The sequence below is a fragment of the Nelumbo lutea genome, chromosome 8 (genome assembly GCF_056320005.1).
Source record: "Nelumbo lutea isolate HS-2025 chromosome 8, American lotus-T2T, whole genome shotgun sequence".
NCBI classification, from domain to species: Eukaryota; Viridiplantae; Streptophyta; class Magnoliopsida; order Proteales; family Nelumbonaceae; genus Nelumbo; species Nelumbo lutea.
Genome location: NC_142691.1, coordinates 9,290,314 through 9,361,476, shown reverse-complemented (window position 1 = coordinate 9,361,476; position 71,163 = coordinate 9,290,314). Strand labels below are relative to the sequence as shown.

General features: G+C 41.0%; 5 protein-coding genes across 7 annotated transcripts in view; 2 read left to right on the top strand and 3 right to left on the bottom strand.

Annotated features, from left to right (window-relative positions):
- LOC148842587 (putative lactoylglutathione lyase, chloroplastic) overlaps positions 1–619 on the bottom strand; it is an 8,379-nt gene extending 7,760 nt beyond the window's left edge. The window contains exon 1 of the mRNA XM_088958108.1: positions 64–619. Coding sequence (XP_088814234.1) covers positions 64–202 — 139 coding nt within the window. The 5' untranslated portion in view covers positions 203–619. The remainder of the gene's footprint in view (positions 1–63) is intronic.
- A 24,936-nt stretch (positions 620–25,555) lies between these two features.
- LOC148842586 (uncharacterized) lies at positions 25,556–28,321 on the bottom strand. Its single transcript, XM_088959807.1, has 3 exons — positions 27,818–28,321; positions 26,805–27,220; positions 25,556–26,666 (listed from the first exon to the last, which is right to left on the bottom strand). Exons 1-3 carry the CDS (start codon positions 28,266–28,268, stop codon positions 25,653–25,655), a joined length of 1,881 nt encoding a protein of 626 aa, XP_088815933.1. The 5' UTR covers positions 28,269–28,321; the 3' UTR covers positions 25,556–25,652.
- A 7,385-nt stretch (positions 28,322–35,706) lies between these two features.
- LOC148842585 (protein phosphatase 2C and cyclic nucleotide-binding/kinase domain-containing protein) lies at positions 35,707–58,053 on the top strand. The gene is made up of 16 exons (XM_088958405.1): positions 35,707–36,140; positions 36,476–37,758; positions 40,353–40,484; positions 40,577–40,804; positions 40,931–41,056; positions 41,681–41,743; positions 42,015–42,097; positions 53,490–53,721; positions 53,799–54,115; positions 54,284–54,371; positions 54,492–54,558; positions 54,749–55,026; positions 55,183–55,248; positions 55,397–55,518; positions 57,014–57,170; positions 57,257–58,053. The coding sequence occupies exons 2-16, from the start codon at positions 36,724–36,726 to the stop codon at positions 57,500–57,502; spliced, it is 3,240 nt and encodes a 1,079-aa protein (XP_088814531.1). The 5' UTR covers positions 35,707–36,140; positions 36,476–36,723; the 3' UTR covers positions 57,503–58,053.
- Positions 58,054–61,377: 3,324 nt separating this feature from the next.
- Positions 61,378–63,552, top strand: TIP4;1 (tonoplast intrinsic protein 4;1). Its single transcript, XM_088958404.1, has 3 exons — positions 61,378–62,167; positions 62,292–62,533; positions 62,975–63,552. Exons 1-3 carry the CDS (start codon positions 62,041–62,043, stop codon positions 63,350–63,352), a joined length of 747 nt encoding a protein of 248 aa, XP_088814530.1. The 5' UTR covers positions 61,378–62,040; the 3' UTR covers positions 63,353–63,552.
- A 4,228-nt stretch (positions 63,553–67,780) lies between these two features.
- Positions 67,781–70,290, bottom strand: LOC148842583 (protein JINGUBANG-like). 3 transcript variants are annotated; one of them, XM_088958401.1, is made up of 3 exons: positions 68,805–70,290; positions 68,331–68,439; positions 67,781–68,227 (listed from the first exon to the last, which is right to left on the bottom strand). In XM_088958401.1, the coding sequence occupies exons 1-3, from the start codon at positions 70,177–70,179 to the stop codon at positions 68,182–68,184; spliced, it is 1,530 nt and encodes a 509-aa protein (XP_088814527.1). In that variant the 5' UTR covers positions 70,180–70,290; the 3' UTR covers positions 67,781–68,181. The 3 variants fall into 3 exon arrangements, with proteins under 3 accessions (XP_088814527.1, XP_088814528.1, XP_088814529.1); XM_088958402.1 differs by having other exon boundaries at positions 68,331–68,436; XM_088958403.1 differs by lacking the exon at positions 68,331–68,439 and having other exon boundaries at positions 68,805–70,289.
- Between the last annotated feature and the right edge of the window lie 873 nt (positions 70,291–71,163).

Here is a 71,163-nt window from a genome sequence, read left to right as displayed (position 1 = left end):
GCTAATGATCCAAAAGTAGCGTTTTTCCCCTCCGGGAAGAGATCGAAAGCTACAAGCACTTACCGCTTCCAAGATGAAAGAGAGCAAGCCTTCGGGAGGGGTTATATGCTGTAAGCGAAACACCATGACGAGCATCCGACGAGCATCTGAAAGAAGAGAGAGAAGGGCGAAAGGAAGTGAGATTAAGGGACGAAGACGCCATGGGAAGAATCCTCACCACTTGTCTCTGGCGTTCTTCTCTTGCTGGTTCGCTCACTCAGTAGCTGCTGCTGTGTTGCGATAAAAGAGATATCCTTATACGAGGGAGAGAGTAGTAGACTTGTGAATATAATGAATTTCATTTTAAAGTTTGTACGGTTGTGTGCCTTCTTGTGGCCTGTGCCTGTACATGTGAGAGGAGATTCCACATTTCCTCCTCAATGGATATAGACTTTGGGATTGGGTGGTCATTTCACTGTTTGCACCCGTCACAACGAATTTCGATTTTTTCCTTTTTGTATGACATTGATTACAACCTTCTCCTATAACCATCAATGCTACCAACATGACACTACAGCCGTCCGTGCACATGTGCCTAGCGTTTTTTACTAACAGATTCAACTTTTAATTGATGATTTCCTCCAAAGCTCCAATGTTGTGGTGGTTTGGGAGAAAAGCTTTGGAAAGGAAATGGAAACGCAGGGATCTGCCACCCACAAGACACTATACACCATTGAGATGACATTGTAGCCGTATATTTAGAATATCTCTCCTACATGTCTCTTGGTATCTGTATCCGTTAGCCACTAAAGCTCAGTTTATGTAGAGTGCAAAACCTTTAATTTTATATTATTTTATATGTATTTGTATTGTATATATTGCATTTGTACTCCTTCCAAACCGAGCATAAGAGAGCGTTCTACAATGTGGAATTCTGAATTGTTTTTCTTGTTGTCAATTCTTAAAATAAGGGAAATTTGTATATTAGTATCGTGTACTTTGGTTTTTAGTCTCGTTGTGGTTTCCAAACTTTAAAACGTGCCAATTTAGTTAGGCCATGTTTGGGAGTGTTTAAAAATAAGTGCTTATTCAAAATAAGTGCCTATTTGGGCCATTAAGCACTTATTGGTATTTGGGAAATAAGTGCTTATTTTAAAAATAAGGGCTTATTTTTTAAGCTCAAATTTCCAACTTTTAAAGTGCTTATACAATAAGCACTTATTCAATTTTTTTCTTCCAAAATTATTCCTAGTTGAATTTTATAAAAGTACTATCGTGAAAGTGTTCTCATAAAAGGACTTTTATAAAAGTATTTTTGTAAAAGTGCTTTCATAAAAGTACTTTTATAAAAGTGCTTCCATAAAAGTGTTTTTATAAAAGTAATTTAATAAAAGTACTTTCATAAGGGTATATTTTGAAATTTTGAAAGAAAATGAAAGACAAATTAGTTACAAATGCTTATTTAAGTACTTATTGGAGAAAAAGACTACCAAACATACCAAATGCAAATAAATGCTTATTTGAATAAGCACTTGTTTTTAAGCACTTATTTTAACTTAAGCACTCCCAAACATGGCCTTACATTAACTAGCTGTTAAGTGGCATGTAAAAGGATATAAATGCCCTTCGGGTGTCATCTAATTTTCTTTATTAATAAGTTCTTTGCATTGGTTTTAATATGCGGAAGATGACGTCGAAAAAGGAAATATTGCCAAAAAATTGTCCGAAGAACGTCATACTCAATTTATTTTCTTTTTATTCCAAAAAACATCATCGTTACTGCTATTAGAAAATAGGTCTTCCAAGGCATAGTGAATTTTCAAAATGTGTCAATCCAGTAGCCTATCATCTAGAAATGGATTAAGATGATCCCTAGTCTACATTTTCTTCCATGCCACCTTCACAACATGGCCACAATTGGCTTCTGATGAAACTAAAGCTGACTCCATGTTCTAGAACGATCGTAGTTACGAAGGCCTCATCCAAAACAACTACCTCTTCAATGAACTCGTACGCCTTCCACTATGCTAGCTATGCCCATTCATTCAATTATTCTGTTGTGAAAACAAAAAATCCTACTTTCAAATTTGAAAGAAAATGAAGAACAAAATAGTTACAAATGCTTATTTAAGTGCTTATTGGAAAAAAGACTACCAAATGCCCAATATGAAATAAGTGCACTTGAAAAAGTTGGGTGCCAAATGCAAATAAGTACTTATTCGAATAAGCACTTATTCAATAAACACTTATTTTTAACATAAGCACTTCCAAACATGGCCTTAGTCAGTTCAAGAAAGAAAACCTGGATGATGAAAGTCATGAAATTTCCCACTAAGGGGACATTAGTAAGTACCCAAAAAATGAGAGAAACAATGGAGATAAAGCATCGTTTCGTGCATTTAGATTTTTTTTCCATTTTTTCTCTAGTACTTTGCAATTGTCAAAGTTGTCTGGAGCGTCAACATGCCCCTTGGCATTAAGAAAGGGTTTAGTGGTGAAGAACCCTTCTTCTTTGTCTGTTCAACCTAGCTTTATTTGTTGAAGAGGAAAGTACCCTAACTTTTAACGTTTAAAAGGCACAAGGGCAAAATGGTCTAAAAATATTACAAGGGGAGTTTTTCCATTTTGTAAATGTTTAAGTGGTACAAGATGCCACGTGATACACATAATTGACAGTTGGTTAACGATAGGTACTAAATTGACACGTTTTGAAAGTTTAGGTAGTACACTACCATGTTTTAAAGTTCAAGGACCAAAGTGAGATTAGGCCCAAAGAATAGGGTACTAATCTACAATTTCCCTAAAATAAAACAAAACTATTTGGTTTGAAAACAGATTGTGTTTTTCTTAAAAAAAAAAATCTCTTGGTTGTGTGAGTATATTTTTTGTTTTCAAAACTAAAACAAAAAACATGTTCTTGAATATGGTTTTAAAAACATGTTTTCATCTGATTATTTAACATCATATTCCATAAATCATATAATTTTTAATACGAAAAAGCTTTTTTTTATGGTGCGCGATCTGTATACTCCTAGCTAGAAGATGATCTGAACACCAGTTGCGTGGCGATCTGAACCAAGCTACAAGATAATAGATCAAAGAACTCGGGGTGGCTAACCCGACGAGGTCGCTCCGATTCTTAAGTCAATACTATATTATAGATGCGAGCTGAATACTTGAATGCTAAAGTGCTAGTGAACAAATAATCGTGCGTACCTTTGCCTTGCGGTTCGATGTCCTTATATAGTGGAGTAGTTGTAGATCTTACGAAAAAGCTCTGGGATCTCCAAGATGTGTAGATAAGATTTGTTCCATTTTTTAAGGAGAGCAATGTGTCAGTTGATAAGGTTTATTGCTTTCCTCCGATTCGGGCGGAGTGAGGATGAGTCCTGTCGTGATCCTGAGAAATTCGGGGTCCGTTGGGGAGGCTTCTAGAGTCGATTACATGGCACTTCAGTTCTTTAGCCCCGAATTGGTACTTTGGTTCTTTAGCCCCAAACTGGATTGGGTGTCGAGGTGCCTTTATGCCGAGGTGGTTTTGGGTCGAGGTGACCGAATGCCCAAGATCTAATTGTTGCGGACTGGGTTCTTTTGGTTGAGTTGTCACCCCTCGAGCAGATCGCGTCTACGTGACCTCTTCTTACTAGGTCATGCCAAATCACCCTTCATCAATTGCCCCTCACTCCTCGTGCTAGGGGTCTTGACTTGGTGCAGGGAGTTCATGACAAGTCCAGGTGGATTTGGCATGAAGTCTAGGTGACATGGAGGGTGGGCAGTTGGTCGGACCTGTTCAATCATCCGGCTCAACCAGGAAATGACCCAGATCGCGTCTTGGCTACGCGTGGACATCACACTTTTTATAAATTCCACGTACGTCAAAGGGCGTGCTTAACCAATTTTGTCATCGAGTAGCGTGTAGCCGGTTTTCATGGGAGCCGTCAAATCGCACAGATCTCAGCCACCGATTGCCGGATGTGGTGGATTATAAATAGGGGTCGAAGGGCCCATTATCCTCGCCATAAATCGTGTAACTAAGCTTTCTTGAGATCGCGTTGGAATCCTTCAGCTCACCATTCTCTCCCCATGTGTCCGAGGTCGTTATCGCCTTCTTTGGTGAGTTCCTCTTCTTGCACTGGTTGTTCCCTTTTCCTTTTCCTATCCAATATGTATAGTGCTAACATAGATATGTTACTTAGTGATTATAGTAAGCCCGGGTGTGCCGAGGTGCGGTCCTCAGCTCCCGTCGGTGAGGCTAGCTCTTCGCTAGAGAGCTCCTCTTTAAACCTTTTAGGATAAATGCCTTTACCTGACGTCGGGCCAGCCCAGTTTGAGGGAACCAAACCTCAGGTAGAGTGGCCGACCTCCAGAGAGGAGGTCTCGTCTTCTACTCGATGTTGGGATCCAAACAACTTCGGCCCTTCTACAATGACCCCGGACAGGTTGCTGTCCTTAATAGCTCGTTACCGTCTCCCCGATACTCTCATCTTCAACATTCCTTTGGGTCAGTACCCTTGGGTCCATGACCATTATGAACTTGCGGTCTTTTAGGAGCACCTCGTAGCTGGGCTGCGCTTCCTGCTCCACCCCTTCATTGTAGAAATTATTGTTTTTTTAACTTCACTATCGATTAGCTACACCCAAACTCCACCCGTACTATTGTTGGTACAATCTCTCTCTTCCACGAGTATAACCGACCTCTCACTCTAGATATCTTTAGCTCAATTTTTTCCATTAAGAAAAATTCTACTTGCTTGTTCGGCAACACCCGACAGAGCTACTATATCTCACCTTGCCCCGGTTTCAAGGTTCTATTCGGTAACCCAAACATTGTATCAGCCTGGAAGAGAAGATACTTTTTTGTTTGGAACCCCAAAGGATGGCCATTCCCAACTCACTGGTGAGTGGCCACTAAGGACCTCAGGGTAAGGTTGGATGCAGAGACTAGGGTGGTCATCCATTCTTGGAGGGACCTTGGCCTTGAGATGGAAGATTTCTTGGCCAAGGAGAAGCTTGTGCGAGCTGGGTTGAGTCCTTGTAGTAGGCCTCTACCTCAGCACACACATTACTTCTCCCTCTTTTTCTTTTGGCACTTACTTCAGTTCGTAGCTTACTGGAAAAATTTCTCTTTTTCTTCTCTTTTGCAAGAGCTATAACGGGTGTCAATGCCGCTAACCTCTTAGAGAGTGTTCAGAAGGGGAAGAAAAGAAAGGCATCGAAAAGGTCCCGTCGAGAGAAGGCTACCTCTTCGGTTCCTGCTAAACCCGAGGTCACAGTGCCAGAGCCAACCTCTGTCGAGCTCCCAGGGGAGGAGGTTCATCCCTAACCTCTGGTTGTTGACCTAGAAGAAGATCAGGATGTGGAGACCCCACCTCGCGAGCCCATAGGTACTTCAATGCTCGAACTTAAGCCCCCCTCAGCAAAGGAAAGCATAATGACTCCGAGGCTCGGGCTCCTTAAGAGCAAAGACGCAGTGTTTCATGCGAAGGGCGCGGAGTGTGCTGACATGCCAACAAGTCAGCTCGGAGGAAGAGTAGCTAGCTACTGTATGGTGGTAAGTAACCTACCTCTTCGTTTATTTTCTTATCCTTTCGTCAATGATACTTATGCTTGCTTTCTTTTTTAGGTGAATTCTGCTATCCACTCGCTAGTCTATCAATAAGAGATTCGCTTGAAGCGACCTTGGGAGATCGAAGATAATGCTTGGAAGCTTCACCGTGAGCTAGACTTAGCTCGGGGTGAAATTCTTAGGGCAAAAAAGGGAGCTCGGAGCCAGGAGGAGCTGATTCTACTGCTAACGGAAGAAAAGAAAAAGCTCAAGGGGGAGAAGGAAACTCTCCACCGGGAGAACTAAAATCTTGAGGGATCAAGGAGCACATCGAAATCTTCGACACCCAATTCAAGAGGCAAGGATTCAAGAGAGAGATCATGCCATCAAGGAGTTCCCTAAGTTTCACGACCTCCAAGTCAAGTACGGTTTCAGCTTGTACCAATCAGGCTTCAAGCTCTGTAGGTGGCTGGTGCAGCAGAAGTTCCCCGAGCTTGACCTCGGATCCATCTCCATGTCTTCCGTTACTCTAGAGATGGCGAAGGAGGCTGACAAGAAACTTGACTCCTTTGAGGGAGAAAGTGATGACGAACTCCTCAAAGCAAGACAGTCAGAGGAGGCAGGTCGAGACGACATAGAGGAGGACCACATGGAGACCAACCTATCTGTTGGATGAAATTCTGGAAATTCTGATGTTTGAACATGCCTCTTTTCTTGGACCCCCCATATATAGTGTATGTCCCGGGCCTCTAAGCTCGGTTATAGTAATAATTGCTGATGGTGTGCAATCCGGTCGGTCCTAGCTGTCAACGACCTTGCCTCTGAACGGAGCTACAGTGAACCTGAAACGGAGAAGATGAGGAAACTCCGGGGGGAACCTGGTGAGATTGCTCCGAAGCTCAAGTTAGAACTCTCTCGAAGGCAAGATAAAACCAGATAGCGCAAAGTTCACATACCTTGTTGTTGGGGGTAGGGGCCTTTTATAACCACTTCGTGCACTCACTCCGAGGCCACTGTCAGGTCGGGTATGATTACTTCTGTGTTTCTACCAATTCGGGTGCCATCCCTTCTGTTGTGACAGAACCGCCACTGCTCCTTGTTGGAACCGTCTCTGTAACTGGAGATGGCGGTGGCAGGTGACCGTTTGAAGTGCGGCTGTCAAGCGTCAGATCCCAAGTCAGTCAGGTGCGCCGCCTTGGATACAAACTTTCTCGGTGTTAGGCATGGTACGATTGTTCAGTTTGGCGTCCTGGAGGTGAAGTGCTGGAGTGGTGAGCGAGGTGAAGTCTTGAGTTCGGAGGTGTGTCCCGAATTGCCATAGGGCAGGCCAGTTCGGAGAGGTGTGTCCCGAACTGCCATAGAGCAGGCCAGTTTCGGTTACTGCCCTTTGGGTTTGGCTTGGGGCCTAAGGGAGAGTTCGGGCTCCTAGGTGGGAGTTCAGGCTCCTAGTAGGGAGTTTGGACTGTTGGTAGGGAGTTCGGACCACTGGTTCCTCCCTTTGGTGCTCGCGCCTTAGGCGCGCTGTTGTGTCGAGTTGTTGCCTTTGCCATGTGTTGCGTAATTACGAGGTCGGGCCAAATCTTCCTTCATCAATTGCCTCCCACTCCTCGTGCTAAGGGTCTTGCCCTGGCACGGGGAGTTCGCGAGGTGGCAGGTGGATTTGTCTCATACTTCAAATCTTGATAGCGCGAGGTGCGTTATCAGGGTTCTTTGGGTTTCTCGAGCGCCCAAAAGGCGGAAGACGTGCCTACCTGCTTACAAATACTGACAGACGTGGCGGCACGCGCTTATTTCAAATTTCAAAAAGACGCACCACTGGGAGACGTGACAGTGGGTCTTTTCGATTTTGAAAAAATGTGCCACTGCAGTTTGAAAGGCGAGGAGACATGCATTGGTCGTTCTGTCAGTTCCAGAAGGACGTGCACTGTCATCTTGTCAGTTTCAGAAAGACGTGCGTCGGCATTTTGTCAGTTTCAAAAAAAATTGCACCAATCACATCTCAGTCTCAGGGGACGTGCGGTCAGCACGAATGCGGGTCGTCGGATTGGCTCTGATCTGCATTGTTGGTTCTTGGTTATTGTGGGTATAAATAGTAGGGAACCCCTGTTGTTTTGTCACTTCTGCGTTTTGCTTCTTGAGCTCACGTCCAAGTTTCAGCTCGCGTCCAGGCTTTTAGTTCGCCTTCAAGGTTTTTTGCTTGTTCCGGTTTCCGAAGTCTGTTCAAACCTTTTTTCGGGTGTGTACTTTCCTGGAAATCCACATTTTCTCCTCTATGTCCAGCTTGGATAGCTTAGACGGTTCTTCAAGTGGGTCTGGTGCAGGTTCTAAAAACCGAGTTGCATCCCCCAATGGCCTTAGCGAACCTGAGGTAGAACTTGAGGAAGAGTTTGAGCCCGTAGGCCGAGCCACTTTGGACAGTTTGGCATCTACCTCTCGTCGAGGTCGGATGTTAGACAGGTTTGGTCATTCGACTATGACGCCTGGGGGGCTCCAATCCCTTATTGCCTATTACAACTTGCTTGGGGAGTATGCCTATTTTAATGCTTGGAGATATTCTCCTATATTTTAATGCTTAAGAAACAAGCGGATCCTCTTCCCGGGAGAAAGCGGGCGTATTACCTATCTCCTCGCCTGGGTTTTAAGCTCTTGCACGAACTTCCCAACAAGGTCTCGGCGTGGAAGCGAGACTACTTCAGGGCGCGAAGTGTACAAGGGTGGCCTTTTCAAACTAGGTGGGGGATGGCCGCCCCTGACTCCGGTGTCACGCTTGATAAAGAAACGGTGAAGTGCCTCCGGCAATGGGCACGGCTAGGGCTAAAATGCCATCAGTACCTGACGGAGGCCAATCTCATTGCGGCCAGCCTAAGTTCGGGTAGGTTCCTTGCTCAGAGGTTTTCTTGTTTTGCTTTGTTCTTTCATTTTTTCTGATGTCAAACTCTTTTTTGCAGGTGTGATGGACTCAAAGAGGACTTGCGGTGGGCACCTGTTCCAAGGCATGAAGAGGAGGAAGCAGGTCGCAAAGATAACTCGTGTCGAGCTGCCCTAGGATGCGGAGCCTCATGTACCAGACTACACGTCAGAGGATCCGCCTAGGGAGCCCGAGGTGGCTCCTTCAATGCAAGAAGCGGTAGGGGCCTCTTATGTCGAGACTACTCACACGGGTGGCCCTGCCTATTCTAGTGCTTCTGCTTACTCTGGGTCAAGAGGAATTCAGGAGCGTGCTGTCGCCGAACTACGCTCTTCAGGAGAGTAGGGAGGCCACCTTCCCCGAGAAGATCGCAGTGTGGACCGATCTTCCTTTGAACCAGGTCGCTTGTTGTGCCGCTACTCATGCTATGGTGGTGAGTCAGATTTCTTGTTGGGCTTCTTTGTTTTTATCCCTCTTGTTGTCGTTCTCTTAATCACTTGTTCCTTTTGGTAGGTGAACTATTCTATTCATGCCTTGGTGGTCCAGGTGGAGAGGAGCTCGATGCAGGCATGAGATGCTGAAGAGACTTTCCGTGTCGCCGAGGCAACTACTCGAGCTGCTGAGGCGGCTGCTCGTGCTGCTATGGCCAGACAGGCGAGGTCTCAGAGGGATGCCGAGGCCATGGGGGTGGTTGTGAAGCATATGGCAGATCTGAAGCTAGATCTACAACATCAGGTCGAATACCTTTAGGAGGACATAAGGGAGAAAACACAAATCTTTTTCTAAGGCATCGAAGATGCCAAGAAGAAGGCCCTTGATGAGTACATCGCCTCGCCGCACTTTGATGACCTGATGGTGGACTCGTATAGAAGGGGATTTAAACTGAGCCGATGGATGATCCGGAACATGTACCCTGAGCTCGATATCAGTGCCATATCCACTTCGCACATAACTCAGGAGATGGCCAACGCTGCCAATGGTGAGCTGGATTTCGAGGGCGAGGCAGGACCTTCGGGTGTCGTTGAAGGTCCTAACCATATGCCCGATTTGTTTTTCTTGCCCAGGTCACTGCACTCGCGTGACCTGCCTTTGGCTGACTATTCTTTTCTTGCCTATGTCGAGGTTCCTTCGTTAGCTCGGCATCCTGTCCCTTAGGCTCTGGTAGCGATTTTGTCCACTTCGATTGGCGGTCTATAGGTAGTATCGCCTTAAGTTGACGATGTTCCACACTCGGGGTACTTGTTTGCCTTCTAAGGTTTCGAGCTCGTATGCCCCTTTGAGCGCTCTTTTTACTCTGTAGGGCCTTCCCAATTTGGTCCAAGTTTGCCCATGCTGGGTTTGGGCACCATAATCTTACAGAGAACCAGGTCGTCGACTCGAAAGTTCTACTTTTTTACTCTGGCGTTGTAGTACCGAGCTGCTTTTTGCTGGTGGCCGCTGTCCAGATCTGCGCGAGGTCTCTTACCTCGTCCAATAGGTCGAGGTTGGTACGTAACTCATCTCCGTTTGCCTGATCGTCATATGCTTCTAGTCGTAGGGTAGGTATTTCGATTTCCGCTGGGATTACCGCTTTAGTGCCGTAGGTGAGGTTAATGGGGGTCTCTCTTGTGGCATTTTTTTTTTGTAGTTCGGTGAGCCCATAGAACACTTGGTAGCTTGTCTGCCCACAACCCTTTAGCTCGGTCTAGTCATGCTTTCAATCTGCGGAGGTTGGCTCTGTTCATTACTTCTGTCTGACCGTTTGTCTGTGGGTGTGTGACCGATGTGAAGTTTTGACGAATTCCCATATTTTGGCACCACTGTTGGAACTTGATATCCTCGAACTGTTTACCGTTGTTGGAGATCAGTACCCGAGGTAGCCCGAAGCGGCATACTATGCTCTTCTAAAAGAAGTTCTGTACGTTTCGGGCTGTAACTGTTGCCAGAGGTTCAACTTCTATCCATTTTGTGAAGTAATCTACTGCCACCACTAGGAACTTTCTCCCACCTGTTGCTGGCGGGAATGGCCCTAGGAGGTCAATGCCCCATTGCGCAAAGGGCCATGGGCTAGTGAGGTATTTGAGGTCGGAAGCAGGCTGATGGTGGATATTGACATACTTCTGACACTTGTCGCATTTTCTGACGAGCTCGACGACTTCTGCCTTCATCGTTGGCCAGTAGTATCCTTGTTGAAGTGCCTTTTGGGTGAGGGCTCTGCCCCCTGGGTGTCCGCCACATAGTCCTTCATGAGTTTCGCAAAGTACGAGCTCGGCTTCGACAGGTCACAAGCAACGCAGGTAGGGGAGCATGTAGGACCGTCGGTACAACCGTTCGTCTATTATGACGTATTTGGCTGCCTAGCGCTGCACCCTCTTGGCTGTATTGCGATTTCTAGGGAGGGTTCCATCTAGCAAGAAGCTCGCGAGTGGGTCAATCCAGCTCGGCTCTGCTTCAAGGACGGGAGTGACCTCCTCTGCCCCACCGAGAATGCTAGCCGGAGGTAAGTCCTCTATGTACACGGTTCTCATGGTGTTGTGACTCGTGCTGGCTAACCAGGATAGGGTGTCGGCCTCAGTGTTCTCTGACCTCGGGATTTTCCTGATGAAGTGTGAATGGAAGTTGAGCATATCCTCCTTTACTTTCACCAAGTATGCGATCATAGAGAGCTCGCGTGCTTCGTATTGCCCGTAACCTGGTTAACCACGAGCTGGGAATCATTGCAGGTAACTATGTGCTTTGCTCTTACCTTTTGGGCTAGGTTCAGCCCGACTATCAGTGCCTCATACTTTGCCTCGTTGTTGGATGCCGCAAACTCAAAGCGTAGTGCGTATCCAATTTCTTGCCACCCGTGCCACATAGGACTATTCCAGCCCCGCTGCCCTGCTGGTTTGAGGAGCCATCTACGTGAAGGATCTAGGGCTCCTTATCCCAGTTCGCGCTTGGCCTAACCAGGAGAGATGCCACACTGGCTGCTACTTCACAAGGTTCAGACTCTATTAGCTTGGGAGCTCCGGGTTCACCTGAACTGGGGATCTCGAGCTCAACCGGCCCAGGGGCTTAGAGACTGAATGTACACTCGGCGACAAAATCTGCTAAGGTTTGGGCCTTAATGGCAGTTCGTGGCTTGTACTGGAGGTCGTACTCGCTGAGCTCGATGGCCCACTTCGTCAGCCGACCAGAAACCTCGGGCTTGAGTAAGACTTGCCTCAGGGGTTTGTCAGTCAAGACGATGACGGTGTGAGCCTAAAAGTATGGACGGAGTTTCCGAGCTGCAATTACCAGTGCATATGCTAGCTTTTCTATCTGCGGGTATCTCATCTCTGCTCCCTGCAAAATTTTACTAATGTAATAGACGGGCCACTGGACCTGATCTACATCTTTTATTAGTACCGAACTGACCACCTCGTCGCTCGCCGAGAGGTACAGTTCTAAGACCTCGCCCTCCTCGGGCCTGGCTAAGGTTGGCACAGTGATGAGGTAGTTCTTTAGCTCGTTGAATGTGAGCTGGCAGTCTCGGGTCCATTCGAACCCTTTGCCTTTGATTGCCTTAAAGAAAGGCAGACAACGGTCTGCCGATTTGGACATGAAGCGGCTCAGAGCGTCTATGCGGTCGTTTAGCCTCTGAACCTCTTTTATTTTTCGGGGTGGTCTCATATCTAGGATGGCCTTTATCTTGTCCGGGTTGGCCTCAATACTGCGCTGGTTAACAATGTACCCTAAAAACTTACCCGATGTGACACTGAAGACACATTTGTTGGGGTTCAGTTTCATGCTAAATTAACGCAGAATTTGGAAGACAAAATCTAAGTCTTGTATTAATTCCTGTGAGAACTACGTCTTGACGACCATGTCGTCTACATAACATTCTATTTTCGTGCCAATTAAGGGCCAAAACAGCTTATTTACAAGTCTTTGTAAGGTCGCCCCAGCATTTTTCAGTCCGAAGGGCATGACCTTGTAGCAGTACAGGCCGAACTTGGTTATGAAGCTAGTTTTTTCCTCATCGGACTGGTCCATCCTGATTTGGTTGTAGCCTGAGTAAGTGCCCAAGAAGCTTAGCAACTCATGTCCCGAGGTCGAGTCCACTAGGCGGTCAATTCGGGGGAGGGGGAAGTAGTCTTTTGGGCAAGCTCGGTTCAGGTCGGTGCAGTCGACGCACATGCACCACTTGCCATTTGCCTTTTTCACCAGTACTGGGTTGGCTACCTAGCTCGGGTAATGAACTTCCCTTACGAGGAGCTTTTCGACCTCCTTGTCGACTGCCCTCCAATGCTCCGGGGCTAAGTTGCGTTTCTTCTGTCTAATGGGTCTGACTACAGGGTCAGTGTTAAGTTTGTGAGTTATAAGGCCAGGGTCAATACCAGGCATATCGGCCGCGGACCATGCAAAAATATCTAAATTTTGAAATAAGAAACTCGCCAATTCGATTCGTAAAGGCTCTTTGACGGAAGCACCGATCTGTAGCGTTCGAGCCAGATCTATAGCCGAGGTCAGGATCGCGACCATTTCCTCTGTGGGTGAAGCTCGTTCCTCGCCCTGCTCCATAGGCCGCTCCAGTTCGAGGTGTCGGCTGCCTTGGTTTTTCCCTTCAGGGTGGCAACATAACACTTGCGGGACTCAAGCTGGTCGCCCCGCACTACCCCCACACTAAAGTCTGTGGGGAACTTCATTGTCATATAGTAGGTGGAGACCACTGCCCGCAGAATATGCGTAATTGGCCGCCCTATTATGGCATTGTATGGGGAGGGGGTCGTGACCACCAGGAAATCATGGTTGAGTTTGACTGCGAAAGGCCGCGTGCCGACTTCCACAGATACTGTTATCTTCCCGAGGGGCCTGACTTCCTCTCTGCTGAAGCCCACCAAAGGAGTGTTTGCGGGCTTCATCTCACTTCTCTGCAACTGTAGCTGGTCAAATGCCGACTTGAAGAGGATGTCCATCGAACTACCTGAATCCACAAGTACGCATCAGACTTCGAAGTCGTTGATCCTTAGTTTTATGACGAGCGCGTCGTCGTGGGGGTAGTGGACACCTTGTGCGTGGTCTTCCATGAAAAAGATTGGTTCTTCTGTCTTTGGCGTCTTTGGAGGGTTCTGTTCTTCTCGGGCTGCCTCGCGAACTGACGTCCGTGCTGCTGCCGAAGTGCACCCTGCTACCACCGAACCTCCCACTATCACATGGATGGTTCCCCGAACTGGCCTCTCTTCTGGAGGCTACTGCTGCAAAGCTTCGGCCAGTTTGCTGCTGGATTCGGGGGCATCCTTTCCGTGCTCCCCTTGCCGACCTGCCTTATTATTATTATAATTAAGCTGTACAAAATTTCTCAAGTATTCGCGACGGTTGAGTTCCTCTATCTCGTCCCAGAGATTATTACACTATTCGGTACTACGACCGCGATCTCTATGAAAACTACAATACATATTTTTATTTCTCTCGTTCGGATTACTCTTCAGGCGAGGTGGCCACTTTACGTATGGGGTGTCCTTGATCGTCATCAAGATCTCGGTCCACCTTGTGTTTAATGGCGTGTAATCCGTCCGAACTTCTAAGGGAGCTCGGGATGGCTGGCTTGGCTTCGCCTCCCGGGCTTGGTTTCTTCTGTCGCCGGGGTTGGAGGGCTCACCTTCTCTTTTTCTTTTCTCGACTCCGCCTTCGGTTCTTTGGTTGATTTCTTCCTCCATTCTCATGAACTTGTCCGCGAGCTTGAGGAAATCGGCCATGGTCGCGAGCTGGCTGTCCACCATATGCCATTTAAACTCCTTGTGCGTTACTCATCTCTTGGCCGCCGTGTGCTATACTGTGGGGTCCAATCGTGGTATCTACAAGCATGCTTCGTTGAACCGCTTGATGTAGCCCCGGATGGATTCTCCTTCCCTCTGGACTACTCCGAAGATGCTTTCCTCGGTCATGGGGCACCGCTTGCTGGTAATGAAGTGTGCAGTGAAGACTTGCACAAACTGGGTCTAACTTCTTATTGACCCAGGGGCTAGGTTACTGCACCAGGTGCGGGCCACCCCCTGAAGGTGGTGGTGACGACCATGCACATGCATGATTCACTGGCCCTAGCGAGGTGCATTTGGGACTGTAAAGCATCAACGTGGTCGTTGGGGTCAAAGGACCCGTAATACTTGTCCAAAGGTGGGAGCTTGAAGTCTTTGGGCATGGGGACAGCCAGGAGTTCTGATGCGAGGGGGGAAGGAACTGAGAGAATTGGGCAGCTTTTACCTCGTCCGAGCTCGTCTCTTCCTTACCTCTGAGCTCGGGCAAGACACGGATGGTAGTTCGGCGACTTCGTCGACGCCTTCATTGTTGAGCGGGCCTGGTACTGGCACTGCTGGCCTCTGTGTTGCTGAGCTCGATTGGCCCATAATGTTGGTAGTCTACTGCTAGGGTGCTGAACCGGTTCTCTGTGAGTGGAAACTCAAGCTTGGAGCACCGAGGTGTTGACTTTGCGGGCGAGGTTCCCAACCCGCATATGAGTTGCGAGGCAGGGGTGATTTTCCTTTCCTTTCGGCCTGGGGATGAGGCCTGACTATTAGGGGGGTTTTAGTGTTGGGAGGCTTCTCCTCGGTGAGGGCGTCCACCCTGAGGGGAGGCCTTAACCGGCTTCGGAACAGGGTGCCGAGGTGGAAGTAGTGACTGGTTCAGGGGTAGCTGAGGGAACTGCTGTTGTTAATGGTGTTGAGAGAGGTGGTGTAGTACTTGGTGCTACTGGAGTTGATGCTGCTGGAATTGTTGCATTTGGGCTTGCATTGCCCGCATGCCTTGCATCAGGTCGTCCAACTGGTTCTGGTGAGCCGCCAGTGGGATAGCAGTTGGTTCAGCAAAAGTTGTTTCAATAGGGAGTGGAAGAGGGATGTTCACGACGGGAAGGTTTAGGGGCGCCACTGCACACCACCGGGACTTGGAGTTGTTCCCCGATGGCGTTCGTTTCTGTCCCATGTCCGGCATTGCTGGAAGAAGCCATGGGTGTTGGAGTTTTTAGGAAGAAGAGGAGGTTATGAGAATTTTAGTGGGAGGCTTTTAGAAGCGTTTCCCACAGACGACACCAATTGATGGTGCGCAATCCAGTCTGTCCTAGCTGTCAACGACCTTGCCTCTGAACGGAGCTACAAAGAACCTGAAACGGAGAAGATGAGGAAACTCCAGGGGGAACCTGGTGAGATTGCTCCAAAGCTCAAGTTAGAACTCTCTCAAAGGCAAGATAAAACCAGATAGCGGAAAGTTCACATACCTTGTTGTTGGGGGTAGGGGCCTTTTATAACCACTTCGCGCACTCACTCTGAGGCCTCTGTCAGGTCGGGTATGATTACTTCTATGTTTCTGCCAGTTCGAGTGTCATCCCTTCTGCTGGGACAGAACTGCCACTGCTCCTTGTTGGAGTCATCTCTGTAACTAGAGATGGCGGTGGCAGGTGGCCATTTGAAGTGTGGCTATCAAGCGTCAGATCCCAATTTAGTCAGGTGCGCCGCCCCTGGATACGAACTTCCTCGGTGTCAGGCATGGTACAATTGTTCAGTTTGGCGTCCTGGAGGCGAAGTGTTGGAGTGGTGAGTGAGGTGAAGTCTTGAGTTCAGAGGTGTGTCCCGAACTGCCATAGGGTAGGCCAGTTCGGGTTACTGCCCTTTGGGTTTGGCTTGGGGCCTAAGGGAGAGTTCGGGCTCCTAGGTGGGAATTCGGGCTCCCAGTAGGGAGTTCAGGCTGTTGGTAAGGAGTTCGGACCGCTGGTTCCTCCCTTTGGTGCTCGTGCCTTAGGCGCGCTGTTGTGTTGAGTTGTTGCCTTTGCCACGTGTTGCGTAATTACGAGGTCGGGCCAAATCTCAATTCATCAGTTGCCATGTACTCTGAACTTTTTGTTAATGAAGCATAATAATTCAAAAGTCTTATGTGTGCAAAAGTCTTTCTAAGTAAAATTTTTCTAAGTGTTGGGTATCTCGAAGTACTAAGATAGCAAGCTAGACTCCAAGTAGGAACAACCTTGTATTGTTGTACATTGAGGTGGATAGACACTATAGGGTATATACCCGACCTGCGTATGCACGGACTACTTACTTACCCAAGCCAAAGAGGCGATTGGGAGTCATTGCGCCTATGTCGAGGAGGCGAGTAGGACTTATCTGCCCATTACGAAGAGGCGACTAGGACTTATTATAGTGCCGAGATCTTTTGTCAGCTCACACCAGGCTCAGGTACCATAACTTTTCGGAGAACCAGGTCATCGACATAGAACTTCCGTTTCTTGACCTGGGCGTTATAGTATCGAGCTACTCTCTATTGGTAAGCTACGGTCCGAATGTAGGCCAGGTCTTACACCTCCTCTACCAAGTCTAGGTTGGTACGAAGCTCGTCGTCGTTTGCTTCCTCATCATGGGCCTCAAATCGCAATGTGGGTACCTCACTCTATGCCGGGATCACCGCCTCTGTGCCATACGTGAGGTTGAAGGGGGTCTCACCCGTCGCGGTCTTGATAGTTGTTCGGTAGGCCCAAAGGACATTGCGTAGTTCATCCGCCCACAATCCCTTTGCTCGAGCTAGGCGAGCTTTTAATCTGCGAAGTATCGCTCAGTTAGTTACTTCTACTTGTCCGTTCGCTTGGGGTTGAGCCACCGAGGTGAAGTTTTGCTGAATCCCCATCTCGACACATTAGTTTTGAAACTTAACATCTTCAAACTGCTTCCCATTGTTGGATATCAGCACCCGGGGTAGTCCGAGACGACATACTATGCTTTTCTAGAAGAAATTCTATATGTTACAAGCTATGATTGTTAGCAGGGGTTCGGCTTCCATCCACTTTATAAAACAATCTACCGCTACAACCGAGAACCTCCTCTGCCCTATTGCTGGTGAGAAAGGACCGATGATGTCGATTCCCCATTGCTCGAGTGCATCTGCCTTTACTGTGGGCCAATAATAGCCTTGCCTTAACACTTTCTATGCAAGGGCTCTGCCCACCAAGTGTCCACTGCACAAGCTTTCATGGGTGTTGCGAAGTACGTGCTCAGCTTCTAAGGGTCGTAGGTAGCACAAGTAAGGGAGCATGAAGGATCTTTTATACAACTATTCGTCTATGAGGACATACTTGGTAGACTGACGCTCTACCCTCTGAGCTGCATTGCATTCTACATGTAGGGTCCCGTGGAGTAGATAACCAGCGAGTGGGTCGATGCATCTCAATTCCGCTTGCTCCACGGGAGCGACCTCTTCTGCTCTCCCAAGAAGGCTAGGCCGAGGTAAGTCCTCTATGTACACAGTTCGCATAGTGTTGTCACTCGTGCTCACTAGACGTGACAAGGCATTGGCCTCAGTGTTCTCGGACCTCGGAATTTGCTTAATAAAGCAGGAGATGAAGCTATGTAAGATCACTCTGACTTTGGCCAGGTAAGCTGCCATAGTTGGGTCGTGGGCTTCGTACTCGTCAGTGACTTGGTTGACCACTAGTTGTGAATCGCTGCATACGATGAGGTGCTTCGCTTTCATTTCCCTTGCTAAGGTCAGCTCGACGATCAACGCTTCATACTCTGTCTCATTGTTCGATGCCTCGAAACCGAACTAGAGAGCATACTCCAGCTTCACCTTGCTTGGGCCATACAATATCAGTCCTACACCGCTTCTCCGTTGGTTGGATGAGCCGTCAACGTGGAGGATCTAGGGCTACTCATCCTAGGTCAGTACCACTCTGATTGGGCTTGGTGCCGCACTGGTTGACGCTTCTATCGTGTGAGCGAGCTTGATCAATTCGGGGGTCATTGTGCTGAACATGCACTCTGCTATGAAGTCCACCAAGACCTGGGCTTTGACTGTTGGTCATGGCTCATACCGGATATCATATTCGCTCAACTTGATGGACCACTTCGTTAATCTTCCAGACACCTTGGGCTTATAAGGAATCTGCCTCAGGTGTTTGTTGGTGAGAACAACAATAGTGTGGGCTTGGAAGTATGGGCGAAGTTTCCGAGCTGGTATGGCCAGCGCGTACACTAGTTTCTTGATCTCCGGATACCTAGTCTCTATGTCTTGCAAAACTTTACTAACATAGTACATGGGTCGCTGGACCCGATCTAATTCTTTGATCAATACCAAACTAACTACTTCGTCGCTTGCAGAGATGTATAGTTTTAACACGTCACCTTCTTTAGGCTGAGTTAAAATTGGAGCGGTACTTAAGTACCTTTTCAACTTGTCAAAAGTGAGCTAGCACTCTTTGGTCAATTCGAAGTTCTTGCTCCTTTTTATAGCTTTAAAAAAGGGTAGGCATTGGTCTGCCGATTTAGACATGAAGTGGCTCAAGGCAGTTATTCGACCAGTCAGCCTCTGGACTTCTTTTATTTTTTGGAGTGGTCTCATATTTAGGATCGCCTTTATTTTTTCTGGGTTGGTCTCGATGCCACGCCAGTTGACTATATAACCTAGGAATTTACCGGAAGTGACTCCGAAGATGCATTTATTTGGATTTAATTTCATGTTATATCTTCTTAAAATTTGAATAACATCATTTAAATCGTTCAACAAAGAGTTTGAAAACTGGGTCTTCATGACCATGTCATCAACATAACATTCTACTTTATTGCCGATCAACGGCTCAAAAACTTTATTTACAAGGCGCTGGAATATTGCCCCAGCATTTTTCAATCTAAAGGGCATGACCTTGTAACAATATAGCTTGAGCTCAGTTATGAAAGTGGTCTTGTCTTTGTTAGTGGGATCCATCTTAATCTGATTGTAACTGGAATAGGTGTCTAGAAAACTCAGCAATTTGTGCCCTGAGGTCGCGTCCACTAGGCGATCGATCTTGGGCAGTGGGAAGTAGTCTTTCGGGTAGGCTTTGTTCAGGTCGGTGTAGTCGACACACATGCGCCACTTGCCATTAGCCTTTTTCACCAGAACTGGGTTGGCCACCCAACTCGGGTAATTGACTTCCCTGATGAAGTCTGTCGTGAGGAGCTTCTCGACCTCCTCATCGACTACCCTCCAACGTTCTGGGGCGATGTTGCTTTTCTTTTGTCTTACTGGTCTGAGTAAAGGGTCGGCATTAAGCTTGTGAGTTATAATTTTTGGATCAATCCCGGGCATTTCTACCGCGGACCAAGCAAAAATATCTAAGTTTTCAAGTAAAAAACTTACTAGTTGGGTTTGAAGTGGTTCATTGATCGAGGCATTGATCTGAAGAGTTTTGGATGGTTCAGCAATAGATACTGGTATGTGGACTGTTTCTTCTTTCAGGGCAGCTCGCTCGTCGGAATACTTTGTCGGTTGCTCAAGTTCGACGTCCTCTGCCATCTTTGCTTTTCCTCTCAAAGCGGCCATGTAGCACTTGCGGGATTCAAGCTGGTCACCTTGCACGACTCCCACCCCGTAGTCAGTTAGGAACTTCATTGCTAAGTAGTAAGTGGACACTATCGCACACAAAACTTGCGTGATAGGCTAACTTACTATCGCATTGTAGGGGGAAGGAGTCGTGACTATCAAAAACGTGTGCTCAAATCATACAATGTTTGGCCACGTGCATGCTTCCACGGGTACTGTGACTCGACCAAGAGGCATGACCTCCTCACCGTTGAACCCTATCAAAGGTGTATCTGTCAGTTTCAAGTCGCTCTGCTGTAACTGTAATTTGTCGAAGGTCTCCTTGAAGAGTATGTCTGCTGAACTGTCTGAGTCTACTAAGATGTGTTTCACCTCGAAGTCGTTGATCCTTAGCTTCTCTACTAAAGCATCGTCGTGTGGGTACTGGATCTCGCGTGCGTCATCCTTTGTGAAGTAGATCGGTTATTCAAGTCGAGGTCGCTTTGGCAGGTTTTCGCCTTCGTTCTCCAATTCGCAAACCGAGGTCCTCCCAGCTGCTGATGTACATCTGGCAATGATGGACCTACCGGTGATCATATTGATCACTCCACGAGCTGGCCTTTCCTCTGCCAACTATCGAGGTGGCTGCTCATTCTACCTGCTGGTCTCAGGGGCATTCCTCCTCTGGTTCCCCTATCGGTCTTTCTGTCGGTCTGCTTGCCCCCTCTCTTCTTGCAGGATGTAATTCTTCAGGTACCCGCGACGAATAAGTTCCTCGATCTCATCACGGAGATTCCTGCAAATTTCCATGTTATGTCCATGATCTCGATGGAAATGACATTAGTCATTCAGATTTCTTGTTGTTGTGTCTCCCCTTAGCCTGGGAGACCATTTGATGAAGGACGAATCCTTAATATCCATTAATATCTCTCCTTGCTTAGCATTCAAATGTGTATAGTTTGTTCTCTCCATGGGCAGGGTCTTGGAACGTCGACCTGACTTGTGCCCGCGCAAAGGAGACTAACTTCTTGACTTGCTTCTTCCCCTACTCGGGGACTTGCTCTTCTTTCGTTTCTACCCACCGTTGCTCGTCCCTTCATTCTATATCTTCCTCTTTTCTATCGGTGGATTGTCAATCTTTTGGTTGATCTCCTCCTCGGTACTAATGAACTGGTCTACCAACTTAAGGAACTCGGTGATATCTTTTGGCTTGTTGGCTACCACGTGCCACTTGAACTCTTTATGGTTGATTCATTTCTTTTCCGCAATGAGTTGCACCGCTAGATTGAGGTCCAGTATCTACAGGAAAGTAACATTGAAGTGCTTTACGTAGCTTCTGATTGATTCTCTTTCCCTCTGAACCAAGTTCAGAAGGCTTTCTTGTGACTCCGGACATTTCTTACTGGTAATGAAATGTGTAGTAAATAGATCAGAAATCTGTGCCCATCTTTTGAGGGAGCCTAGTGCGAGGTTTCGATACCAGGTTTGGACTACCCCCTGAACATAGTGGAGAAGGGCACACACATGTAGGATTCGTCAACCCCAACTAGGTGCATCTGAGACTAGAAAGAATCCACATGATCATTGGGGTCAAACGACCCGTCATACTTATCTAATGGGGGTACCTTGAAGTCTTTCGGCATCGGGGTTTCTAGGAGCTTGGGAGACAGAGGAGATGACCGGCAAAGCAAGGGAGGCGTAGTCTTCATTGCCACTGAGCTCACTTCTTCCTTTTCTTTAGCTTGCTCTGCTTGTTGGCTTGGTTTCGTTGGTGGACTGTTTTTGGCCAAGGAGCGACGTGTCTTGTGGCAGTGGCGTTGTTGCTTCTTTACCAGCTCAGCGTTGGTGTTGTTGACCTCGGTCTGATCTGGTATCTCGACATCATTACGGACATTGTTGCGAGGTGGATCCTAGTTCCTTCTTGTCGAGTTCAACTAGTTGTGGAGTTCGCACTGGTTATCACGAGGCACCGGGGGGTCCTACCTTGAGTTCGCACCTCAAACTCTGGGCTGGTTGTTATCTCCTCATGATCCTTTGTTTTCTTGCTGGAAGCGCCGCACTGGATTGGCCTTGTTGAGCTGACTATCCTCGGGTCTATTTCTAAAATTTCCTTGTGAGATTGGAGGAGTGTGCTGACTGTCTCTCCTCCCACGGGGTGAAGCTTGACCCCTGGGAGGAACTAACACTTGCGAGGTCCCCTCACCTCGATGGGGGGATCGGTGGATGTTCTGGCTAGTTCCAATCCAATTTTGGTTCTAGACCTGGCGCAACCTTGGGTGCCGGGGTGGAATTGGCTGCTGGTTCGGCTGCAGTGGTGGGAACTGCTGTTGATACTGTTGGAATTGTTGGACTTACTGCATCTGGATCTGTATTGTCCGGACGCACTGAACCAGATCATGGAATTGGGAGTGCTCAATTCCAAGGGGGACCATGGAGGCTTAGAGAAAGTTATGCCCACTGGGGGGAGCGGGACACTCACTTACGTAGTTACCTGCAGTACGGACAGTGCTGGGACTCCTAAAGCTGTAAGGGGAATAGTAAATTGACCGATGCATACCGTGAGACCTTGGGAGAAGGTTGATTGCTGAACTTGCCCCCTAGTGACGTTCATCTCAATGCTTTTCCCAATGTTGTTGGAAGAATCTATTGAGATAAATTGAAAGCTAGAACTACAACTGAAATTGGGATGACTTTTTGATCGGTACCCACGGACGGCGCCAATTGATGGTGTGTGATTTGGATACTCCTAGCTAGAAGATGATTTGAACACTAGTTGGGTGGCGAGCTAGACCAAGCTGCAAGATAATAGATCAGAGAAGCTGGGGTGGCTAAATCGACGAGGTTGCTCCGATGCTTAAATCAGTATTATATTATACATGCGAGCTGAATACTTGAACGCTAGAGTGCTAGTGAGCAAATAATCACGCGTACCTTTGCCTTGGGGTTCGATGTTCTTATATAGTGGCGTAGTTGTGGATCTTATAAAAAAGCTTTGGGATCTTCGGGCTGCGATCTGTTCCATTTTTGAAGGAGAGCAATGTGTTAGTTGATAAGGTTTGTCGCTTTCCTCCGATTCGGGCGGAGTGAGGATGAGTCCTGTCGTGATCCTGAGAAATTCAGGGTCCGCTGGGGAGGCTTCTGGAGTGATTATGTGGCATTTTGGTTCTTTAGCCCCGAATTGGTACTTCGGTTCTTTAGCCTCGAACTAGATTGGGTGTCGAGGTGTCTTTACGTCGAGGTGGTTTTGGGCTGAGGTGACTGAATACCCGAGCTCTAATTGTTGCGGACTAAGTTCTTTTGGCTGAGTTGTCACCCCTTGAGCAGATCACATTCACGTGACCTGTTCTTACTAGGTTGTGCCAAATCACCCTTCATCAGTTTTAAAAACCATTATTTTATTGGTTTCAAAAACATACATGTATTGTTTTTAAAACAAAACCAACTTGTTTTTCCTTTGAAAACAAAAGTAGATGCAAGAACATGTTTTATTTTATTTATTTATTTTTGCCAATGTGACAATTCCTAAAATAAATGAAAATAAAAACATTCATGTTATAGAATGCCCCCTAAAACGTAGTGGATCTTAGCTCTTAGGTTGGTTCAATGAGAATGTAGAGTTGGAGTTTGGATGTCATTAGGATTGAGAAAAAAAATCAATGGTTCTAATGGAAGTGGTGAACAATTTACATATTTTATCCTCTTCAGTCATAGCAAGTGATTTTTTTTTTCCAGCTAGATGAGTTGTGTTTTTGTGATAGGTGGTTATATCCTATCAAGGCTCAGTTTGGAAAGAGTATAAATACACATTTGTAGAGTGCAAAATCTTGTGTTTTGTATGTATTTTCATTGCATGTACACATTTGTATTTGTATCCTTTCCAAACTGAGCCTAAGAGGTCGTTTGATTGCACTTTTCAGAGGTCTAAATCTGAAAATGTTGCTTTTCAGACCTTACACTTGTTTGGTTTTACCTCTTAAACTTGATCTGAATCTTATTTTCAAATATGAAAATAATAGAGATTAGGCTGGCTCTTAACGCGCTCAGATGCATTTCAGAGCCTGTGCATAGTCCAAATTACCCTTACAATATTTTGGAAATGATGTGTGCTACTCCTGTCTTCTCGCGTGCTCAGACTCATTTGGTCTCTCTCTCTCTCTCTCTCTCTCTCTCTCTCACACTTGCTCTCTCTCCCTATCTTCCCGCCACTACCACTGCAACTTGCAGCGGCGACTCTTGAGCCTGTCTTCCCAGTTCTCTCTCTCTCTCTCTCTCTCTCTCTCTCTCTCTCTCTCTCTCTTTCTCTCTCGGGGGATTGAGGGTTTTATCGTGCTCTTGGAGGCAGGTTATCTATCCCCCTCTTTCGATTTTTGTCTCCTCATTTCTTTGCTATTTCCCCTTTTCTCTGTTCAATTTCACAGGGTTTCTGTCATGGCTTCTGCTGAAGTTGAGTATTGATACTTCATTGGTGGGCTCACATGGGTCACCGACAACCAATCTCTCGAGTGGGCTTTCGGTCCTTATGGTGAGATCCTAGAATCAAAGGTCCATTTTAACGAGGCGTCAGAACTTTGTTCGATGCAGAGATTGGATCTATCCTGATGAATCAATTCAACTTTGTTGATCTATTTTGTGTTCTCTAACATCCGTGGATTTGTTCATCTGTATTCTATTCCCCTTATCTCTATTACTCTAATTGATCATCGAAAATGGCATGTGCCTTTGTCTTTTCAGAGGCGTAGATCGATCGATTTGGGTTCAGATCTTCTCTCTCTCTCTCTCTGCCCTGTCTCCTCTCACCGCCACTGCAAGTTGCAGCGGTGGCTTTCTCTCTCTCTCTCTCTCTCTCTCTCTCTCTCTCTCTCTCTCTCTCTCTCTCTCTCTTTCTCTTCTATCTTCCCGCTATCGCCACCGCCACTACAACATGCAACAGTGGTGGTTTGGTGAATAATAATAATAATATTATTATTAATTATTAATTATTTTTATTAATTATTAAATTTTTATTAATTATTTTTTAATATTTTTTATTAAACATTAATTATTTTTATTAAATTTATTTATGTTATTTATTAATTATTAATTAGTAAATTTTAATTATTTCAATAAATTTTAAAAATTATTTTAAAATTTATTTGTGTCAATTATTAATTATTTTAATATTTTAATTGTTTCATTTAGTAATTATTAATTTATTATTTTTTATCTATATTGTTTCAATATTATTTTGAGGTTGAAAATTACTTTTTATGAGATAATGCAAATTGAATTCAATATTTTCAAATAGTATGTTTTAGGGTAAAATAGTAAAATCAGTAAATTTCAGATGGTAAAGGATTGGTCCAACACAAACAAACTTGTAGAGATCCTTTAAAAAGTAGAAAAACATCTATGGCTCTTTTCAGATTTCAAACACTTTTAATATCTCTTTTACTTTTCAGATTTATCAGACTCCACGTAAGTGATGCCTCTTATCATGATTAGATTTGGATTGTCAATGCTGCACATCTTATTGCGAACCTATACTATATATCATATGTTATAACAAGGAGATAATTACTTTTATAGTTTTTCATAAAATGTAAATTTTAATTATGATTTGCACCATTTGCCTCTTTTGCATTCATTGAGAGTGCAAAATTGGCAAATTCAAAATGTACACCTCTACGGCTCTACCTCCTACCAAATTTTTAATTAATCTTATATAAAATGGGACCACCTCATTTTACCTCATACCTTGATCTGTCTCTATTATTTTTCATATAAAGCGAGAACCACATAATTTTACATCTTATTTCACAGCCAAATAAGGCGAAGTCAAATATGGAAAAGAAAGCAAATCAGAATTTACACTCAAACCCATTGGCACTTCCCTACATTAGTACATTTACACCCGTACGTGCAAATGAAATTTGCACTAAACAAACGGATCGTTAATAACAGAGGGACGACATTACAAATTTACAATGGATGAAGACCCTCTAACTCTGAGCTCTCCAAATCAGAGTTAGTGGAGTCAAAGCTCGAACAGTTGTTGCAGGTTGTGCTGCTAAAAGGACTCCCCATTCCCATTCTGTTTATGCCAGAACCAAGACTCCTTTTGTGGCAGCAGGATATACCGATTTTGTGGCTTATGATACGACCAGTAGTCCTCTTTCTCTTCTTGTCGTTCTTCTTCCTCCATTCCCGTTTCCTAAGCCAGTGGCGTGCCAACATCAACCCGAGGCCCACAAATACTAACATTATGCACCCTCCGCCAATTGACAATAGAGCTGCCAAAACCCAGTTTGTTCCTCTGCCATGTGGCATGATGATCCACGTGGCTGCCATGTAACCTGTGGCCATACATGACACGGAAACCCACATGACCTTATGGGCCACGGTCAATAGTTTCATCAATGGTTTCCGTCTGAAAGGGATGATGCTGAGCAAGACAACGACGACGCCAAGTGACAGGAAAAGTGCCATGTTATTGCTAATAATGAAGACCTTGAAATGGGTGGCCCTTCCCATTGTTGACTTCCCAGCAAATGGCCCATCTTGGTGAACACTGCCGGGAGGGTTAACGCCGGCAGAAAATGTAACACTGGCTATTAGAACAGCAACTATGACTAGTGTGTTTTGAGCATTCTGTACACTCGCATAGTGGAGTTTATGTTGCTTCCTCCGGCGACTGTAGTGTCTTTGTTGTAGGCGATTGATTGGAGGGAAATCCAAGATAGTTTTCGACCATGGAGAAGCAGGCAAATGATTTCCATGCAACCTTTCCCATTTGTTCTGGATATTGGGTGAATGCTCGGTCGATCCGTGTGTCAATTGATGGTTTCTCTTACCACCGGCTTCCTTTAGTGCAAGAATAAGGTTGAGAGAACCGGAATTTCCAGCTCTGGACTCGGCAATGTCGAGAGCCGTGCATCCTTTGCGGTTGAGAGCATTGACATCAATATCTGTCTCAGTCACGAGGTACGTAACAATCTGTACATTTGTCAAACCAAATGAAGTAAATAAGAAACTAATAAGTAATAAATAAACATCTCAGCTCAGGCATGGTGTTGCATGCGATTGGGCTAGCAGCTGGTGTATGCATGTATCATGTATGTTCCGATATCTTACTCTGGTGAGATTCCTAGCCGTCGCTAGATGTAGTATGGTGTTGCGGTCGTGGTCTGGAAAGTCTAGAAGTTCGTTGATGTTGTGCGCCTCCACCAAAAATTTGATTGCTTCGTAGTGGTTGTTCTTGACACCAAGATGTAGAACCGTTTCTCCTTGGCCCGTCAACATACCGGCCGATTCTGGACTGGTTGAGAGGATCTCATCTAGGATATCTTCTTGGCCTTTAATAGCTGCTAAATGGAGTGGCGTTCTACCATCGTTATCTTGCAAGAAAGACAGGTCTGGGTCCAGCTTCAGAAGCTCTCTTGTTACCTCTAAATGGCCCTTGTTACAAGCCAAGTGCAAGGGAGAATGTCCTTGGAAGTCTCTTTTCCATGCAAAATCTGGGCGTAATTCAATTATTTCCTTAACAATGTCTGTGATCATGATCAAACAGTACCATAATGTCATGTCATTTGTCAAGCAGATGATCGATGTATGGGATAGGTGGGACTTTCTCAACAGTCACAGGTCACAGAACAGCACAATAGAGAAGCCCGTTTTAGGGCTACAAGTCGGGCCCAACCCAACTTAAAAGAGTTTCAACTACATTGGGCTTGGCTTAGGGTTTGGGCCCATTGAAAAATTTTCAAATTTCCAAATTCCAACCCAACCCCACCCAAGTTCTCTAGAATTCGGAATGGCAGGAACCCACCGGGCTTTAGAACATAGCCAATTAATTAACCACGAAAGAAATGACAAAATAATTTCTCCTTTTCCGTTAATTAACAACACCCATAATCTTAGGGGCTCTCTGCAACTAGGTCCAACCCACAAAACATGCATGGGTGTTCAGTACTGTTCACAGATACACAAATTAATTTCTCTTAAGAGTATTAATATGGAATACATTAACACACAATATAATTAATTAAGAGCTCCATGATCAAGATCAAGTAGTAATTAAATATAAATAACCAATTAATCCACTAATTAAGACCAAGTTCAAATCATGCCCGGATCGGACTACTTACCTAAATGGCCAGCAGATGCTGCAATATGAAGTGAAGTTGCAAATCTATCGTCTTCCAACATAAGGAGACGGGGATCGTTCAAGAGATACTTCACTGCGTCGACCCTGCCATGATAAGTAGCCACATAGAGGACACTCTCACCATTGCGATTTGGCTTGTAGGCAGCCCAAGGGTCAGCCTCCAACAACACCTCTATCATATTCACATGTCCCTCACGACATGCTTCATGCAATGGAGTTTCCATCTTCTCGTTCTCTGCCGATGCCATTTCTGGCCGTAACTTAATGATCTCTGAAGCCAATTCCAGGTTTCCAAACTTGGCAGCTATGTGTAATACAGTGTTCAAAAGGTAGAAGGTTGTTTGCTCGATAATGCTTTCGTCTTCTCTAATAAGATTGAGAAAGGCGGGTACGTCGCCCCTTAGGACTGCCTCATGGAGCTTCCGATCCATGTCCAGCACCGCTGAATATTTCGGGTAAGACAAGGATCAGAGCGCTGGTCCTGGTTGTTTCTGGGGGAGGAGAGAGATGAGGAGAAAGTAAACCCCCCCAGTTTCAATATTTATATATTAATCGTATCGTATTAATTAATTAACAGGACTGTGAAGTCAACCTCTTAACTTCCAAGAAAACCGATCGATGATGCATGACAAGAACTGGGAGACAGCTGCTTCCGAGCTTGTACCGCAAGTGGGGCGGGGTACTGGCCGAAGCTTCCGCGGCCCTCGATCGGCCACTTTGTTCTATCTTCTATCCTGATGGTGGTGGGTATCTAAGAAAATGATTCTATCTTACAAATTCTTAAAAGAAAAAAGTAAGGCTCCCTTTGGTTTATGAGAATAGAGGTTTGGAATCAGAATGAGAATCAGAGTCTTGACAAATTCCGATTCCAACTGTTTGATTAGGTGGAATCAGAATTCCATTCCCATTTTTACTGGAATGACAGTCCTTCATTTGAGGTAATGGTCATTTCCTATTCCTTTCTTGAGAATCAAATCTCATTCCTGCTGATTTTAAATTTTATTTCTATTTCTGTTTAAATCAAAACAGATTTCAATTCTGATTCCAGAGAATTTTGATTCAAATTCCAACTCTAAACTAAACGGATCCTAATATATTATTGTATTTGTTAATTAGGTAAATTGGTTGACTTCGCTTACGTCTCTTTAGGGAGGAATTAAGGAAGCAGATCCTACACCGTGAATGTTAAATCAATGTTCCTTCTTTCTTCCTTCTTCTGGATCAGACGCGCTAGTCTAATTACTTACACTAGAATAATGTGTTTTTTTATGGAAGTGGGGACAAAGCAGGTGCACCTGATGAGGTCCATATATATTCCATTGACCTGACCATGGACTCGTGGAGCTAGCTAGAGGAAAGCATGAAGGCTGCAGATACGCGGCTGTGATCCATGCCTCATCATCTTTTATCTTTTAGAGGGACAACGAGAGACCACCAGAACATCTGGGTCATCGGCTTTTTATTGTTAAGAGGGATCCATGCTTCACCATCCCCTACAATTATTGCAATTGGACAGCCTCAACCTAACTAATCTCATCTTATTCAACACAAGAGAGGCAAAAAGGATAACAATGGAGGGGCAGGGATGGCCATTCCTTTAAATAGGGGAATGTCATTTTGACAGAAATGTAAATGGAATTCTGATTCCGCCCAATCAAATAATTGAAATTGGAATAACCCATTTTAGTTCCAATTCCAGATCCTTATTCCCATGAACCAAACAGGGACTTAATGTGATACAAGTGCTTGTATATTTCTTGGTGAGAGAGAGAGAGGTGGGGAAAGTTACTGATGAGGATTTTTGAAATTTATTAAGAACTTTCACTCAAACTTTCTATCAAACAAATTTATGCATTCAATAATGACATTCTTTGCTGAGAACATACCTGATATTTTAGGAGTAACTATATATTCCACCCAACCAAACAGTTGCACATTCCAATTCTGGTATGTCATCTTAAACAAAATAGCAGAAAGGAAGAAAATGAATCCAGATCTGTCGAGTGTGGTTTGGACAGGGCTGTGTCCCCAATCAAATGAAACCACATGTCTACTCACATTAGCTTGACCTTTTCCATGTGCAAGAACGAATTTAATGAGATGAAGGCAGTGAATAAATCAGAGGTATTCTCTCTCTTTGTTACACGCACCCTAACTAAGAGTGTCAATGGACCCATTTTGGATTGGACCCTGTTCAAACCAAAATCAATTTAGATGGATTGGATGGACCAATAAGTGTATTGAATTAGCCCAGTCCAGACTTAATGGTCCAAATTATTTGTTGGATTGATTGGATTGGACCTGGTCCATCCATAATGAATTTATATTAGATTTGGTTGGATTAGCCAATATCTGATCCATTGATAAAAGATAAGAATATAGGTGTAAATGAATCAGGTTTGTGTTAAAATTAATCTAAATTAGAACAAATTTGAACAGATTGGATGGTTCAGACATTAAATTAGAGCAACCCAAAATGGTCCAAAATATTCATTGGATTGGATTAGACTTAATCCATTTACAACGGACTCACACTGGACTGAATCAGATTGGATCAAATCCAGTCCAATTGACACCCCTAACCCTAACAACCGGATGATTGCTCAAGAAGGACAGAATCATCTAAAGGCACAGGAGTGCTTAATAATGAGCTTTTCAATGCAAGAGTTCAGATTTCAGCATAGATGGAGAAAAGAAAATCCCGCCCAAAAGAAATTAACAAAGAAGGCCATAAGGTCCATAACTTGTTTCTCTTTCTTGATTACCAATTGCTCTCAGCCCTTCATTTCATCTCCCTCTTATAGTTGATACCGTTAATGTTGCACATAATGTAACAATTAATATCTACTCAAAAGTGAGTCATACTAAATCTGCATGTGGTGTTTGAAGCAAGGTTTTTAAAACCGATTTAGAGAACAAATCGGTCTGGGTCCAGCTCTCGGGTTCAATGGTCCGACTGTTTAAATCGAACAGTCGGCCTGTTTTGATAAAAAATAAAAAAATAAAAAATGATCAAAACCATTCGAACGGTTTCAACGGTTAATTGCCCGAATCAGTAGTTCATTGACCAAAATCAAAAGTTTTTGGAAAAAATCCTGTTTTGGAAAAAATGGAACCGGACACCTAACCGATTCCTAATTTTTTCAGTCCGACTGTCCGGTCCAGTCTGGTTTTGAAAACTATGGTTTGAAGAAAGAGGGGGTCAACACTTAGAATATCTCTTCCATCCTCAAAGAATAGTATTGAAAGTGATTATAGAAAAGGAAAAGAATATCAGGGATAAATAAAATCCAAAAAAGACAATATCCAAATGTTTCAAGTAACTAGGGCTGCAACTTGGGTTAGGATGGCCCAAACCCAACCCAAAAAAGTCAGGTTGGGGTTGGGTCAAGGTTGAGGCTTTGATCAGTGGGGCTGGACCAAAACCAGATTTAACTTCATGTTTGCATGTATAAATGTTTTATAAACATGTATTTTATGTATGCATGCTTGTGCCATAAAGGTATGTATGTGTACAAGTATGTCAATAATTTTAAATTTAAAGGCAAATTTTTATTAAACAAAAAAAAAACATGAAACCTATGTCTTTTTATATATAATAACTAGCGTAGGGCCTTGCTTCACAGGGGTTGGAATTGAATTGCAACATTGCTATTTGCTACATTAAAAAATACAATAGTTTCTTAATAAGAAACTTGCATTTATAAGTACTCGAGTCTTGAAACTCATAAAAGACTTACAAGAGATCATGTGCTTGTCTTTTAAATATTGCTTCAGCAAAGCATTTCATATAAAAGAATATGATCATACAGTAATAGTTCTAAGTTCTACTTCATAGCTATCCTTTATTTCACATCAAGAACTCCTAGTTGATCTGGATAATAGGATCGTTCAGCCCGGAACCATCTAGGCAACCATTTTTGGCCATTTTTAATTTTTTAAATTTTGTTGTTAGAATGGGCCGTCCGTTCTACAAACCAATGGCCATAATGGTTATGCTTTTGAGTTGTTTTTTCTAGATGCCAATAATTAGATGAAATAACTTTGTAATCGTAGTCATGGGAAGGGTGGACATTGCAAGGGATTCCAAAACCTTGAAAGATAAATCCAAAGTGACCTTAAACACAGAAAAAATTGACAATAAATCCACCAATTTGAAAAAATCAAGGAAAAAAATTGAGTCTAAAGTTCCGCTTTGAGACAGAGCTAAACATACATGCAATCAAAGAAAGAGACAGAGTAGATATTCAAACCTGCAACCTGCAAGTCCTCCTCTTTTTCTAACTCTTTTAGTTCAGTTGACAATTTTCTCAAATCTCTCTTATTCAAAGTTAACCCTTATTTTCTTTTATATAGTATGCATCTTACCCTAATATTTCAATCTAATGGATAAGATATTCAAACCGTTTGACCCGGAGAATTGAATCGCTGACCCAAAAACTGGTGACAAAATGGTTTCGTTTCCAGATCAGTTTTTAAAACCTTAATATTTCCAATGAAAACATTTTAATCTCAAGACAATCCATTTGATGTTATGATAATGCTTGTCCCCATTAATCAAAGGTCCTATATGGGAGTCCTTTTTAACCCATTATTCACATGAGACCTAATTTCTCTCTCTCTCTCCTCTTCGGACCGAAACCTCTGGACCATTATTCTTTTTCAGACTTCTGGAGTCTAACCATTGGTGCCAAATCCATCCTCTTACAACCCTAATGTCAGTAGTGATTTTTGTTCCATAATTCATATTTCATTATTGATAATTTCATGATTTTGGGTTTTCAATAGAAGATCTATAATAGCTCATAATAGACTCTAATAATTTCACTTTTGTACAAACGACCAACACCCATCTCGTATTCTCGTTCTATCGACATATGACACGTTCAGAGACACAGAATTTACGTCTTGAGTTTTTCAAAGGACGGTGCTGGTCAGGAAAATAACTATTATGCCAAGAAAAATAACTCCATGTCGTTGGTTTGTTGCAGATCATGAAAGCCCAGAACTGAAGTACTTACTCCTGTTCTTTTTGTTGACAAATCAATCAATGGACCATCTTGGTGAACGGCTTAACCACGCCAGCTCCAGCAGGAGGGTTGATTCCGGCGACATCGATCATGCATATAATCAAACAAGGCCGATTATAAACTACCGGTATTAATCGGTCGGAATTCCTCCAATGGTAGCTCCATCCCAGCCTCCATGTATATATCAAAATTTGACCAGACAACGTACACAGCTTTACAGGCCAAATGGTGGCCGGATAGTTCTATGGAAGCATGCATGAAAAGACCTGATGCGCGCACCTTAGTTTTCATTGACGTTTGAATGCATAAATATCAGTGCACCTTTTTCGTGTGTCTGATATATATATAGATCAGATGCAACGCTAGCCGCATCTTCTTGCAATTAGAGAAGCTAGGCCAGGCCACCTTTTTACTGGGGCAGTGCCGCAGTGGAAGGCACAGGCAGCACAGAAGTTTTCTGATGCTGCAGGAGTGAAGGGTTCTGAGTCAAAATTTCAACACACAAGTCAATACACATATATTTCACGAGGTGTTTCATCAATAATTGATCTTCCAAGTAAAAGGAGTGAGACTTAATTGGCAAATAATTGCTGCAGAATTCTTCTTTTGATCCCCCCTCCCCATCTATGATCTATCTAATAAATTCATTTTATAAACGAGCATTAATTATACAGTTATGCATCGATATGTACCAGGGCGGGGCCCTCTAATCTTCTGCCAATTCAATTTTTTTCCTTCCTTTCCTTTTCGCTTCCGAACAACCAAATTCTAAATTGAATGGTGGAAATGAAGTAGGAAACTCGGATCAGAACCGAGGTCATTTAATTTAGAGCATATGGTTCTACAATATATCTACCTGTTTGCACAACCAATAAGGCTATGCCCATGAATGGGTTCTCCTCAGGATGGAGGAATTAATGGTTGGCTCTGCAAATGGACAAGAGAAATTTTCAGGTGAAGAGTATAATTCCCCTGCTCTAGAAGAAGGGAATAAATAAAAAGAAAGAAATCAACATTAACAGGCCAGCTACTGTCTGTGGGTATAGTTAGATGGTTATAAGGATCAAAAGATTTGGTTTCATTAGGTCAGGATTTAGATACAAAGGGTACTCTATATGAAATGATTTGATCAGTAAAAAATTTCCTTAAACAGCCACCCAAACAGAACAAACAAAATAAAGGTCCAGGTGTTCGGTAGGAGAATGGAGGGAGGAGGGGGGGGGGGGCTGTTACTTGTGTGGGATTGGTAGGTCTCTTCCTTTGGAGGGTCCAAATCAAGTCTAACCTGTAAAGATAGTAGGTGAGGATTGTGGACATAAAGCTAATTGCTCCCTGTTCTACTCTGGTGCTATTATTCAAAGATGGTGATAGGCTGAAAAACCACTTAACTATGCAATTGCTCAAGTGGATGATAAAGCTTAAATTGTCATTCTTAAAAAGACTTATCAGTTGGAAATCTAATCAATGAGGCATGGCTGAAAGAAAGAAATAATAAAGAAGGAAAAAAAGATAAGGATCAAAACCTTGAATCGTGGATCCATATATATCCATACTCTATCAAAGATGTCAGTGGAAGAGCTTCCCTTTGTATGGAATTCCAATATTATTAAACCGTTACACCAATTTGAAATAGCATGGAGACCCATTTTTCTATGGAATTTTATTGAATGTTGTAACTGAATATGGCCAAAAGCCATGGCTAGAATGGGAGTGGAGATTGTTGATTATTAATTACTGTTGAGGGGGGCCTATCGCCTATGATGTGAAGGCACTCCAGTTGTCCAATAGAAAGAAAAGAGATATAAAACATATATATATATATAGAACTCCTATTTGAATAATGGATACCCAACTGTTGACAGAATTTCATAAAATAAGAGGTTAGGTTCAGTCAATTTTATTTTTCATCCCTCCACCACCTTTTGGCAAAGAGAAAGAGCAAAGGGGAATGACTATAGATAGAATAGTAAGAAAAGTGAAGTGGAATTTAACTATGACTTTAGGGTAGGTAATCCCTGGACCTTTTGCAATAAGAAACCATTAAAAAACCAGGTAAATGTCAAGAGGTGGGGGTCTCTACTCTCTAGTGGGATGTAAAGAACGATTAAGTGGAGGTAGTTTCAATTGGACTATTGGGGCTTTTGCGTGTAAGTTAATCAATGTATAGAAATGCTCTGTTTAACCCTTGCTAGATTAGATACTTGTGTAGAAAATTGGGCTTAATATCATGCCAGCAAGTTATACTTATTTCTACTATAAAGAAAACAGACAGTTAGCATGCCTCCAAGGTCTTAGCTTGCTGTGAACCTGTGAGTTCTGTGACCATTCAATAGCAATCCAGAAATTAAAACTGATTTGAGCACATTCCATTCTTGTTTCTTGATTGATGAAGGAGGGAGGGCACACCCCTGACGTGTGAGTGGTCAAAAAGTATATTTATATGCTTTAAAAATGAAATAACATCTGATTTGAATTTTCTTTTTGGTGTTGTCTTTGAACCAGAACCAGAGATGTGCCCAAATCATTCCATCTCTTTGTGAATTGTGGTAGTGTTTATATGCTTTAAAAATGAAAAAACATCTGATTTGAATTTTCTTTTTGGTGTTGTCTTTGAACCAGAACCAGAGATGTGCCCAAATCATTCCATCTCTTTGTGAATTGTGGTAGTGGTTTTATGTTCCAAATTTTGACTCGCAAAAAAAGAAATAGCATGTGTGGTTCAGTCGTAGGTATGGTGGGTCCCTCTATCCATGAGACACGTGGCAAATGACGTAGCCATTTTTCTTTTTTCTTTTTCCGAAGCCAACAACAACAAAAAGCTAAAGGAGTGAGTAATGTCAGAACAAAAGCTGAGGGGGCAGGGCAGAGGCCCTGAGAGAAGGTCCTGAGAGCGGAGGAGGATAGTCCCCACTCTCCACAGTGGCACAGTCCAAGTCCACACATGCGCTACGTCTCCACCCACCAGGGACACTCTTTCCTCCCACCACAAGTATGGCTGTCGGAGGAGTTCTCTAAGGTACGCGCATGGACAGCGGTGGGCTTGCCCCTTCTCATGGTGCGTGGTTCCACGTAAGGAATCCGTCCTCGAATTATAGTGGGTGCGCGTATTACGCCTCCGGCGCCTTACTGAGAGTATCCAATGGAGGGAGCAACAGAACCGGGAAACTCGGCCAAGGGACAAGAAATCTGAGCAAATCATCCAAGTTTACTGAATTTCCGCTACTGGGTTTTTGTTCTTGAGTTTTCCCCGACTTGGAAGTATTCGTATCAAAGGTGTGGTCACTGCTTCAGCTAATTTTTCTTTTCTTTTTCTTTGCTTTTGATTTTTTTACTGTTACCTTTGCTTTTCGTACTTTCTAGTTCCAATTGTTCTACAGTAAGATCAGGAAAGAATCTGCAACTTGATAATTGAGACAAGACGCTTCACCTGAACTGATCAAATTTAAATACCACGGGGAATTAATAAATTTTCTCGGTTCTGTGTCATCTGAGTCTTGTCTATTTCCAAATCAGTACATGAACATAACTGCAATTTAATGACCAGCTCGCCTGATTAGGAAGGTATGAATAGGTTCTGATGGATTTACTTCATTTTCTTGGTTTTTTAGTTTGCTTATGTTGAATTGGCACGTCGGAAGACTCACAATTGGGTCGGATAACCAGTTCAAGGATACAAAGAAGTTGTTGAAGCAACCTGATGCATTTTTCCTGAGATTGCGGGATTTCGGCTTGCTTCATCTGCGGCACAAGTTCTTAATTTTGCATTTGGCGGTACCTTGGAATTTTAAGGAGCTATTCCGATGAATTTTTGCGCAATTCTGGGACCTGGGTTTATTTTCTTTGGGCGTTTTCAGTAATGGGGTGTATCTATTCCACAGCTTGTATCGGGGATCTTTGCAGTTCTCCAAGGGGTTCTCGGACTAAAGAAAATCAAGATGGGAGACCAGGTGGGGTTCCTGTTTTTTCTCCTAGTTCTTCAAGCGGCCATGAAGGTGAACTCCGAGATCAATTGAGTCACCTAAGTCTAAATAGGGATTATGAAATGGGTATAACTAGGCTATCAAGAGTTTCTTCACAGTTTCTACCTCCTGATGGGTCCCGTACGGTTAAGGTTCCATCAGGAAGCTATGAACTGCAATACTCGTATCTATCCCAAAGAGGGTACTACCCAGAAGCACTTGACAAAGCAAACCAGGACAGTTTCTGCATTCATACCCCATTTGGGACAAACCCCAATGACCACTTCTTTGGGGTGTTTGATGGGCATGGAGAATTTGGAGCACAGTGCTCACAGTTTGTGAAGAGGAAATTGTGTGAAAATTTGCTTAGAAATAGTCGATTTCATATGAATGCCCTTGAGGCATGTCATGCAGCCTTCTTAGCAACAAACTCGCAGTTGCATTCAGACAGCTTAGATGACAGCATGAGTGGGACGACAGCAGTAACAATATTGGTTCGGGCTAGGACATTATATGTGGCAAATGCCGGTGATTCTAGGGCTGTTATAGCAGAGAGGAGAGGGAAAGACATTGTGGCCGTGGACCTCTCTATTGACCAAACTCCTTTCCGAGCAGATGAGCTTGAAAGGGTAAGACATTGTGGAGCCAGGGTTCTCACCTTGGATCAGATAGAAGGGCTGAAGAACCCGGATGTGCAGTGCTGGGGCACTGAAGAAGGTGATGATGGTGATCCGCCAAGACTCTGGGTGCAAAATGGGATGTACCCTGGTACAGCTTTTACAAGAAGTATAGGTGACTCCATTGCTGAGACTATTGGAGTTGTTGCCACCCCTGAGATTGTTGTTTTGGAGCTTACACAAGATCATCCATTCTTTGTGATTGCTAGTGATGGAGTCTTCGAGTTTCTTTCTAGTCAAACTGTGGTTGACATGGTAAGGGAATCCTTATTCATCTCATTTCTTTATGATTCAAAGTCTATGTACGATATTAGTTTCATTGGCTACTTTTCCCACTCGATCTTCCTATATTGATGCTGGGCAGAATTTATATTTGCTTATTTCTTCCTTTTTTTTAAATAAGTTTTTGCTGATCAGTATGGTTACCATTTAGGGATCTATGTTACTAGAGGATGTGGGAAAACGATTACTTATTAGAACTATGAATATATAGAATAAAAGCTCACAAATTAACACCAATATGAGAGTTTTTTTTTTTTTGATAAATAACACCAATATGAGAATTTTACTTAATATAAAAGTTGTACTTCTACCAATTATTTCTAATTAGATCTCGTTTTATTTATAGTGTTTTAAAAAATGCTAATAATGACAATTGGTACAATTCTTTGGTGCCATATAACATCATTTGAGGCCTAATAATATGAATCCATTCTACACTTTAATGGATTAGCAAGTTATTTTCATAGTATAACAATGCTGCTTTTAAGAAATGGTTTCGGTTTTATATAGACCACCACCATCATCATCATCATTCTCTTTTTGCCACACTACATGCTACATTTTATAGAAAAAAATAAAAATGTTTAAGAACTCTTTACCTAATATAAATAGAATAATAAAATAAACACACACACACACAAGAATATTTAACGTTTTTCTATTAATTGATCAAATTCGAGATGAGAGTACACCTAATTAAATCAAGCAAGACTAGTAATTAATCTATTAAATGATGGGTTGGCTACATCAATCCTGTTTCACCATTCTGTTCTGTTTAGTGCCACAAACCTTGTTAAATTATGGGTGCTTAAGTCATTTATTGCTATTTACACCCAAGTCCTTTTGGTATACCCCTAGCTCTTCTAGCCCCTTCAACTTGTAATAGATCACTTCTTCTAATGGGTGCTATAGATGGTCTTCTATGCATGTAACCAAACCATCTCAATATACTTTTTTGCATTTTATCACCTATTGGAGCTACTCTCTAGGTTCCTTCATATGACTTGTTTCTGACCCTCTCCTTTCTAGTTTTACCATTCATTCATCTAAGCATTCACATTTCTGGCAGACTCATTTTTTTGACATGCTGTTTCTCAACTCCCCAACACTTTTCTCCATATAACATAGTTGGCGTTACAATTGTTTTATAGAATTTTCCTTCTAGCTGAAGTGGTATTCACCTATTACATAAAACTCCAGATGCACCCCTCCATTTTTCCCATCCTGCTATAATTGTATGAGTGACATCATCCTTAATCTCTTCTTTGTAATGGACTATTGAACCAATGCAACAGAAGAAGTCACATTGGGTTATAATGTATTAGGATTTAGGAATCTAGATAATAGAAGAAAAAGAACAAGCTGAGATATTATGCACTACATTATAGCAAATATAGAGATGGTTATAATGCATTAGAAGTCTAGTTTGTACAATACTGAAAAGGAAAAAAAATCAGTTGAATTCAATAACACAAAAAGTGTGTCTACGTGCTATGAAATTATCTATGAATTCCATCAAGTCTTACCAAAGTAATGTATCCTAATTCCTTGCAAGATTGATAAAAAAACTAATTATCAGCCTTCTAATAAACTTTCATATTGCCTTTGACTACAGTTAGGAAATGACTTTTTAAAAATTGAATAGCATTAAAAGTTCCTTGTTGATTTATTCAAATTTAATCACGCTTAATCTGTGTTAAATACCTAGTCAATTGGTTAATTTTTGACCATTGATCAGAGACTGGTTTTGTAAATAGTCCTTGCATCCAACAACGGGACAAAAGAGCTACTGTGAGCTACTTATGGCTTGGTTGCAATTCTGGTGGGTTTTGAGGTAAGACAAACTGGGTGCTACTCAGGTGTTCGTAACTTACACTTGGCCACTTCTGTTGAGTTGGCTTAAAGTTTGGTTTAACTTGGTAGGATGTTCAGAAACTATATATAATTGGAAGCCCAAAATGCTCATAGCAAGCATAAACCCCTGTAAATTAACATGGCACTACTCGTTGACAGATTGACAAGAAATTGGATCAAATTGACAGATCTTGTAAAAAATTCAACTTGTAATTGAACCATGAGAAGAGCCACAGGCAACTACCGATACAGCCCTCTTTCTCTCTCTCAAGTCTCATCTTTCTTTCCAGTTCCACTCCTAAAATTTTTATATGCAGTATTGCATAGGTTAGCACATGCAATACTGCATATAAAAATTTAGGAGTGGAACTGGAAAGAAAGATGAGACTTGAGAGAGAGAAAGAGGGCTGTATCGGCAGTTGCTACAGTACAGCCACTTCAGCCATTATTAAATAACCCCTTAGTATTTTCTTTATGGCCTTTTTTTTAGCTTTCTAGAAAATTGCTACAGTACTTGCTTTGAACTAAGATGAACATGTACCTTTTTCTATGTGGCATTAAACAGAACAGAATGGTGAAACAGGATTCATGTGGCCAACCCCTTATAATTGGGATAAGGCGTAGATGATGATGGTGTCATTTGTCTTTACTTTTTTTCTTATTATGTTTAATTTTTCTGTGTTTCTTTTCTTATACTGCTACTGATTTTTCAGGTTGCAAAATTCAAAGACCCTCGTGATGCTTGTGCTGCAATTGTTGCTGAGTCTTATCGACTTTGGTTGCAGTATGAAACTCGTACCGATGACATTACAATCATAGTTGTTCATATTAATGGGCTAACTAATGTATGGTGCCTTCTCATCCACAACCTAGTTGGCTTCCCATATTCTTTTCCTGTACTTGGAAGAGTAAATTGTGCTTTTGTCTTTTCTCCCAGACTGGCAGTGCTCAATCAGTTACTCAAGATGTTGTCGTTAATCATCTGCCTCAAGTTGTAGAAGTGACAGGATCTGAATCTCCTTCCACCATAAGCTGGAATTCTAGGAATCATCGTGTAAGGCATGATATGTCACGGGCTCGTCTCCGTGCCATTGAGTCTTCCCTAGAGAATGGGCAAGTTTGGGTTCCTCCATCTCCATCGCATAGAAAAACATGGGAAGAAGAAGTAAAGTGTTACCATTCTTTTTTAATGATTTCATTTCTGGGTTTTGTATAAAATGTTTGAATAATTTAACTATTTTTAATTTTCAGCATTGGAAACTAATCATTCAATATCCATCTTCTGTTATAGGCACATATTGAACGGGCATTGCATGACCATTTTCTCTTCAGAAAACTTACTGATTCTCAATGCCATGTTTTGTTGGATTGCATGCGAAGAGTTGAGGTCCAGCCTGGAGACATTGTTGTGCAGCAGGTTATTTTACTCTCTCTCTCTCTCTCTCTCTCACACACACACACACACACACACACATGCACCAATACAAAAAAGTGAAAATTTAGATGAACAAATGAACAAAAAAGAATGTCTCTGTTAAGTTATATAAAATATTGAGAATGTGAATTTCCTGTTAGTTGTGGATAATGGTGACTTTATATTGTGCATTTACCTCAAGATGCATGGTATAAAATTAAAAATATAGCTGAACTTCATTTAGATTTAGAACAATATTCATTATCTAATTATATGAAGTTCCAAGTGGAAAGTGAAAGTTGCAACAACATAACAAGCTGCCTAAGATTTATGAAGAACTACAAAACAAACCTAGAGGCATTTCTGGCTGTCTTAAGTACAAATGAATGTTCCTGTTGATATTAAAGAAACCTAAAAGTACAATCCTTTTTAACTGAGAAGATTCCTTTTCATGTGTGGCACTTGCAAACAATAGCCTTTTCATTCAGGGAGAAGCTCTACGGTTTCTGACAAGAACCCATGGAATTTACTTGTTACTACATAATGATGGATGTTTTTCTTTTCTGATATTTGGTTACCTTTCCAGAGTCATTACTGCTGAAGTATAACGAGATCCATTTACTGCAGGGTGGAGAAGGAGACTGCTTTTTTGTTGTTGGCAGCGGGGAGTTTGAAGTCTTGGCTACCCAGGTAATCATTTTGTTAGAGATATGCATGGCATGCTTGTTTTCACCCATTAGATAATCAAGTTTAGTTGGGTGTTTTATCTTCTTTATATATGGATATTGATAAAGGGCATCTGAAACAATAATTTCTTTTCTGTAAAATTATCCCAACCATTTTTGTTCTTCTAGTTTCCTGTTGACAGTATGGTTGCTGTTTTTCAATTTGTTGAGCTATTCTTGCCTGCTTTCAGTGAATTTCTTTAGGTTGGTTGTTAACCAGATTAATGAAATGGCAGGACGAGAAAAATGGAGAAGTGCAAAAGGTTCTGCAAAGATATACAGCTGAAAAGTTGTCATGCTTTGGAGAGTTGGCATTAATGTAAGATGGTTCTTTCTACTACTGTACCTTTCTACACCATGTCATGTATGTTATGTTTTGACTTGTTGACAAAAAAAGAAACATAATGAGCTATTCTGATGTGTCAACATGCAGATGCAATTTTCTCTTTGAAAAAAATTTAGAAATTGAAAATAGTGCAAGTATATCAGGATTTCAATGGATGGGTTTGACTGACTAAATAATAATAAGTGTGTGTGTGTTGGGGGGGGGGGAGGGAATCCAACCAGACCGTCCCATCTGTAGTGGACATATACTCAACCAAGCCTAGATACAAATATTTCAATGCTGCAATGTCAACGGGTTGAGTTTAGAATGGGCTCACCTCAACATGAACGTGACCCAAAACCCGATAGGGTTGGGCCAGTGCAGGTTTACCACTTAACCCGACCTACTGACATCTCTACAAGTAATAATAAGTGAGAAATAATCTCTTAACCTTAAGTTGGCAATGTATTGTTGCTTTCTTTGTATTATTTGCATGAGCTCCTGGTTTTAGCACCATTCTTTGAAACTAGGTACTTTGAGTTGCATTGAATTGGATGATTTCTAGGAATGCCTTTCATGGCCCATCTTATTGCTATATTTGTTAATATATTTACTAACAATGTTGTTAAAGTAGAATTGAATTGGAAAATTCTTAGTGTAGGATTCAAATTGAATTGGGATGCAAAACATAAGGATTCAATTTGAAACTTTGAAAGTCATTAAAAAATGTTATAAATCATATAATTAAAAAAAGACCTGGATTGATCAATTATATAACAAGTTCCATGGATGATTATTAAATAACAATAGAGTAATGAGCATCTCCACTCTAAATGTCCATACTTAGTCAAGAAAAATAATTTAGTTATCAGTTTAAGTTATCATCATTCACATCATATTTCAACATGTAAATCATGGATAGAAAATCATAATTCATGACTTTATAAAAGGACTAGTCATGAGTTCACTATATCACCCAATCCTCAAAATCAACATGAGATTTACAAAAAATAAGTCATGACCCAAAAAAAAGTTGTGAGTTCTGCATGTTGCTGATTGCGAAAACTAATTTTAAGTTTTAGAAAAATAACTCAACTGAAAAGAAAGCATAGTCAAGAATTTGTTATATTGCTCAATGCCCAACCTAAAATATAAATAAGTCTATATATGTAGATCAAAAAATGCGAAGTTGTAAACATTAAAACTCAGTCAAGTCTTCCTTCAGTTGAAATCATCCTCATTTTCTACCTTACCTTATTAGGAAAAACTTCAGGAGGTAAATCCTCTTCTCCTTCACTCTCTAATGTTGATGTAAAAAACACATTCTTATTCTTCTCTTTTTCCCTTTTCTTTTGTCTTTTTCTCTCTTGCATACAAGTATTCCTAGGACTTGTAAAAATTTTTCTACATTTTAGAAACTACTCAATTTGAACATTGAAGGAATAGAAAGTTATTTGTTCTACAGTTTACATTCTCATGGGCATGTCTTCTACCTCTTTCAAGCACTTATTTACGTTAAGAGATGAAGATGATGTATCCCCAGGAAAGGTTGGATCTCCTTTCTCAGTGGTTAATTCATCATCGAACTCTATACCAGTCAAACATATCAGATCTCTTATTGGGACAATTTACAAAACAATAATGATATTGGATCCTCCCAGGGGTGAAGCTAGGAAATTTTCATGGGGGGGGGGGGCATTGGCTCCCCTGGGTCCCCCCCTGGCTCTGCCCCTGGATCATCCTGTAGTCAAGAGGTCTATAGAAAATTGGCTGTGCAGGATCATGACATTCTACCTAAAGGGGTTAAAATTATCCTTACTCAAAGTGCTTTGTCCAACTTTTTGGTATACTTTTTTTTTTTTTTTTTTTCTTTTTACAATTCATACCTTAGTGGTGGAGTATCTTTAGAAGAAAGATACTTTCTATAGGATGGTCTGGACAAAGAGGAGATATTGTCTGGTTGATTGGGGTATGATCACATGACACTATCAAAAGAAGGGCCAGGGGATGTTGGTATTCCATTGTTGTGTGGTGAACAAAGATCTTTTGAAGAGAATCAAACTTACATTTTGGGTGGGATTCCAATGATTGATTCCTTCGGTCCTCATGGTTCAGGTGTTTGGAGGGACATCCTTAAACATGAAACACTTCTCTTTTAAAGTTGGTGATAGCAACTGGGTGTTGTTTTGCGATTTGGAAAGATATATGGTGCGGTGGTCAGGCACTTTGTGAAGAATTTCCACGCTTGTTCCAGATAGCCAGAGACAAGGATGCTACAGTGTTTGATTCTTATGGGGTGATAACTGCTGAGGTGGTTTGAGTTCCTTAGTAGGATCCACTTTATGGAATCCTTCAAATCTTTCATTAGTGGTTCCAATCCTGCTGTTGGGTTTGGTATCCTCACATCCACTTGAAGGTGTATTTCTTCATGTGGACCACCTACCTCAAAAAATTTCTGATCATTTATAATCTCCTAGCCTAAGGGAAGGTGCTGAACAACCAATATGTGCTGTGTCATTCATCTATGAGTTGGTTCAACATCTACTAATTAATTGTTACTTTCTCTGTTCAAATCTAGTAGCATTTGAACAAGCTTTTTTGTGTGGAAATGGGTCATTCTTGGTGATCTAGAAGGCCTGGTGGGTGCTTGGCTTTTGAAAGGTAATAGCAAGAGTGCATATTTTGTGGAATCTCACTCCATTTCCATATGCTGGTGTACATATAAAGAGACAAACCTTAGGATGTTTGCAGGAAAGTCTTGCATTGTCCAAGTTGTGGTTAGAGTTATTTAAAGAACCAAAGTCTCTTGACTGTTGATTTTAAGAAAATTTGATGGTCGTTGATTTACTAATTTCTGTAATGAATGAGATGCTATAATTCTTGACTCTTAAGGAGGGGAATTATAATTTGTGTATGATCTATTTCTGTCCATTTTCTTTTGCATCTTGGCTTTGGCATCTTTTTATGAATGTCTTTTTGATTGGTAAAAATTAAGGATTTTTTTTTTTTGATTTGTGAAGAAAAGAATGAAACACAAAAAGTAAATGTGCCAAGTATCCCTTTTGATAGGTTAGCCCCTGCTACCTAATCCATTTGTATTATTCATTTTCTATGTTATAATGAGTTTCCCTAGGCTGCATTTGACAAGAGTGCAGATGCAAATTTTTGGTTTGGTTATGCATTGTTGCCAAATGAATTTGGTTGTGATGGCCTACTGATGGGTACAAACGCAAATTTCAAGACAGTATTCTACTTTTTTTACATTGACCAACTTTGAGCTTAAACTTTGCTCCTGTTTTGAATGCAAAAATCTCAGAAAAATATTTTACTTTCATTTCAGTACAAAAATGTATTCTTACCAAACACCTGCAAAACTGAACTGTAGTGCAAATTCACTTTGGTAGATCTATTTGTCTAGTAGAAAGTTGCTCTTAGTTCCCTAGATGAGCATTTGCCATTTAGCCTCTTTTGCTCCAACCTATTCCTTTTCTTTGTGTGTATGTAATTCAAAGTAAACATATCTATCATTTATTACATCCCTAGTTTAATAGTTAGTATTTTGTAAATAAAAATAAAAAATGATGCAACTAAACATTTCTTGTTCAAATAAGTTCATAGTTACACCGGCAACCAGAAGAATGACATCTGAGGCCCAAAGTTCATATTGCATATTTTTGCAAGTCTGGAGGACCATCAACATAGGCATCCAACCAAAGGGCTGTAATGCATTCTGAATTTCTAATAATAAGTAAATCAACTTAATATGACAAATTAAGTGTTACAGTGAAATTAAGACTTGAAAGCATTACTTACCTGGTTGTTTTGTTTTCCTTGTTATCTCTGTATCCCTTAAGCCCTTTCTTTTGAAGATGACACCATCCTCTCAAAACAGTCAAAAGGTCCTTATTTTACCTTCATATCAACCTTGAAATTGAGCATGGATTTAAGAAATAACCTGCTGTGCATGGAAGCCCATGTAACTGAAGATCCCAGTATGCAGCAATTATCTTCCAAAATGGCACATATCTCTTCTTTACATTGCCTAAATTTCTTGCAATGATTTGATTTGCTCAATGCATTACTTTATGGATATATCTGCTCTGCTGGCTGCTGGGGTCCTTTTTTTTTTCTTTTTTTGAGAAAATGTAAATATGTCTACTGGGGTCCTTTCCTCAGAAGCAACCTTGCAAAGGACCTTAACAAGAGGAGCTGCTAGTGATAAGCAATACTTAATTACATTCCTAAAGTTATTAAACAAGCAATATTCTAGAAATTCACCCTATCATACTTTTTTGCAAATCAGCTTCTCTGCGCCTTCCAATAAAAATAAGGAAAAGCCAGCTTCTTTGCTATTCTTTAGAAGCAGACATGATTACTACATGCTTCTTTTGTAAGAATGAACTCCTTATTGTTAAGAAACAAGTAAAAAATCTAGTAACAGTTGGATGAACCAATTCACATCCATTAGTATATTTTTCCATCAAATTAGGCACCTAACAATGCATAAAGATATAGGTAATGATAGTATAATACTTTGTGTATCCTCTTTTTTGGTTTGGTTTGCATTGAAAAGTTTTGTGTTCTTGTCAAATGTATTTGGTAACTTGGTTGCAATGGGTACTTTGTGTATCCTCTTGTATTGCAAGGCTTACTGTTCTTTTTAGTTCTTGCAAGGTGGTTTTTCATGTAACCACCATTTGACAATGCTTCCATGTAACATCAACTATTTTCCATCCAAATCTATCCAGATATAGAAGATTCATGAAAGAAGATGAAAATAGTGGAAAAAAAGTGCTTCTTAGACTAAGAAATTATGAAAAAATGGGGCACCTCAAAACTTTAATTTTTCCTACATTTTTTGCATGTGTTTAATCCCTCTTACAAGTAGAAACCAGAAGCAATAAATGGTGTTTAGATTTATTTTGCAAGAGATATATGATGTTCCTGGCTGGGGTTGGATGCCTCCTCCAAAAAAAAAAAAGAAATAAATTCAATAAGAAGGGTTTAAAATGAATTTTGTAACTCACGATTAGGGGAACCAAACCGTGGGCCTTTTTTTTGTAACCGAACTGGTACTACCAGTTTTTGGAAAACCGGTAACCGAAACCAATCGGTTAACTGGTTGACCAGTTCAATTCATCGGTTTTTTAATTTTTACAATATATATAGTAGGAATCTGCTGAATTAAAAAATATGAAAGAAAATAGTTTCTTGAAGAGAAAAGGAAGAGAGAAGGAGAAGAAGAGAAGAAGAGAAGTTGAAAAGAAAAGAGAGCAATAATCTGGCCGCCCCCTTCACTTATTATTTATACTAAAATAATAGAACAGTACAAAGACAACTATGCCCTTATGGGGCGGCAAAACATAAAACATCATATATAACACTCAAAAACATAATAAAATTTGGACTCACATAACTACTGTGGTCCCCACCTCCTATCTAACAACTAACATAAAACATCTACTCATAAAAACATCATAAAACTAATTAATCTTCAACACTCCCCCTCAAGTTGGGAGTAAATGTCACACATTCCCAACTTGTGTAGATCATGTTCAAGCTTGTTCTTTGCCACCCCTTTAGTGAGAACATCAGCCAGCTGCAACTCTGAAGAGACATAAGGCAAATAAACTTCTCCGGTTGTTACCCTTTCTCTTATAAAGTGTCTATCAACTTCAATGTGTTTTGTCTTATCATGCTGAATTGGATTGTGGGCAATATTGATTGTAGCCTGATTGTCACAGTATAACATCATAGGTTCCTCTGCTTTCACCCTAATCTCACTCAAAAGATATTTAACCCAAAGAAGTTCTGAGACACCATGAGCCATGGATTTATACTCAGCCTCTGCACTTGACCTTGCCACAACAACTTGCTTCTTACTCTTCCAGGAGATCAAGTTTCCACCTACAAAGGTACACACTCCTGATGTAGATCTACTGTCATCTAAGCATCCTGCCCAGTCTGCATCTGTATAGGATTCTAGCTTCAGATTCTCATGATTTGAGAAAAGAATGCCTCTGCCAGGGTGCTTTTTCAAATATGCAAGTATTCTCTCAATAACTTCCCAGTGCTGAACCCGAGGTGCATGCATGTACTGACTCACAACACTGATAGCATAAGAAATATCTGGTCGTGTCATACACAAATACAACAGTCGGCCCACCATTCTTTGATATCTCCCCACATCCTTTACTAATTCATCATCCACACCATTAATTCGGTGATTTGGATCAATAGGAGTGTCTGTTGGTTTGATCCCCAGCTTCCTAGTCTCTCGCAGTAGGTCAATTACATACTTTCTCTGTGAAATGATACTTTCTCTGTGAAATGAAGATCCCATGCTTGGATCTTGTAACTTCAATCCCTAAGAAGTATTTGAGCTCACCAAGATCTTTGATCTCAAATTCTTGCTGTAATGATTTTTTGAGATCATCAATCTCCTCTAGATCATTTCTTGTCACCACTATATCATCCACATACACAATCAGAATTGACACCGGAGCATCTCTCCTCTTCACAAAGAGGGTGTGATCAGACTATGTCTATGTGTATCCAAAACGGATGAGTGCCCCTCTAAACCTGTCAAACCAAGCCCTAGGTGACTGTTTCAGTCCATATAGAGATTTTCTGAGTCTGCACACCTTTCCTTTACCAACATTTTCATAAAAGCCTACTGGAATGTCCATATATACCTCCTATTGTAAGTCACCATTAAGGAAAGCATTTTTGACATCAAGCTGGAACAATGGCCATGAATAGGTGGTTGCTAAAGATAAAAGGATACGAACTGAACTCATCTTAGCTATTGGTGCAAAGGTTTCCAGATAATCAATACCATAGGTCTAAGTATACCCTTTTGCTACCAACCTTGCCTTGTACATCTCTATCTTGCCATCGGCCTTATACTTCACTGTGAATACACATCGACATCCGACTATCTCTTTGTCTGGGGGGAGATCACTATTTCCCAAGTTTGGTTTTTGACCAAAGCATCAATCTCATCTTGCATGGCTGTTTTCCACTCAGGTTTGGAGAGAGCCTCAGTAACATTCCTGGGTATAGGCACAGAATCCAGGGAAGAAAGAAAAGCACGGTAGGAGGGTGATAAGGCATTGTAGGAAAGATGGTGTGAAATGCAGTGGGCTGTACACTTTCTCTTCCCCTTACGAAGTGCAATGGGAAGATCAAGGTCAGCAGGATCAGTTGCAACAGTGGTGTTAGGGACAGAAACATTATCATCAGAAAACATAACAGGCTCAGGCTCAAGAGGAATACCTGGAACTGTATCTGCCGAATTTGGAGTTTCAGAAGGATTGACAGAGAGTGGTGTGGGTTGAGGATGTGTGGAGTCAACCATCATCTGCTGGTGCTGATATTGCTGTGAGGCTGCCCGTAGTGGCTTAGGTAATGAAACTGGAGGTGCAGGTGCTGACTGAACTGATGTAGATGCTGGCTGAACTGATGGTGCAGGTGGTGGTTGAACTGATGGAGGCACCACAGAAACAGGAAGAGGAACAGATTGTGAGTTCTTCTCCCCAAAACTCTCCCCCTGAGGAGAACCACTCGAGAAGAAGAATGTGGATTAAAAAAAGGTAACTTCCGTAGTGACAAATATGCTCATCGACACTGGATCATAACAGTAATACCCCTTTTGGTTTTGAGCATACCCAAGAAAAACACATTTCTTGGCCTTAGGATCCTGCGATGAGGGCCAATAATGTGAACAAAAGAAACACAACCAAAAACCCTCAGAGGTATATGAAATATCTCTCCATTTGAAAAAAGAAGGCTAAATGGCACCTTAAACCCAAAGCCCGTGAAGGAACACGGTTATTCAAATGCACGGCTGTAAGAACTGCATCTCCCCAGAATTGCAAAGGAACTGAAGCACACACCATAAGACTCCTTTCCACCTCCACAATGTGTCTGTTTTTCCTCTCAACAACTCCATTCTGTTGCGGTGTATATGCACAACTACTCTGATGAACTACACCATGTTCTAAGAAATACATGGTCAAGTCCTTCTCAAAGTACTCTCTGGCATTATCTGATCTAAAAGCCTTAGTTCTCGCTCCAAATTGTGTGAGAACCATCTGGTGGAATTGTCGTACTAAGTTAGGAGCCTCATCACGTGATCTCATCAAATATATCCAAGAATATTGTGTATAATCATCCACAAACAAGAGAAAGTAACGGAATCCTCCCATGGAAGGGATTTGATATGGCCCTCATACATCAGTGTGAACAATATTAAAAATAGTACTTCTTTTATTACTTGGTTTAAAAGATTGTCTACAATGCTTTCCTAACTGACAACTCTCACACTCCAAAGTAGATAATTGAACAGACTCAAACAACTTTGGGAAAAGACATTTCAAAGAACAAAAAGAAAGATGTCCCAAGCGATTGTGCCAAAGCATAATCTGGTTCACTGACTCTGACCCACTACTACTGCTGTTGCTAACATAATGACCCTGATGTCTCGGAATCTCATCCAGAAGGTAGATTCCATTCACCTCACAACTACTCCCAATCATCTTCTTTGACTCCAGATCCTACAAAACACAATTACTAGGAAGAAAGGTCACAGAACAATTCAAAATTTTTGTCAAAGAACTAACAGACAGTAGGTTGGTATGAAGTTTAGGGACATGTAAAACAGATAATATTATATCATTGGTCACTCTATCTGTCCCCTTCCCAGCAATGGGCATATGTGAACCATCTGCTGTAGAGACTCTGTCTCTACCAGAGCACAACTGATAGGAACTGAAAATGGTAGGGGCATTAGTCATATGCTCAGATGCTCCTGAGTTTATAATCCAGAGAAGTCCCTCCTTACCTGAAGTGGATGTAAGATTTGCAGTTGCATATGAACTACCTGTATGTGCAAAGGAAGTGGTGTAGTTGGCTCCTGCATTCTACTGTCCATCTGGAAGGCTAGAGCTGGGTGAATCTTTCTTACTCATAAGCTGTCCAAACCTCTCCAATTCTGTTCTCACTGTTGCTACTGCAATGGATTCCCAATCAGTTTGGGAGAGAGGGGTTGAAGAGTCTCCTGTAGTGGCTACATTTGCATTTCCTTTCTTGTTTCTTATCCGAGAAGGCATAAGATTTGGATGAAGCTTCCAATAAGTGTCCCTAGTATGCTTAGGCTTCTTGCAATAATCACACACCAAGTCCTTATCTTCCCTTCTAGTCTCACTACTCCCCCTGTCTCCATTCGGCTTAGGTTTTGTTGTACCAGCCATACCCAACTGGTCAATCCCAGGCTGTCTCAGCATTACATTCCTCCTACTCTCCTCTCCAGAGATAGAAGCATAGGCTTGAGAGAGTGTCACACCCTCCCTAGAAAGAATATGCTGCCTAGCAATGTTAAATTCAGGGTTCAGCCTTGCCAAGAACTAAAAAACCCTATTCCTCTCTACTAGTCTGTGATAAGTTGTTGCATCATTTACACTTTCCCATACCACAGTTTCTAAGTGATCTATTTCCTGCCATAGGGTTTTCAGCATGGAGAAATACACAACAAGAGGTTTTTCTCCCTGTTTCATACTTATCACCTGACTTCTTAACTGATAGGCTTTGGCTTCATTTTCCTTATGAGAGTAGGTTTCAGTCACTCCACCCCAAATCTCCTTAGCAGTATTAGCCCATAGGAAATTTTTTGCAATATGAGGTAACATAGAATTACACAGCCGGGACATTACCATGTAATTCTCTTGCACCCATCGGGAAGAGTCTGTATCAGGTTTCTTCTCCTCCCTAATGAGATACCCTAATTTTCCACGGACACCAATAGCCATCTTAGCTGATTGTGCCCACTCCAAATAATTTGTATCATCAAGTTTTACTGTAGTAATGATCGTAGGCAAAAAAATATCACTACTACCTCCAACACCCAGTCCCACAGTACTGGTAGATTTCATCTCGGTATTCCAACTCTCCATTTTACTTCAAACAGTTCAACAGTAAGAAAAAATAGATTGGAGACATTCAAAACATAATTTAATATTGCACACAGAATCAACCCTTCCGGAAGAAGAAAACCCTAGCTGAAGGGAAATCTCTCTCCTCCCCACGCCTCCCAACAGAGAAAAAAGTGAATCGATCACTCCGGGAGGCCTAGAAAATTCGAGAAACCAAACAACCCTATTTAGAAAATCAAAAGAAAACTAACAATACCTGGGCGCCCAAGATCAGATAAAAAACAAAGAGTCCAACTTTTCTGGGACTCTTCCCCGTACTCTAGTTCTTCCTGATTTTGATGCCGAACAGTAGATCACCTTCCTGATGTCTAGATCCCATCAAAAACTCCAAGAATTGGGCAATCTATAGCAGATCGATCAGCCCTTTACTACATCATGCAGTCGGCTGATCTAGGGCTGCATGAGAATGCTTCAAGAAACCCTAGCCGATGCTCTGATACCAAGTAGGAATCTGCTGAATTAAAAAATATGAAAGAAAGTAGTTTCTTGAAGAGAGAAGGAAGAGAGAAGGAGAAGAAGAGAAGTTGAAAATAAAAGAGAGCAATAATTTGGCCGCCCCCTTCACTTATTATTTATACTAAAATAATAGAACAGTATAAAGACAACTATGCCCTTATAGGGCGGCAAAACATAAAACAGCATATATAACACTCAAAAACATAATAAAATTTGGAGTCACATAACTATTGTGGTCCCCACCTTCTATCTAACAACTAACATAAAACATCTACTCAGAAAAACATCATAAAACTAATTAATCTTCAACATTTATAAATATATAATAAAAAATTATAATATATATCTAAAATATTATATTTTAAATAATAAATAATATATCATATATATATTTATATATAATTCATATTTATTAATTTAATATATAAAAATATAAAATATATATAATATACATAAATATATATAAAACATATAGAAATATATGTATACCGGTTGGTTCGGTTAACTGCTGGTTTTCTATTTTGGTTAACCGAAACCAAGCCGGTACCTTCGGTTTTTTTTTTAAAAACACCGAACCAAAACCGAACTGACCGGTTCGGTTAACCGATTTTTTGGTTCAGTTTCGGTCTGTTTGGTTTTTCGGTTTTTTTTTTTTTTTGCTCACCCCTACTCACGATTCTGTGACTGATCACACCAAGTCAACTTGCAACACCTTGCAAGAATGTGATTCGTTTGACCTGGTTTGGTCAGGTGGCATTTTTATAAAATGTAACTCAGTTTTGTCTACTGAATCTCATATGTATCGCTTTTTTTGATTGGTTGCATAAGCATAACTTATGCTACAATTGATTTAAAGTACACAATTTGAATAATAAATTATTTGGATTAAAAAAAATGTTTACTGACCATGCTTTTCTTGGGCAATTATGGTAAAATAGGTACAACAAACCACTCCAGGCTTCTGTGCGAGCAGTGACTAGTGGGACTCTCTGGGCTTTGAAAAGAGAAGATTTCCGAGGAATTCTTATGTCAGAATTTTCAAACTTGTCATCATTGAAGTTGCTCCGCTCAGTAGAGCTTCTTTCAAGGCTGACAATCTTACAGCTGAGTCATATTGCAGATTCTCTTTCCGAAGTTTCATTCTCAGATGGCCAGACAATAATAGATAGGGTACCCCATTTTCCATTTCAAACCATTTCTCTTACACTATACTCATTCACTTATGAGTTACTGGCATGTTTTTGCAGAATGAAGGTCTTTCTGCTTTGTATATTATCCAGAAAGGTCGAGTCAGAATCACTTGTGACATGGACTTAATAACAAGTCCAAATGTTTGCAGTCTCTTATCTGATGACCTTGAACAGGAAAATCATACTGAGATCAATAAACAACTCTCAGTGGAAAAGGCAGAGGGAAGTTACTTTGGTGAATGGGCACTTCTTGGTGAACATATTGGTTCCTTAAGTGCAGTAGCTGTGGGTGATGTAGTCTGCGCCATTTTATCAAAGGGGAAGTTTGATTCTGTTGTTGGACCCTTAAAAAAGCTTTCTGAGGATGATCGCAAGTATGTCATAATTCTTGCCCATGAAGATGTTATAAATCTTTCTTGAGGAGCTCTTAAATTTGTTTTTTCTCTTTTATCTTATGAGTTTCATGTTTACATGTTATGAATGCTTATACCCTTTGATCCATGTACACCATGTTCTTTACATTGCTAAGTCATGGCAATCAGGTCAAAAGATTATTCTTTGAGTATTGCTAAGGAATCCTCAAGAAATATAGATGCTGCAAGTTTTGCTAAAGTTCAGCTCTCTGATTTGGTAAGGATTTCATAGCTCCAATGGTTTTGCATGCTTCATCCTAGTTGGCATCTTTTTGTTTACAGTCTTATTCTAGAAATAGCCGGATATCTAACATTATGTGGCTTTTTCTTTTTCCAGGAGTGGAAAAAGTGTATATATTCCACTGACTGCAGTGAGATAGGGATTGTACTTTTGAAAGACTCAGGTTGTCATATATTAGTAAACGTTACAACCTTTTCTTTTAGTAAAGTTTATAGAGCATAATCTCCATTGGCTGTTTTATTTGTTACTTTAGGAGGTATTCATGGATACTTCATGCATGACATTATGGATATTCGCTTTATCATGAATAGCAATGTGATTATTGCCTTCTTGTAAATCTGATTGGCTACCAGAAAACTTGTTGAGCTTGAAAAGATTTTCAAAGCAGAAGATTAAACAGCTTGGGAAAGAAGTACATGTCCTGAAAGAGAAAGATCTGATGAAGAGTTTGAGCCCTTCACCTTGCGTGCCTCAAGTTCTGTGCACTTGTGCAAATCAAGAACATGCTGGCATTTTACTAAATTCATGCTTGTCTTGTTCCCTTGCTTCAATAGTTCACACACCACTAGATGAACCATCTGCTCAATTCTGTGCTGCTTCTGTTGTTATTGCACTAGAAGAATTACACAAGGTCCGTTATGTCCTGATATACAAAGTTCTACCCTTCTCTTCTCTTCCAGAGGTTTTGGATTACAAATGATTTATTATTGAATAGCCTACTGCAGAATGTGGTTATACTGATATTTGGTTTCATTCCCCACTTTTTTTCATTTTATTTGTACTTCAGCATGGAGTTCTCTACAGAGGCGTGTCACCAGATGTTCTAATGTTTGACCAAACAGGTCGTTTACAGGTCTGCCTTGGATTATGCTGAGATACATTATTTTCTTAACATTCGCATGCATGCAATTTGATATTAAATGGATTTTTTATTCAAAAAAGAAAGAAATGGATATTATCATTCATGTTGCTTATAACCATGCATCTTTCCTGTATCTTAGCTTGTGGATTTCCGATTTGGGAAGAGGTTATCCAGTGAAAGAACATTCACAATATGTGGGATGGCAGACTCTTTGGCTCCAGAAATTGTCCAGGGGAATGGTCATGGCCTTGCTGCTGACTGGTAAAGATTCTTACTTTGAATTCAGTGTAAATGCAGATATTATCTCCTTTCATCATTTATAGTATAAAAAGAAAAAATAAAAATGATTGCACCTCAGAGAAAATCTTTGTTCACCTTGAATAAAGTGGTTACTCCACACTGAAATATTTTATGCTGTTAAATAATTGAATGTGACAAATAGAAGGATAATGCAATGGAATTTGGAAAAGAACATACTACCAAGTAAATACATGAATCTAATTAAGGACATATATGTGGGTGCAACAACCAATGTTAGAACACTTCTGGGAGAGACACTAGAGTTTCCAGTTATGAGGGGACTTCTTCACCAAGGCTCAGACCTTAGCCCTCATTTGTTTGCATTAGTTATGGTTGAATTAATTACATGCATACTAGAGAAGGTCCCATGGTGTATGTTTTTTTTTTTTTTTTTTTCTAATGACATAGTGTTAATTGATGAAACCAGAGAGGGATTAAATGCAAAATTTGATTTATAGAAAAATGATTTTGGAACAAGAGGTTTTAAAATAAGTGGGACCAAAATAGCAGATATGCGATGTAAATTTAATAATAATAGGAGTAGAGGGCACAATTAGGATTGGAGACCAAGAGATATCATCATGTGACCTCTTTTGTCACTTTGATTTGATAATCTATGGCAAGGGAGAATTAGATTAGAATTGGAAAAATAGATGGGTTGGATCTAGAGTCCTATGCAATAGGAAAATTCCATTTAGGCTGAAAGGAAAATTTTATAAAACGATTATAAGGTCTGTAATGTTGTATGGAGCAGAGTGTTGGGTAATAAAGAAAAAACATGTAAAATAAAAGACTGGCAGAATTGCAAGCATTGAGATGGATGAGTAAGAAAGCTAGAAAAGTTAGAAATAGAAACAAACTTGTTGGAAGGAGCCTAGGAGTAGCTCCAACAGATGTGAACATGAGGGAAAGTAGACTAAGATGGTTTAGTCATGTGTAGAGAAGTCCATACAGATTAGTTAGAAGTGATTTGTTACAAGTTGAAGTATCTAGAATAAATAGGGGCAGTAAGATAAAAGGAAATGGGTTAAAAGTGCTGAGGAATGACTTTAAGAGGCCACAATTTAATCATGAATATGACATTGAACAAAGCGGACTGGTGGAACAAGATTGGTTTAGCCAATCCCATATAGTTGTGACAAGGCTTAGTTGTACAGATGCATGGAAAATGGAATAATTTTGTCATTTATCAGAATCTTTCCTCATCTTGGGAAAGGCTTAGAACTGAGAGCATTTTAGTCTTTGCTTCAGAAACCTTATAAGATCTCCACTCTAGGTAAAACTGAAAAATCAGTGGCTGGGTGCATTTACAATCCTGGCGCTGCTCAACCATGTTAGTGATTTGTTTCATGTTGACACTTTTTTTCCCTGTTGTTGCTGTATCTCTAGACTGTATTGAGTTGCTGATTATTAAAATTCCAAATTATACTTAATTATCGCAATGAGCAATCTGCAGGTGGGCACTAGGAGTCTTGATCTTCTTCATGCTTCAAGCTGAAATGCCATTTGGGTCATGGAGAGAAAGTGAGCTTGAAACATTTGCAAGGATTGCGAAAGGACACTTCACTCTTCCTCAAACACTCAGCCCTCAAGCTGCTGATATCATAACTAAGGTCTTATTTCTTTTTAGCTGTCCATGCCTAAGAAGTGGAATAGGATGCTGTGATCAAAAGCTGACTCTTCTTTTGTATCTGTCTAGTTGCTTGAAGTTGATGAATATATAAGGCTGGGAAGCCGAGGTCCCGATTCTGTGAAAAGTCATCCATGGTTTAATGGTATTGACTGGAAAAAATTTGAAGACTGTAGCTTCCCTGTTCCACGTGAGATCACTTTGCGAATTGCTCAGCATTTAGAAAATCAGAGAGAGGATGCCTACAACCCTATATGCTCTCCGCCTCGAGACATTCCAGAACTCAACACTCCCGACTGGTTTGAAGACTGGTAAAAAGGTCTGGATGGGTAATCCGATTCTTACATGCATGATTGACCATACTTCTCCAATCGGATCAACTTGATTCACTGAAATTACCCGGGTCCTAGACTTACAGCATCAGAGGAGAAAATGATGAACGGGTTCACTGGCAAACAAATAATAGAGATGCAGTCCTACAATTCTTGCAACGTAAATGGAATCAAGGAAGGTTGCTATTTTGGGTGCTGGCAACCTTAAATAACTATCCAAGATGCTCCATTGTATAGGTCAGCCAGAGAATTCTTGTATGTAAATACGTACGTGTGTATGATTTGGAAGAAAAAATTGATGACCATGTCATGCTTGGTTGGGCCTGGGACCTGGGTTGAACACTAATGAGTAATGAAAATTTGTAAGGGCTGGCCTGGCCTGATTACTGCACTGTAAATTCTTCAAACCAGGTGTCCCGTTTGCACCCCCTAATTGGCAATGACGCTGATAGAAACGGATTGGTATTGCAGCTGGTCCGGGTTCCTTCATCTATATAACATGACCAAGGTTTGGATTGTTGATTTGTTGGAAAACAAGCTAGATAACTTCAGTCATTGAGAATGGGGATGTTGAAAATTTTCTTTTACCATGAGGAATAAGAAGAAAAAAAAAAAAAAAAACAAAAACAAAAACAAAACAGCAGATGTTCAACTTTCATTGTATGCCATAGACCATGGTGTGACCTTATGAAAAAAAATGGCACCAACCCATTACAAACTTGTTCAGCAATTAGACTGGTATTTTTTGTTAAATAGGTCAAAGCGGGGCCTGACTAGAGTGGTTTTTTTTTTCTCATATTATCTAAAGTATAGTAATTAGAAATTTTGAAAAGGGTAAAAGTTTAAAATTTAAACCCTTGGTTTTCATGAGAATGATGCTTGACTTATTTTCATTCAAAACCCATTTGAGAGTTGAGACAAATAACTTCACCCGAAGTAGACGTGGTTCAAGTATTGATTTCTCTACATATTCATTCCTCAGAAAGGCAATGGGCCTACAGTCCAACGAGCCTGATTTTACGGATATTTTCAAGAATTTAGGCATTTGAACAAGGCGGATCTACTTTTTCTTTTACATATTTCATACTTTCTATACATTTTATAAAGCGATAGTTGGCTCTTGCACCTCCATTGAATGAGGAAATCTTTTTTCCAACCAATCAATTAAAGATATATCATGATCATGTTGACTGTCGGCTTCGCATGGTTACATCGAAATCATGGATATAATCAAGAATTGGAACCAGAATTGAAACGTAAGAGTTTTTGTTTAGGTTTCTTCAGCAATAGATTCAATTTTCGGAGATGATTTTCTATTTTCCTTTTATTATCAAGCAATCAAGAATAGGAAGTTTGGAACCAGAACCTCAATTACACTTACTGGCAGCAAAATATAAGCACCGTGTACAAAAAAGAAGATTTGGTGCAACCATTTGAATTGTGATGATGATACCATGTGAAATTTGGTCAACTATCCTTTTCTTTTTTGTATTGTTTTGACTTTTGAACCACGGAATCTTGATGTCATATTTGAAACAGAAAAAGAAAATCTACAAATCTTTCAAGACAAACCATCACCAATGAAATCGAATTGAAACACTAGAAAGCTGTTTTTAGCAGAGAAATGTTTCTTGCACTACTCAAATTTACTCATACAAATTCTCCCAGGTGAGAGGAAAAGGAAGAATGTTGAGCTTATAATCTCATTTGAGAAGACTTGGTTATGCAAATATTGCATCTATTGCCTCGTTCAGACTTGAGATGGTCCAGATTGTAAATCTGATAAATCTATTATATATTCGTTGAACATTAACATTAAACCTAGATTTCAATCAATCACGGTAAAGTATGTTTTATTTTTCATTGGTTTAAGTTTCACAAAGTGTACTTTTATATTTGACGAAGTGTATTTACCATCATGTTCAACCAATCATGTCTGTTACTATAAACTAAACAGTCCCAAAGACGTGATTCATTTGATTTCTTTCTCAACTCTCAAATTGTCGATCCAGTTATCATTCTCAAAACACACAAAGCAACCTGGGAACTGTGGTTTCTTAGTCGAGTCGTGATAGTAAGCCCCAATATTTGATATCAAAGGCCAGTTTTCCCAAATCATCATTGTTATATTTATATACCATTTCTGTTAATTACGATAGACACATCACATGGTTGATCTATAGCTTTCAATTTTCAACTTTCATCCAATCGGAAGCAATCGGCGTGACAATTATTATTTAAAATTTTTATGAGTAAATGATCCAAGCAAACAAATGTTATTAGAAAAATCTCATGGGGACACTGTAGTATGTATGGGTGGTGGTTAATTTGATGGCAAAGTTCAGGGTGGAAGGTGCTACCTTCCTGGGATGATATCTTCGATCTGCAGCTTTTATGTCATGCTGACTTTTATTAAATTAACTTAATACGCATAAGAACAAAATTAAATAATAATATTTATAATCCAAGGTAGTCTAAGGGGACTAATTGTGATTCCCATGGTCTTTTAGTCTTGAATGAATTTAAAATTAAGGAGGAATCACTTAGAATATTCAAGAAATTTAAAAGGATAGAAACCCTTTTGTTTGTGCAATTGTGACCCCACCATTACATGATCACGTCATACTGTGGACCCCATATGTTGTAGAAGGTTAATAGTGTTTCTGTGAAAAGTTAGTCCAGATTCCATGATCACCATCAATGGCCCAACAACATCATTGTATGTGATGTGGGGACTGGGGATGGCCAACTCAGTCTTTTTTTAGTGCTCTCTTTTAACGTTATGTAATCAATCGTCTACTACCAGTTACCACCATTGCAAGTGCTAAATGCAAACAGAATAGAGTCATGATGAGAATCAAATGATGGTCGAGTATGTGTCTGTACTGTGTGGGCTCCCTCACGAGTCACGAGTCACGTCACAGTCTAACAAGGGCTTCTTAGCAATAATGCAAGATGGCCCTACGAAACCCATTTTCCACCTCATCTTGGATTGATGTATTGTATTGAGAGCATTCTTCAATATTCTCTTGATTTGGCAATAGCAGCAGGCAGCAATTCATCAATTGGTTAGGACTTAGGACAACTCAGCTAAAGAGACATGAAACTCTGGACCCGTAGAATAATAACGTAAATCGATGTATACATCCTACCGACGTCCTATGGACTATGGTTAATTAATTCAAAGTGCATGGTATTACATGCAAGTTCATTTAATTGGATTGGATTAAGTTGATATATGGGTTCAATGAACCTAAGGCTTTTTTCTTCTTTCTCTGCGATAGGTTGAGAATATACAGCAGAGATGAAATATATAGGCAATACAAAAATATTATATGTACGCAGGAGAAGAAGAGAAGAGAGAGTAGTGATGGACTAAAAGACAAATCTAAGTCTCGTGGCCTCGCTGTCATCATGAAGCATTCACTTTTATTAATGAACAGAATGTCCACTCTCTCTACTAAATTATCAATATACAGTCAAATGGAGAGACAGGGAGATGTGGACTCGAAGGAACACAATCAAACAACAAAATTATAAAAGAAAAGGTGGAAGAGGAGACCTTCACAAATGAAACTACACGACATAAACCTCCACGACAGACAAAAAACGTCCTCACTGGAATGAAGACATTTCATCTTTTTGTAGGGTGATGGGATATAAAGAGTACAGTTTATTGGGATCATATGAGCAACCTTATCTTCATCAATACTCTCAAACTTTGCAATCAAGAATTTTATTATGTATATAATTAACTCAAATCCAAATTCGTCGGACATGAACACATGTTTGCCAATCAATCCATCCAGCACACTTACTGAATTGCAAATTAAAAGGGAAATTTTAGATTAACATTTTGTACTTTGGTCAAACGTTATCTTAGTCTTCAAACTTTAAAACGTGTTAATCCAGTATCTAAATTTTCAAAAGCTTTGATGATACCAGCAAGGGGTGGAGCGAGGCTTGATCCAAAACCAGAAGCCTCTCTCATCTTCTTCAGCCTTTTCATCGTCCTCGTCTTCGGATTAGCTGAAGTGAATACAGACGGTGAATTAAGGCAGATACTAAATTATAACATTTTGAAAGTTCAAATACCAATGCGTATTTTAAAGTTTAGGAACTAAAGTGAAACTTGGCTCAAAAGTACAGGGTTCTGGAATTTTCCCTTAAAATAAAAGAACAGCTTTCCCAAAATGGCCATCCTTTGGTTCATCACAAGCCTAATTGTCAAAGGGTATTTTCGTGGTTTAACAGAGAACCAATTTTCTTTCAAAGGTAGCATGTGGGACCGTGAGAACCGAAATGATATTGCATGCTTACTTAGTTTATATATATTTAATTTAACAAGTAGTGTAGCAGATGCCAGATCGATGCATGGTATTATACTCGGACTCGGCCTATTAAGCCTATATATATATATTAAGTAGGCAAAGGCTGAATGGATGAGTAGTGAACAGAGTTGAGTTAAAAGGTCCTGAGCTAGCTGAAAGGGAGAAGCTCCAGTGGTGAGTAGTGATCATTATGGCGAAGATCGCGTTGGGCACCGCCCGAGAGGCCACAGACACCGACTGCCTCAAGGCCCTCGTCGCCGAGTTTATCTGCACCTTCCTCTTCGTCTTCGCCGGAGTGGGAGCTGCTATGACTTCTGGTATATGTGCATGGTCTGCTCTAACATGTGTTTTCGGCCGCAGTATATATATGCCTCTTTGGAAGTTGGAAGTTGGAACCCCATTAATTCATATAATACTAAACTTTCCTGTTTTGCTGAACAGATAAGATGCTTGGGGGTTCTCTGGTGGGCCTATTTGCCGTGGCTGTGGCACATGCATTGGTCGTGGCTGTGATGATCTCCGCCGGTCTACGCACTTCCGGTGGTCACCTTAACCCTGCCGTGACGATCGGTCTTGCAGCAGGGGGTCATATAACTATCTTCCGGTCTATTCTGTACTGGATTGATCAATTGTTGGCGTCTTCACTGGCTTGTATTCTCCTCAAGTATCTCACTGGAGGGTTGGTGAGTAACTCCCATTACAGTGCTATATTATTAATACAATGCTTCACTGGCAATATAATTTGCTTCAAACTTCAAAGCCTGGGGACTCAGATCCATATATTGGACCCGACCGGTTGACCAGGAAAATGACCCGGCCGAAGGTTGGGTTGGATGGAGACTCATATCCATTTTAAGATTGTCAAACAGGAACAGAAATTATTTCCAGCTAGCATCTGTTACAATTTGCTCGATCGTCCTGCACTCCTGCTCTGGTAGAAACTAGTTCATGCCTTCATGGACATGGCAGGCTAGCTAGCCTTTTACCTTTAACCCTTCTGTTGTCAGGTTGACCTGACGATCAAACCCATCCTGGTCTGTTTTCTTTTCCTAATCCCAGATGTCATGTCAATTGTCATCCCTAATCTTGACTAGGCTTATCACTTATGGGTTTCATTGGTGCAGGAGACTCCGGCGCACACACTCGGAAGTGGGGTGAGCCCCTTGCAAGGACTCATAATGGAGATTATTCTTACCTTTTCGTTGTTGTTCACCGTCTATGCCACTATAGTGGACCCAAAGAAAGGCTCTCTTGATGGATTGGGCCCACTACTTACTGGGCTTGTGGTTGGTGCCAACATCTTGGCTGGTGGGCTCTTCTCTGGGGCTTCGATGAACCCAGCGAGGTCCTTTGGACCTGCCTTGGTAAGCGGAATTTGGACTGATCATTGGGTCTACTGGGTGGGCCCCCTTTTGGGTGGAGCCCTGGCCGGCTTCCTCTACGAGAATTTCTTCATAGTCAGATCTCATGTTCCTCTCCCTAGAGAAGATGAAAATTTCTAAGCACTCTTTCTTTCTTTCTCAGATCTCATGTTCCTCTAAAATTTCTAAGCAATCTTTCTTTTTCTCTCTCTCTCTCTCTCTCTTCCATTCTATCTGATCATGTTATTTCTGTATCCCACCAACCTATGTTGGTATAGTGTGTTTTCTTTGATCTGATGTATGCTATTTGCCGAAGGTTAAACAGGAAGGTTAGTTGTCTAGTTTTATTGGTTTTCCTTGTTGGTTCCATTCTTGATCATGTAAGTGAGCTGCATGGGAAGGAAGAGAACCGGTCAGCTCCGATTAATAAGTTTGTTTAGAACAGTCAGCCAAACTTTAAGACGAAGGCTAATTCGGTCCACAAATCTTAAGACATGTTGGCAGAAATAGTTTTTGTACAAACGCGTGGAAGTTGTACTGTTGAGAAATGCACAAGTCATCTGTTGTTTGTAGATCTGGTTCGTTGCACAAAGTTGTTTAAGGTCACTATTAAAAGAGCTACAATGCCAATGTTAAGATATGTCATTTTCAGATACCATCTTAGGGTTCAGGGATAAATGGCAAAGCACATGGTTGGGCACTGGTGGGATCACTCCACATTGAGGCATCGTGCCGTGATGCAGCTCAGGTTTCTTAACCAGAGGCAAGGAGAATGAGGATCATATATAGACCTTAACCTAGCTAGTGACTTCAAGTCTTAATCACCAAGGCTGTGTTGAAAAAGATAGGGAAACCCATATCGGAATTAATTGTGGTCATCAAAAGTGTGGTGAATTTTAGGATATTAAATCAATGTTTATTATTCTTAAAATAAATATTATTCAATATATTATAAATATTATTCTTAAAATATATTAAATCAATGCTTATTGAGTGTTTCAAGACAATATTTTAAAAACTGATCAAGAATCGGAATTGCTTCACCGGTATTTGGTCAGCGATTCAATCATCCGATTTGAATGGATGGTCTCTTCCAAATAGAAAAATATTTGGGTCAATGGTTTGAATGCCTAGGTCAACAAATTGCAAACCAAATCAACGGTTTTTTGCTAAAGAACATGTTAGAAGTAAAATGAAACTGATTGCCTGGATGGTTTTCAAGCCAAAAACTCTGATTGTCCAAATCAACAACAGTTTAAAAACACTAGCCTCAAGGTTTGGTGTGTTTTGAAACAAGACTTTGATATATTTCAAAATCTACAATATTTTATATCCTAAAACCAACCTCGTCAGCCCATTTTAGTACACACCATAAGCTTAAACAAATCATTTTTATGTGATGTATTTTGGAACTAAGAAGAATGACGTGCATTTAACCAAACACCTCCTTTTTTTTCTTGAAAACTATATATCATTAAGCAAACAAAAGAATTATAGGGATAATTGGACTGCAATCCACATCAATCCCCCAATATTGATTATAACCAACTAGGGGCAGCCAGTCCAGCGCTCGGTCCCTCGGTCCTACCAAAAAAATATCCCCATCAAAAGTTTTAGCCCATTGAGCAATAGAAATGGGCAATCACAGTAAAAAAATCTGCTTCTATTAAGGGTGCAAATGGAGTGGATCGATCCGGTCCTATTTAGTTGAATTCGGATCACTTCTATTTGGATTTTTGGATCGGATCAGATAAGGATCACTCTTTATTCGATCTGAGAATATTCAATCCGATATATATTATATACTTATAATACATATATATGTTATTTATTTATAATTATATTTTTATAAATTTGTTATATTACTTATTTTTTATAAAAATATGTATATATATGATGAAAATAATTAAAAAATACTTGTTATTTTTGTTTTTACTTTATTTAAATTAGTATATTTATTTTTTTTCTTTAGTAACTTTTTAATTTTTAAAGAAAACAAGTCAGATTGGATCATATCCGAAGAAAACAATGTCAGATCGTATTCAAATATATCCCTGATTCGAATCCAATCCGATCCATTTGCATCCCTAGCTTTTACATACAAAGAGAACATAAGATAAGTTTTTAACTAAGTTCAAAATATAATGAAGTCTAGATGCACTGATAGGTTGATCCATTGTAGGCGCTAATAGCATATGGAATAACTTGTATTTTAAGGGAAGAGATGGAATCAAGAATGAAATAAGTATTGTAATTTTTTTTATTTCAATTTGTAACCATATTTCATCCAAAATACTTATATTTTACTACTAATAACTTGTATATTAAGGGAAGAGATGGAATCAAGAATGAAATAAGTATTCTTTATCAATGCCATTAATTAATGATGAGTATTAGTTTTGCCTTTAAAATATATATTTCAAAATTGACAAAAATACCCTCATTTGAAAACACCATATAAATCCTTTAACATCTCAATTTTATATTATTATTATTATTATTATTATTATTATTATTATTATTATTATTATTATTATTATTATTATTATTATTATCATCATCATCATCATTATCATTACCATCATCATCATCATCATCATCATCATCATCATCATCATTATTATTATTATTATTATTATTATTATTATTATTATTATTTATATTATTATTATTATTATTTGATGGTGCACGATTTGGTTACTGTTAGCTGGATGGCAGCTCGAACGCCAGATTGTTTAATTGGCTGGTCGAATTACAAGAGAACACGACTAGAAGACTCGGGGTGGCTTACCCGGTGTGGGCACTCCAATGCTTAAGTTAGCAAAGAGTGTAGGGCGAGCAAAGAGTTTTATAAGCAAGAGAGCTATTATCGTGCGTACCTTGTAAAGTTGGAGGTGAGGCCCTTATAAAGGTGATCTGTCGTAGGCCTTACGAAACACATCCGAGATCCCCGGAGTCCGTTTCACACTCAGAGATGGAATTCGTGCGAACTGATAAGTCTTATCGAGTCCATCCAATCCGGGCGGGATAAGGATAGGCTTGCGGATGAGTAGCGTGATCCCGGAAAGGTCGGAGACAACTAGTTAGCTTCTAGAAGTGGGCTACATGGCACCTTGGCAGGTTGGGTCACCACAGGTTGCTCGGACCTCGGTCTTGGCTGAGGTGCCCAAAGTACCTGAGTTGACCTGGCCTATTGAGGTGGCCAAGAATGCTGAGTTGTCATCTAATCATCAGATCGTTCCACATGTCCGCACGCTAACAAGTCAAGCCAAATTACCCCTCATCACCATCATCATCATCATCATCATCATGATATTATTATTATTATTAATTATTATTATTATTATTATTATTATTATTATTATTATTATTATTATTATTATTATTATTATTATTTACTTCATGAGACTACACAATGGGGGAAATTGATCCCCCACAAGCACTAGTGATAGCGTGATTTAATCACAAGTTTGTGCTACAATTAGGGGTGCAACTTGGGCAGGCCTAACTCAAGCTCGAGTATGGCCTAAACTTGAGTTAGGCTTGGGTTGAGACCTCAAGTAACTAGAGCCCTACCTTAGTCTAGTCCAACCCAACCGGGCTAAAACAAAGTCCAACCTGAGCCCGCTTGATCGAATACATATATACATGCATTATATTTAGATAAAACCATCTTTTTTTTCTTTATAATTATATATACATATAAAACATGTATATGTACATTTGTTAATAAGATTTGTACATATTTCAATTATTTATACTTTTAAATTGAACTATAAAACTCGATAAAAGCTAACCATATAAAAATATATTAATAAATTCTTTCAAACCGGCTCAATCAGACTAAGCCCGTCAAACTTGGGTTGGGCTGGTGACCTTCAATCCGACCCATCCCTCTTGTTGCAGCCCAGTGAGAGACCTTATCAATTGAGCCAGTTTGCACCATTTTAAAAAATTTTGTTTTTTGATGAACCTGTTTTTAACTTTTTATCCTCATAAACGAGAATATTTTAATACATATGATATACAAGAAGGTTAAAAAAATGGGTAAAATAGACTTTTGAAAAAGCTTTAATGTGATGTGAACGTTTTTAGATACTGAAATTGACAGCATGTTACTGAGGGGTGGACTAAGAACCAAGCCAGTGCATCTCATTTAAGTCCCCACTTGAACTCAATTTCCAAACTCTTAAACTAATTAAGCTGCTCAAACTTTTGGGGTCAAAGAAAAGAACCAACTAACAAGGATCAACCTGAGCTTGAGTTTGAGTCGGGCAGAGAGCCAGCCTCCATTCCTAAAGCTTAACTCTGTAGGAGCTAGGGGAGGCAACTCTCCTGCAAATACCCGAAATGGGTCCTTCTAGAGCCTTGTAAAGCCTAGGCACAGGCCAAAACATATCTTCAAATTTATGTGCAAGGCCCATCTAAATTATTTATCTTTCTAAGTCTTTCCGCATTAAGATAAGCCCGATCTGTAGTTTTAATTCAGGTTTATAATGAATGTTATATATACGCATATCATGGGACCACGCCTATATGTCACGCACAGACTCACAGATTGAACGGAAGTGCAGGAAAAAAAGTAGAGTGCAGATGGCCCGGATCGCTATTTTGTTTGCCTTATTGCTGCACTGTGTCGCCGTTTTAATTTGGCACTGAAGGATATTTATATACAAAACGAACATAACAGTAAACTGTAAAAAAGACAGGACCATTTACTCCTCACACCTACCTTACAGCTCGTACAATGGAAACATCTCCCTGTACTATGTTTTCATTAATTCACTGGGTGCAGATGCAAGTGCTGTGAGAATCGCTCTATGACTATATATGTGAGTAGGAGTATGAAGAGGGTTAATCTTGTTAGGAGGAAACTTTGCGGGATTCGTCAACTTACGCCCGATGTCAGGACTCAGGAGACAGGGATGAACGACGTCGACGCGTCTTTACTCTTATTATCTTCCCTCAATTCAAATTCCTTCTCTACAGTGCACAGCTTTTTGCCTCCATGAACACCTGTGTGTAATTAAGACAGTGAGGGGCTGTGGAACCAATAATCCATGAGAGCCCACGTAAGGCATAGTTACTAATGAAAATAGCAGAACAGTTTAGCACTGGCCTGGCGGTACTAATTTTGACATGTAATTGGTTGAAAGCCACGACCAGACACCAGAGTGAAGCAATTGGAGTACCAGCCACCAGAGCAGTAGTTCTGGACTTGTGGCCTTCTGGGTGGTCCACAACATATGAGTATGAAAATGAAAGAGCAATGAGAACATTGGGAAGAAGCTTAAGCATTCATTGTCTAACCACACCACCGTTAAGAATTTAAGGCCACATTTATTTTTCACAAAGATCAATTCGCACATTAGTATTCCCTTATTATTATGTATAAAATATAAACACTAGCTAGTTATTAACTAACTAACTACGTACACGTACCTACTAAAACTAGGCAAATTAAATTAAAAGTAAAAAGTAAAAAGTAAAATGCTTTCAGGATAAACAATTGGTCGGGCTTCTTTTCTTCATTCTCGATCTGGTATAATCACCATTCACCAGCAGTCATTTCTCTTTTAACGTAAATGGTTACCTTGACGCTTCTTTTCGACCCACGATGGCGATAGAACCGGAAACATCTCGTACTCCATGAGTTTTGTCTTATTATGATGATCGGGCTTCTCCGTGTCTTCCAGATTCACCACCTTTGTTTCCTGGGGGAAAACCTTAACCCTCCATACCTTAAACGTACGATCCAAGCTTGCACTGTAGACTAAGAAGCCCATTACAGCCTTCTCCATCGCCAAGGTAGCGGCCAGGCATCTCACCGGCCCGCGATGACCGTCCAACACTGCTAGACACGCATGAAAGCAGCACCCCTCCTCCCTCCTCCACACCCTTATGGTTGTGTCCTCCGACCCACTGAACACCAGCTTGTCTATAGCTACCAACGACAGAACCGCAAAGCGATGGCCATGTAGGTATCCTCCATGGTTGAATCTACCCGAAACTTTCTCCTTCTCCCACACATTAATGAACCCATCTGAAGACCCCGAGTAGAGGAAGCAATCGTTTTCGTTTTGGGAGCAGCTCAAGGCCAGGGCATTGACAGGTGATGGTTGGAATCTTAGTGTCATGGTGAGAGTATGTGCGGTCTCCCCAAACACCCTCCTCCATATTTTGATGGATCCATCGGAGGAGCAAGTGAAGACGCATCCATCTTCTTGGTTGATCACGATTGCGTTGACATTGTCTTCATGTGCCACAAATGAATCGATGCATCTCTTATCTGACACCCTCCAAGCTTTCACTGTTTTGTCCCAAGAACCTGTGTACAGCAGCCCTTCTGCATGATAGTAGGCAAGGCAAGAGATGCAGTCCTTGTGTTGCTGGGCGTTTGTTCTCGGAAACAACAGAAATGCGCTTCGGCGAGGTAAGGTCGCCACCTTCTTACAACTGAAACTGTCTGAAATCGACACATTCCATACACGGATTTTGTGGTCTCTATGTGCTGAGAAGAGAGTGTTGCCAAAGGCTAAAATTGCACGAACTTCACCGCAACTTGTCTTGACAAACTCGCGCTCGACGTAGTCGGGTTGCCTCCATACACGAATCCGGCTGCTCTCAGAACCTGTGAAGACTAATCCCTTGAGGACTGCGATGGAGAAGATGTTGCCTTCATGTCGATGGAGTGAGGCGACACAGTGGTAGAGTAGAGAGGGTGAGGGTGTGTGGATAGGAGAAAGTGTCCATGGCGAAACCGGACTGGGCGGTGCAATGTGGACCAAAGACGCGGAGGAAAGCCTTTCGGGACTCAACTGGGGATCATATTGATGACCAGCCGCCGATTGTTGTTGATGATGATGGGGGGCTACAAACGAGAGATGAGTAGGTGATTGGATGGGCTTTTGTTCTTCATCATCATCAAAGAAAGTCCCAAGCGACTTCTTGGCCGCATGGAAATCCATAATCGATACAGCTGGGCTGAGCTGAGCTGAGAGGGAAAAGTAGATGATCGATGATCCAAGTAGAGAGCGGTATAGTGTAGGAGATGAGCCGTAGAAAAAGCTCTCTGGATTCTTATTTGTAGCAACGGTTAGTTTGGAACAAGTTAAAACATTAAAAGATACGAAAGGGACATATCTCCCAAGGTATAAGGCCTATAGGCTTACGCATTGTTCCAATACCGACATCAAAATTTCACTTGGGGTTTTGTTGTGGTGTAGCTTTTCACCATTGAATGAGTGCACGGAATGGGTTCTAAATGTCTAATTTGATATAATGTAAATACATCCATGGTCGGTTTGGGACCTTTAACGTACGTATTAAAAGGTTTCAAGTTTGACATGATATTTCCGTATATTTACTTTGTTTACGTCCTTTAGGATTCATGGACCCTAAAGTTAGGTTTCCTATGTAATTTGTCGTTTTCAAGAGAGGTGTATGAAATAAAGAGCTGCACCTGCTGCCACGCCACCAGGCCCAGGGTTGGGAGTGATATCAGATTGGCGCCCAAATCGCACATCTCCCATACGTGCGTATTTGTTACGGGAAGATGTTTCCAATACACGGCTGAGATGAGCTATTCAGACCTGCGGGCTGTGTATGTGCAGTTCTACGAGGAAAAATAATAAATAAATAAAGGAAAGAACTGCAAAGGATTGCAAAGCCCAAGCCTAAGCCCAATTTGTAATTGATGTTGGGAATTGGGCTGAACAAGTCCAATTGTAAAAGAGTATTTTTTGGGGAAAGTTGAATAATGAAGATAAATAATTTTTTTCACCTGGCAGAAAGTTATCAATAATTGAATGGGACAAAAATGACTATCTTTTTTATAACTAAAATGGTCATTACCTTATTTATATAGAAAATAAAAGAGTATGGATAAATACACTTATCCGTATAATTCTTTTATAAAAGACACTTATCCGAATAAGTATCTTTCCGAAAAA

Bases quoted from the DNA above. Each gene is read 5' to 3' on its own strand.
- LOC148842583 (XM_088958401.1), bottom strand. From the start codon at position 70,179: ATGGATTTCCATGCGGCCAAGAAGTCGCTTGGGACTTTCTTTGATGAT. The intron at 68,440-68,804 runs GTAACCATTTAC...TGGACCACCCAG, and splicing joins GGTCGAAAAGAAGCGTCAAG to AAGGCCACAAGTCCAGAACT. The intron at 68,228-68,330 runs GCCAGTGCTAAA...AATTACACACAG, and splicing joins GTCAAAATTAGTACCGCCAG to GTGTTCATGGAGGCAAAAAG.
- LOC148842586 (XM_088959807.1), bottom strand. From the start codon at position 28,268: ATGGATCGGAAGCTCCATGAGGCAGTCCTAAGGGGCGACGTACCCGCC. The intron at 27,221-27,817 runs GTAAGTAGTCCG...TCATGATCACAG, and splicing joins AGCATCTGCTGGCCATTTAG to ACATTGTTAAGGAAATAATT. The intron at 26,667-26,804 runs GTAAGATATCGG...ACAAATGTACAG, and splicing joins CGGCTAGGAATCTCACCAGA to ATTGTTACGTACCTCGTGAC.
- LOC148842585 (XM_088958405.1), top strand. From the start codon at position 36,724: ATGGGGTGTATCTATTCCACAGCTTGTATCGGGGATCTTTGCAGTTCT. The intron at 54,372-54,491 runs GTAAGGATTTCA...TTCTTTTTCCAG, and splicing joins AAGTTCAGCTCTCTGATTTG to GAGTGGAAAAAGTGTATATA. The intron at 55,249-55,396 runs GTCTGCCTTGGA...CCTGTATCTTAG, and splicing joins ACCAAACAGGTCGTTTACAG to CTTGTGGATTTCCGATTTGG.